General features: G+C 37.6%; 3 protein-coding genes across 4 annotated transcripts; 2 read left to right on the top strand and 1 right to left on the bottom strand.

The window, feature by feature from the left end:
* The first annotated feature begins 24222 nt into the window (after positions 1-24222).
* Positions 24223-30752, top strand: LOC112733009 (protein PSK SIMULATOR 1). Of its 2 annotated transcripts, none has more exons than XM_025781853.3 (12): positions 24223-25183; positions 26566-26891; positions 26973-27065; positions 27202-27292; positions 27422-27515; positions 27780-27877; positions 27991-28060; positions 28298-28401; positions 29295-29411; positions 29565-29641; positions 29767-29811; positions 29924-30752. In XM_025781853.3, the coding sequence occupies exons 1-12, from the start codon at positions 24908-24910 to the stop codon at positions 30408-30410; spliced, it is 1878 nt and encodes a 625-aa protein (XP_025637638.1). In that variant the 5' UTR covers positions 24223-24907; the 3' UTR covers positions 30411-30752. The 2 variants fall into 2 exon arrangements, with proteins under 2 accessions (XP_025637638.1, XP_072068507.1); XM_072212406.1 differs by having other exon boundaries at positions 24233-25187; positions 26573-26891.
* An 11519-nt stretch (positions 30753-42271) lies between these two features.
* LOC112733007 (MACPF domain-containing protein At4g24290) lies at positions 42272-46423 on the bottom strand. The gene is made up of 7 exons (XM_025781850.3): positions 45891-46423; positions 45169-45407; positions 44859-45027; positions 44693-44746; positions 44006-44198; positions 43577-43743; positions 42272-43264 (listed from the first exon to the last, which is right to left on the bottom strand). The coding sequence occupies exons 1-7, from the start codon at positions 46146-46148 to the stop codon at positions 42575-42577; spliced, it is 1770 nt and encodes a 589-aa protein (XP_025637635.1). The 5' UTR covers positions 46149-46423; the 3' UTR covers positions 42272-42574.
* Positions 46424-70669: 24246 nt separating this feature from the next.
* On the top strand, positions 70670-71853 carry LOC112735315 (uncharacterized). The gene is made up of 2 exons (XM_025784864.1): positions 70670-70781; positions 71441-71853. Exons 1-2 carry the CDS (start codon positions 70670-70672, stop codon positions 71851-71853), a joined length of 525 nt encoding a protein of 174 aa, XP_025640649.1.
* Positions 71854-72089: the final 236 nt, after the last annotated feature.

Raw genomic sequence — 72089 nt, 5'->3', positions numbered from 1 at the left:
GGAGGCAATAATTTTTTTCGAGTTCTTAATAAGGAAAACTCTAATTATTTATATGTGGTGGCAATGCTTTTTGTCTTCTGAATGAATGCCTGAACAGTGCATGTTTTTTATATTGAATTTTATGAATGTTAAAATTGTTGGCTCCTGAAAGAATGATGAACAAGAGAAATATTATTGATGATCTGAAAAATCATAAAATTGATTCTTGAAGCAAGAAAAAGCAGTGAATAACAAAAGCTTGCGAAAAAAAGAAAAAAAGAAAAAAAAAAGAGAAAAAGAGAAAGGAAAGGAAAGAGCAAGCAGAAAAAGCCAATAGCCCTTAAAACCAATAGGCAAGGGTAATAAAAAGGATCCAAAGGCTTTGAGCATCAGTGGATAGGAGGGCCTAAAGGAATAAAATCCTGGCCTAAGCGGCTAAACCAAGCTGTCCCTAACCATGTGCTTGTGGCGTGAAGGTGTCAAGTGAAAACTTGAGACTGAGCGGTTAAAGTCAAGGTCCAAAGCAAAAACAGAGTGTGCTTAAGAACCCTGGACACCTCTAATTAAGGAATTTAGCAAAGCTGAGTCACAATCTGAAAAGGTTCACCCAATTATGTGTCTGTGGCATTTATGTATCCGGTAGTAATACTGGAAAACAAAGTGCTTAGGGCCACGGCCAAGACTCATAAAGTAGTTGTGTTCAAGAATCAACATACTAAACTAGGAGAATCAATAATACTATCTGAATTCTGAGTTCCTATGGATGCCAATCATTCTGAATTTCAAAGGATAAAGTGAGATGCCAAAAACTGTGCGGAAGCAAAAAGCTACTAGTCCCGCCCATCTAATTAGAATCTGAGCTTCACTCAAAACTCTGAGATAGTATTGCTTCTTGATTTATTTTTATTTTTCTAGTTGCTTGGGGACAAGCAACAATTTAAGTTTGGTGTTATGATGAGCGGATATTTTATACGCTTTGGGGTTAATTTCATATAGTTTTTAGTATGTTTTAGTTAGTTTTTAGTATATTTTCTATTAGTTTCAAGGAAAAATTCTTAATTCTAAACTCTACTATGAGTTTGTGTGTTTTTCTGTAATTTCAGGTATTTTCTGGCTGAAATTGAGGGAGCTGAGCAAAAATCTGATTCAGGCTGAAAAAGGACTGCTGATGTTGTTGGATTCTGACCTCCCTGTACTCGGAATAGATTTTTTGGAGCTACAGAAGTCCAATTGGTGCGCTCTCAATTGCGTTGAAAAGTAGACATCCAGGGCTTTCCATCAATATATAATAGTCCATACTTTGCTCAAGGATAGACAACATAAACTGGCGTTCAACGCCAGTTCCATGTTGTAGTCTGGCGTTAAATGCCAGAAACAGGTTACAAGTTGGAGTTAAACGCCAGAAACAGGTTACAACCTGGCGTTTAACTCTAGAAACAGCCTAGACATGTGTAAAGCTCAAGTCTCAGTCCCAGCACACACCAAGTGGGCCCCATAAGTGGATTTATGCACTATCTATCTTAGTTTACTCATTTTCTGTAAACCTAGGTTACTAGTTTAGTATTTAAATAACTTTTAGAGATTTATTTTGTACCTCATGACATTTTTAGATCTAAACTTTGTACTCTTTGATGGCATAAGTCTCTAAACTCCATTGTTGGGGGTGAGGAGCTCTGCTGTGTCTCGATGAATTAATACAATTATTTCTATTTTCTATTCAAACACGCTTGTTTCTATCTAAGATGTTCATTCGCACTTCAATATGATGGATGTGATGATTCGTGACACTCATCACCATTCTCAACCTATGAACACGTGCCTGACAACCACTTCCGTTCTACCTTTGATTGAAGAATCCGGGTATAGGCTAGAATCCATTGGCAGCATTCTTGAGAATCCGGAAAGTCTAAACCTTGTCTGTGGTATTCCGAGTAGGATTCAGGGACTGAATGACCGTGAGGAGCTTCAAACTCACAAGGGTTGGGCGTAGTGACAGACGCAAAAGGATCAATGGATCCTATTCCAGCATGAGTGAGAACCGACAGATGATTAGCCATGCGGTGACAGCACACCTGGACCATTTTCACTGAGAGGACGGATGGTAGCCATTGACAACGGTGATCCACCAACACACAGCTTGCCATAGGAGGAACCTTGCGTGCGTGAAGAAGAAGACAGGGGGAAAGCAGAGATTCAGAAGACAAAGCATCTCCAAAACTCCAACATATTCTCCATTACTGCATAACAAGTATTTAATTCATGCTCTTCTATTTTTCACAATCCAAACTGATAATTATAATTGATATCCTGACTAAGAATTACAAGATAACCATAGATTGCTTCAAGCCAACAATCTCCGTGGGATTCGACCCTTACTCACGTAAGGTGTTACTTGGACGACCCAGTGCACTTGTTGGTTAGTGGTACGAGTTGTGAAAAGTGTGATTTACAATTCGTGCACCAGCACGCACAGCAAGGCTTTATTTTAATAGGGAGGGATCATGTGTGCATGCGCACACAGGTCCGCGCGCGCACAGAAGCAAGAAGGGCTAGGGTGCAGGCGCACAAGCTGTGCTAACGCTCCCACCAGAGGGGCTGCAACCTCGTGCGTGGACGCACACATCTGTGGGCCGCACAGAGAGCGCAGTAAGGAACATGTGTGCGTATGCACAGGTTGGTGCGCACGCACAGACCAAGAAAATAGGGAAGTGCCCACGCACAGACCATGCTGGCACTACGAACAGAGGGCAATACAAAAAGTGTGCGGGCGCACATTGCGCACAAGCATGTGCGCTCGCACAGGTCGCAAAACTCACAGTTGTGTACGTACACACAGCAGCGTGCGTACGTACAGATGCCCTATTTTGAAAAAAATTTCTTTTATTTCTAAGGTGTTATGCCTTAGCTTAATCAACATTTCAACCCCAAAATATTCAAAACATCACAAAATCATTATCCATACAAAAATCAACCTATCTAAACTCAAAATTGAACTAATTCTAAGCTAACTAAGACAAGCAACCATGCAATAACCTAAGACTATAAACAAAGAGAAAGGGTAATAAAGATGTTACCATGGTGTGGTGTCTCCCACCTAGCACTTTAGTTTATAATCCTTAAGTTGGACTTGTTGAGGAGATTCTTGCTAGGGTGGCTTGTGCTTCCACTCCTCCTTGAACCTCCATCCAAGCTTGCACTTCATAGGTCCTCCGGGATCCCATACTCTAGGTTCCCGTTGTCCTTCTTGTTGATCTCTATGCTCCAAGCCGGATGGACAAGCTCTCAATTGACCCTTGTAGCACCCCAACTTTGCCCAAAAACCACTCAATTGTACTTCACATCCTACTTGAACTCCAAGTCTTGAATTGATTTTCTTGAAGAGCCTTGGATTCTCTTGGCAACCAATACTTCTTTCTCCACCATGTACCAACCCAAGAAGGATCTTGAGTTGGTAATCCTTCTCCAAGAGAACATATTGATGGGGCCAATGAAGTTTCTAGATAAAATTGCCACCCACTCAATGTGCTCTTGGTTGTCAATTCCTTCCTTACCAACCTCTTCCTCCTCTTCCCCATCACTCACATCATAATAAGGAGGTTGTTAGAAGTCTACCTCCATGTCTTTCTCAAGCTCAATGGGAAGAGGTTCATTAGGATCCTTAAGGGGATTGATCAAGGAGGACAAAAAATCATCGATGATGGAATCCTCATCTTGATCAATCTCCCCCAATTTTCCCTTTCTCTCCTCCGGTTCACATACTTCACTTTCTTCCTCTTGTTGCACTTCAAGCTCTAACCCTTCTTCTTTTCCTTGTGGCTCCATGCTCTTCTCTTTACTACACTCTTTATTTGATCCTTCACATTCATCAAGAGAAATGTCTTGATCGGATGAGTGAAGTAGAACCAAGCGGTTTACCGCTTCAGCTATGATAGCCATAAATTGCCCTTGTGTTCTTCGGAATCCTTCTTGCTCTTGGAGAAAATCTTGAAGGCATTGATCTTCTTGGGACAAGGGTTGGAGAACTCCACATTGTGGTGAAAGATGGGTTTCATTGTTTGGGAAAAATGTTGTATGTGTGGGAGGTGACTCATGTTGGTAAGTATTTTGAGGTGGTATGTAAGAAGGTGTATGGTGGTGGTGGTGTGGTGTTTGAAAATATGGTGGTTGAGGGTTATGTTGGGGGTATGGATCATAGGTATCTGGTGGTGGAGGTATATAATCAAAGTGAAATCCACCATATCCTTGGGTTGGGTATGTGCATTGGGAAGGGTATGGCTCATTGTAGTGTAGAGGAGGTTGCTCCTTCCAAAATTGATACTCCAATCTCATGATGCAATCCAAAATTAAAGTTATCAAGCCCTACAAAATGATAAAAACCAAACTCCAAACCAAGAGGGTGATAACTCATAGAGGAAATTGAAAATAAAATCTAAAGACATCAATCAACAAAGCAAACAAAATCTTAATTACCAACAAAAACAAGCAAACAACCAAAAAGCATCTATTCACACTATTCACATATTAACAACAACCAAAATTATAACACTCATGACGCTATCTCCCCGGCAACGGTGCCAAAATTTAACAACGACCAAATTGTAAGTTAGGATTTTTTCCAAATAGATCTTTCGTTGCAAGTATAGCTCCGAACCAACAACTGGCCAATAGTCAAATTATCATTCTAAAGATTGTCACAATTCAAAGCAAATATAAACCGAGAGTATTGAGCTCCCGGGTCGTTCTCCCTAGGAACTAATGCCAATGAGCGCATACAATTTTGGTTGTGATGAGCAAGGGGTTTTCAATGATAAGGAAGCAAACAAATAAAGAGATAAAAGAACTAGACAAAATTGCAATTAATGAAGTAATGAAAGAACAAAAGAACTATGCATGTAATATAGACAAGTAAGACTACAAAGTGATTGAAAAGTGGTTTAAAACATAAATGAAACCTTGACATGGGATGAGTTATGGAATCCCTTCCTTGCCATAACCACAACTATGATAATTATGATGGATTAATCTCACTAAGTCAACCCTTAACATCGAAGGATAAGTTAAGTGAGCATGATTGTTATTAATCCACAAATCCTAGCTAACTTACTAATTAGCTTAGTAAAAAGCTAGCGTTAGTGGAAACAATAACAACCAACAATCCAAGAATTATCACTAAATGTTGGACATTATGGCTCTAGTAATCCATAAACTCATTTTTCCCAAGCCAAGGGGTGAAAATTACCCCATAATCAAAATTGGCATTTCATCAAACACATAGAAGGCATAAACATAAAACATGGCAGAATTGGAAAAATGATGAAAGCTATGAACCATAAATGATCAAAATTGATAAAAGCAACTCCAACAAACATAAAATAAGCATCAAACATCAAATTCATTAACTAGAAATCCAAAATTGCAAAACTATGTATAAATTGACAAGAGAAATGAAAATAGATGAAAGTGTAGAACAAGTAATGTAAATAAAAGGAAAATTAAAGAAATACTTACAATGCAATTGCTATAATCCAAAATCAAACTTGAAGTATAAAATGTTACAAACCCTAATTAACCCTAAGAGAGAATTTTCTAATCTACACTACTCATACTCCTACTATGTAAAACTATGAAAAATTATGTCTAAGTCGTAATGTCTTCATATGTGGTGTTGCTCCCTTCATATAGCCCTTGATTTCAGCCTCAAGCCATCAGAAATGGGCCAAGGAAGCCTCAAAATCGTGAGTGCACATGTATTTTTAATGAAGGCACGCACTGGTACTTGTGCGTACGCATAGATGTGTGCGTACGCACACTTCGCTAGATTTCCACGTGTGCGTACGCACAGAGGGTTGTGCGCACGCACACTTCGCGATGTTCTGGATTTGCTCTGCTTGGGTTTCTGTGCGTACGCACAGGTGGTTGTGCGTACGCACGCATGCTGATTTCCTTCTTGTGCGTACGCACGCATGGCTGAGCTCTCCTCCTTTGTTTTCTTCATGCTTTCTCCCTGTGATGCGTGAACATCTTTCCTATCTTTTTCTAGTGAATTTGCATTTAATTTGTTGAGTTTAATCAAGAATTAATTATCTTTTAGCCACTATGGATGCTACTTTGAGTCTTGTGTAATTCTGTTTATTTTAGCTAGAATTCGGATGGATTTGATGGAGTTTTTGCAGAAAAAGAGAAGAAGGTGAATGATGCTGTCAACCTTGACCTCTCTGCACTCAAACCTAAATAACTCAAGCTACAGAGGTCCAATTGATGTGACTTTAGTGGCGTTGAAAAGCTAACTTCCAGAGCTTTCCAAAGATGTATAATAGTCCATACTTCTTCTCCATGAATTTGGCCAAGGCTGTGCCAAACTTGAGATTTCTCAAGTTAGGCATGGATTATTAAGGAATCAAGTGGTCCCCAACTCTCCAAGAAGCAAGCACGCAATCTCCTATTAATTCTAATTTAAACTTTATTTTATTTAAAAATAGGAAAAGATATTATTTAGTTTTAGGAAATATATTTTACATTAATTAGGATTAGATATAAAAATATGATCTCTTCTCTTCTACCTCATTCCGCAATTTACAGTTTACCAGAATCCTTATTTTCTCTCTGAACCATGAGTAACTAAACCTCCACTGTTAAGGTTAGGAGCTCTGTCTATTATATGAATTGATACTATTATTTTTCTATTTTAATTCATGTACTGATTTATATTTCAAGAATTATTTTCGTTCTTTATTTTATGAATCTGGGTGGAACGGAAGTATGACCTTGGTTCTAATTGAGTTCTTGTATAACTTGGAAAAGCTCTTTACTTAAACAACAGCTTGAAAACAATTTCTCCCAAATTTCTAATTATCTGGATTTAACGGGATACGTGACATATTATCCTCTTATATTTGGATAATTAGGGTTTTTGTGGCATATAAACTAGAATTGAACTTCACCCTCTAATTGGAATTAAGTGACCAAGGAATTGGCGGTTGATGAATTTTAGAGGAGACTAAAAAGGTTTAAGGAATTAGGGTTTAGTCACATATAGTTTGCCATGAATTAAATCTTCCATGATTAAAATAGTTAGTAAGAAAAGTCAATCCGAAAAATAGATATCTCTGAAACCTTAACTGTTTCTCCATATATTATTCACTATTTGTTTAGTGCTTGCTTTTCTGATATTCTGAATTTACTGTTTAATACTTTTGAATTCTCAAACACCATTTTCTGTTAGTCTAACTAAGTAAATCACTTAACCATTGTTGCTTAGTCCATCAATCCTCGTGGGATCGACCCTCACTCACCTGAGATATTACTTGGTACGACCTAGTGCACTTACCGGTTAGTTTGTGGATTATAAATTTCGCACCAAATTTTTGGCGCCGTTACCGGGGATTGATTGTGATTAACAACTATTCGTTGTTTGATTGCTTAGATTAGATAATTTTTCTTTTAATTAGTTTTGTTTTAGTATTATGAATTTTTTATTTTCCATTTTTTTTCCTTTAACGTCGTCCTTTCCTTTTTCGTTTGTTACTCCCTGCCCCTGTTTTTCTTTTTTACTTCCGTTTTGCTTTTGATCTTTTTATTTACTTTCGCCTGTTTTTTATTTTTGTTATTTCATTTTTCTTTTCTTTTCTTTTTTTATTTTTATTTATTTTATTTTCATTTTTTTTTATTTTAGTTTTTTTGTTTCCTTTCATTAATTTTTTCTATATTCTATTAGTTTTGTTTTACTTTTGTCTTTAATTTTTTCTTTAAAAAAAATTTAATAAATAAATAGCAATAATATTTTTTCTTAATTTTTGAAATTAAGTTTGGTGTCACCTAGTTAATGTTATTTTAATTTTATTATTTATTTTTCCTTGTTAATTTTCGAAATTTTTTTATTATTTATTTTATTTAGAATTTTTATTTTATTATTTTACACAGGTTACCTCACTGGGAATTCTCTACACTCTGACGTAGAGATTTCCATCTTTTCTTGTTTTCTGCTTCTTGATGCGCAGGAACAGAGACAAAGAACATCTCTTAGACTTTGATCCTGAACCTAAAAGAACTTTCAGGAGACGTTTGCAACAAGCAAGACTTTACAAGGCTGCAGAATCCACTAGGGATCACAATAATGCTGTTAATGCCAATGTGGCAAATCCAAACGGGGATGATCAACAAAGGAGAGTGCTTGGCTCTTACTCTGCTCCTACTGCAGATCTTTATGAAAAAAGTATTGTGGTGCCTCCTATAGTTGCAAACAACTTTGAGTTGAAGCCACAATTGGTCACCCTGGTGCAACAAAACTGCCAGTATCATGGTCTTTCCCACGAAGACCCAAATCAATTTATTTCTGATTTTCTGCAGATATGTGATACTGTGAAGACAAATGGAGTGAACCCAGAGGTGTACAGACTCATGCTCTTCTCGTTTGCTCTGAGGAATAAAGTAAAGCTATGGCTAGATTCCCAACCAAAGGAGAGTCTGAATACTTGGAAAAAGGTTGTTACTGAATTTCTCACTAAAACTTTTCCACCAAAGAAGCTGACTAAGCTTAGGTTGGAGGTTCAGACCTTCAGGCAGAAGGAGGGTGAAACTCTTTATGAAGTTTGGGAGAGATACAAGCTATTGACTAGTCAATACCCTCCGGACATGTTCTTCAAATGGACCCAACTAGATATCTTTTATGAAGGCTTGGGTAAGATGTCCAAGATGAGCTTAGATACTTCTGCAGGCGGTTCATTGCACAAGAAGAAGACACCAGAGGAGACTATTGAGCTTATTGAATTGGTTGCTAGCAACCAATATTTATACTCATCTAACAGGAATCCTGTGAACTCTGAGACCTCTCAGAAGAGAGGCGTGTTGGAAGTGGAAGCTGTTAATGCTCTTCTTGCTCAGAACAAGCTTATGTCTCAGCAAATAAATCTACTTACTCAGCAGATGGGTGGCATGCAAGTCTCAGCTATCAACACCCAAAATCCACCTCAAGAGGCCTCCTATGACATGGCAGGTAATTTTGTACAAAATAATAATTATGATTATACTCAATCCCCTTCTGAACAGGTCAATTACATGGGGAGTGCTCCTAGAAATCCCAATAATGATCCCTATTCTCAAACCTACAATCAAGGGTGGAGAAATCACCTAAATTTTGGGTGGAGAGACCAATCTCAGAGACCTCAGAACTTCAACAATAATTCTCAAGGCGGCTTCCAACAGAACAATTACAATAACCGCCAATTTCAGTCTCAGCAGGCAAACTCTAAATCCCAAGAAGATGCTAATTGGGAGATGATGAAGAGTTTTGTGCAGGAAACCAGAGCATCAATCAAGAATTTGGAGATTCAGATGGGTCAAATAGCCACAAGAGTTAATGAAATTGATCAAAGGACCACTAATAGCCTTCCTGGAAACACAATTCCAAATCCAAGAGAGGAATATAAGGCTATCACCTTGATAGATGGACAAGTGGCAAGTATGGAAGCACAAGTTAGTGTGGAGCCCGTTGAAAAAGAAGCTCCAGAGGAGAAGAAGGAAGAAGTAGAGTATGTCCCTCCAAAGCGTGTAGACAACCCATTCCCAGACTCTCTTGACACTTATCCTACATTGCCAAAGGCTCCTAAGTACAAGCCTAAAATGCCATATCCTCAGAGACTTCAAAAGGAGACCAAGGACAAGCAGTTTTCAAAGTTCTTGGAAGTCTTCAAAAAATTGCAAATCAATATTCCTTTTGCAGAGGTTTTGGAGCAAATGCCTCTCTATGTCAAGTTCATGAAGGAGTTGTTGTCAAAGAAGAAGCCTTTAAAGGGAGATGAGACAGTGGTCCTGACTAAAGAATGCAGTGCCATCATTCAGAATAACTTGCCAAGGAAGATGCTGGATCCAGGGAGCTTCCAAATTCCATGCACCATTGGGGGCACAACCTTTGAGAAAGCATTATGTGATCTGGGAGCAAGCATCAATTTAATGTCCTTGTCTGTGATGAAGAAGTTGCAAATCCAAGAGGCACAACCCACAAGGATAGCATTACAGATGGCAGACAAATCTATGAAGCCTGCATACGGATTAGTGGAGAATATCTTGGTCAAAGTGAGTAAGTTCTTCCTCCCAGTAGATTTTGTGATTCTTGACACGGGGGAGGATGAGAATGCCTCTATAATTCTAGGAAGGTCATTCCTAGCCACTGGAAGAGCTCTAATTGATGTAGAAGTGGGTGAATTAGTGTTCAGAGTGCATAATGAGTAACTGGTCTTTCATGTCTTCAAAGATATACATTCGGCGGGTAAAGAAGAGAGGTGCATGCAGACTGAGCTTATTGATCCAACCCCTCAAGAACCCCCTGATGACGGACAGCAAAATCTGCAGCTCAAACCTCCTTTAGTGACAACCAATAAAATTCCTCCTGACATCAAACCTAAGTTTAGTATCGGGAATGCATCATCCACCAAGGAGGAGGTCCCCAAAAAGAAGAAAGTACCCAGGGGATGGAGAAACAAAAAGATCCCCATTGAAGGTTTCTCCCCAGGAATGAAGGTGGAGTTGACTAGCAATCTAGTGTGGATTTATACAGTAAACAGAATCTTCTCTCTGGAGCATATTGAGCTAATTTATGGAGACACAAGAAAGAAGTTCAAAGTAAGGGGTGAAGAGCTGAGCCCCTATGATCATCCTCCTTAGAGGAGCTGACCGTCAAGCTAGTGACGGTAAAGAAGCACTTGTCGGAAGGCAACCCGATGTGTTCGTATCTTTTAGTTTGATATCTGTTGGTTTGATTTTGTTATTTAATTGGTTTTAGTTGAGTTTTTACTATTTTTCCTTTGTTTTACGTGTGTTTGGATCATGCTGAATTATTGAAACAGAAACAGGTTCCCGAATACAGAGCTACGGACGCTAGAGGAAGAGTATATTCAGAAGAGTTGACGCCTAACTTAAAATTCTCAAGTTAGGCGCCACATATTACGCACAAAAAAACAATTCTCTCTGGAGGGTTTAGGATTTAGGGTTGCCTAACTTGAGAATTTTCAAGTTAGGCACAAGCTGTGAAGACACACCTCAAATTAGACGCAACCGAATTCAAGTTAGGCGCAGCAGGTATTTGAACATTCGGGAGGCTTCAAGTAAGGCGCAGCAAAGAAAAGCGTGACCTCAAGTTAGGCGCCAATGAAGGAAACTTTGCCAAGTTAGGCGCTGAGTAAGGGAATGACATTAAGTTAGACACCTCAAACCCTCAAGTTAGGCATCCTGGGAAGAAAAACATATCAAGTTAGGCACCGAAATACCCAAGTTAGGTGCTAAACAATTGTCAGGCCTATTAATGCACCATATCTCTCCTAATTACACCATATTCCCTTCCCCTTTTTTGTTTGCAAGCCTTGCACACCCATAGCTCCTGCCCCCTTACTTCAAGAACCCTTTCCCTGCTCGCATCACAACACAATACCCAACCAATCCTTTGACCCTTCCCACCCAAAACCCCAACCATTCCTATATATATATATATATATATATATATATATATATATCATCCGAGCCACTCCCCATACCTACGTAACCCCGTCCCTTCTATACATATATATCTAAATAATTCTATATATAAATCCCTATATATATAATAATAATAATACCAAAAAAAACACAAAAAAAATAAAATACAAAAATACAAAAAATAATTTTTTTATTTTAATATTTTTTATTCTTTTATTATTTTCCTTTTTTTGTACTAATTTTTATTTTTCTTCTTCCGTGCATTTTTATGTCCCTCCCTGTTTTTAGATTTTCTTTGCTTGAGGACAAGCAAACTTTTAAGTTTGGTGTTGTCACTTCGCTTGTGGTTTTTCTGTTTACTTTAATGGCACCAAAGGGAGACGAATCATCTTCACGGAGGAGCACAACCTGAAGAATGAGACGGCCACTAGGATAACTGAGGTGGTTGAGTTCCTTTCATTCTATATTTTCTCCCGTTCTTATTATGTTATATTCCTGTTTCTGCTATTTTACTTGGTTTCTGCATGATCCTTTGTTATTTCAATTCCTAGGTTTCAGTTTATTTATTTTTTTATTCTGTTATTTGCTTTAATTCTGAAAGGTGTCTCATGTATTGCCCACTAAGCTTGAAATAAAAAAATAAAGAAGAAAAGATGTAGTGCATGAGAAATTGAGTTTAATTTTAAGAGTAGTCTCATTTATCCAAATGTGGTGGTGTTCTCTGTAATTTTGAATGCATGACATAAACCGTGCATGTTTGAATTTGAATCAAGGAATGTTGACGTATAAGGAAAAGGAATTTAGAGAAGTATTATGAATTTTCTGAAATTAGTGACAGTTAATCCTTGAAGCAAAAGAAACAGCAAAAAAAAAAGAGAGGATATAAAAGCAAGGTCCAAGGCTCTGAGCATCAATGACTAGGGAGGTCAAACATGATTAAAAGCTCAAAGAATTGTTTCCCTAGTCATATGCTTGTGGTGTTCTTGTGTCAAGTAATCTTTGAGACAGAACATTTAGAGTCGAGATCAATTGCAATTAGTAGAGTATGCCAAAGGCTTTGAGCACCACTGTCTGAGAGTAGCTGAAAAAAAATCAGAACTTCAAAAGAGTTCCCCAGTTAAGTGCTTGTGGTGTTCTTGTGTCAATTAACCCTTGAGACAGAACATTTAAAAGTCATGGTTAGGCTCAAGGTTCAAAGCACCAGTTAATTGAGAATTAAGGGATATCTGTTGTGTTTAAGGATTTAACTGAGGTATAAAGATCAGAGAACTCATAATATGATCTGGATTCTAATTCCGCATGACATTGACATTCCTCTAATTCAAAGGAGAGTGAGATGCCAAAACTGTTCAAAATTGCAATAGATAAATCCCACTTTAAGAAGAGACACAAGCATAACTGAACTCTCACTTCTCATGCAAATTCACATCTTAATCTTGTATTAGTTTTGGTTGCTTGAGGACAAGCAACAATTCAAGTTTGGTGTTGTGATGCGTGAGCATCTTTCCTATCTTTTCCTAGTGAATTTGTATTTAATTTTTTGAGTTTAATCAAGAATTAACTATCTTTTATCCACTATAGATGCCACTTTGAGTCTTGTGAAATTCTGTTTATTTTAGCTAGCATTCGGATGGATTCGATGGGGTTTTCGCAGAAAAAGAGAAGAAGGCGAATGATGCTGTCAACCTTGACCTCTCTGCACTCAAACCTGAATAACTCGAGCTACAAAGATCCAATTGACGTGATTTTAGTGGCGTTGGAAAGCTAACTTCCAGAGCTTTCCAACGATATATAATAGTCCATACTTCTTTTCCATCAATTCGGCCAAGGCTGCGCCTAACTTGAGATTTCTCAAGTTAGGCATGGATTATTAAGGAATCAAGTGGTCCCCAACTCTCCAAGAAGCAAGCATGCAATCTCCTATTAATTCTAATTTAAACTTTATTTTATTTAAAAATAGGAAAAGATATTATTTAGTTTTAGGAAATATATTTTACATTAATTAGGATTAGATATAAAAATCTGATCTCTTCTCTTCTACCTCATTCTGCAATTTACAGTTTACCAGAATCTTTATTTTCTCTCTAAACCATGAGCAACTAAACCTCCACTGTTAAGGTTAGGAGCTCTGTCTATTGTATGGATTGATACTATTATTTTTCTATTTTAATTCATGTACTGATTTATATTTCAAGAATTGTTTTCGTTCTTTATTTTATGAATCTGGGTGGAACGAAAGTATGACCTTGGTTCTAATTGAGTTCTTGTATAACTTGGAAAAGCTCTTTACTTAAACAACAGCTTAAAAACAATTTCTCCTAAATTTCTAATTATCTGAATTTAACGGGATACGTGACATATAATCCTCTTATATTTGGATAATTAGGATTTTTGTGGCATATAAACTAGAATTGAACTTCACCCTCTAATTGGAATTAAGTGACCAAGAAAATGGCGGTTGATGAATTTTAGAGGAGACTAAAAAGGTCTAAGGAATTAGGGGTTTAGTCACATATAGTTTGCCATGAATTAAATCTTGCATGATTAAAATAGTTAGTAAGAAAAGTCAATCCGAAAAATAGATATCTCTGAAACCTTAACTGTTTCTCCATATATTATTCACTATTTGTTTACTACTTGCTTTTCTGATATTCTGAATTTACTGTTTAATGCTTTTGAATTCTCAAACACCATTTTCTGTTAGTCTAACTAAGTAAATCACTTAACCATTGTTTCTTAGTCCATCAATCCTCGTGGGATCGACCCTCACTCACCTGAGGTATTACTTGGTACGACCCGGTGCACTTGTCGGTTAGTTTGTAGGTTATAAATTCCGCACCAAATTGCATGCTCCTCTTCTATTCCCAGCAAGCCATTCCTACCTTATTCATCTGAAATCACTCACAAATAACATCAAGGTGTCGAATGGAAGGTAAATGGAATAAAATTAGTCAAAATAAGCACAAAAGAGCATGTTTTCATAATCAAGCACAATTTAGAGAGAAAATACAAAAGTATGCTATTTAGGTGGATAAATGTGGGTTTATATGACGAAATCCACTCAAATTAATCCAAAATTTATCATCAAATATGGATTTATCAGATGTCTCACGCGATATGAGTATAGGGCTCTGCTCAGTGCTTTCGCATACGTGGACGTGGGTTGTGTACGCGACTTTGGAAAATTTTACGCCTTCGCGTATGCAAAAGTGTCTCGCGTACGCAAGCCTATGCTGCTGCCAAGATACTCACGTACGCGGCTATAGTCCGTGTATGCGACATTGCACTTTTTGAATCTCATGCATACGTGGATGGCATGTGTACGCATAACCCTCTATTTTGCTAAAAATGAAATTTTAAGTCTTCAACCATTCTTCTAACCTTCCAAACTCTTGTCGGCTCTGTTAGGAATCTAGAGCTAATATAATTGAGGGTAGAAGAGTTAAGGAAGGAGCCTACTGAGTTGATATTGAGAGATGATAGTGAACAAATATGATTATGATTATGAATGAGGTAAAATATGTTGTTTATGATAATTGATGATGACGTGAGTTTGGTACTTAGTAAGGGAAGTATTAGGTTTTGAATTATGGATTGATAAGGCATGGTTGAATGAAGAGAATGAGCTGGAATTGAGAATGGTTGTAAGGACGGTGGTTGTATCCCGCTCACATGTTAATGAGAGATGTAATATTGAGGAATGGTGATTAACTATGAGTAAGGTATTACGAGGGTGAGTATAATATCCCGAGAATGAATGGAATGTGTACAGTAGTGACTGTGAATATAATGAGGCGTTTCTGGCCTGGCAAGGATGGAGGTCGGATTTTGCTTGCTCAGTGCATATCCCAGTATGCGGGGATGGTGGTTTATCTCGCCCGCGGTGAGGACGGAGGTTTGATCCCACTCACAAGTTAATGAGAATGAGTAAATAAGTGACTGGGATTTATGAGCTTTGTAATGTATGAAACAAGCAAGAGAGATTAATGTTAACTGAGTTGAGTTGTCCCGACAAGGACGGTGGTTTGATCCCGCTTATCGTGGTTATTGAATAATGAGTTTTTTCCCAGCAAAGATGGTGGTTTGATCTTGCTTGTCGTGGTTATTGTGCGTATGCGGGGTTGATGGTTTTATCCCACCCGCAATGAGGGCGGAGGTTTTATCCCACTCACGTATTGATGAATTGTTTAGCAAGGACAGAGGTGATCCCGCTTGTATATTGTTTTGTATTTGGCAAGGACGGTGGTTTAATCTCGCTTGCAGATTGAGTTGTGAATGTAACCCAAGAAAGGATGGTGGTGTAATCTCGCTTGTTCGAGATGCCTAGTAAGGATGGTGGTTAAATCCCGCTTATCTAAGTCGGGTCTGGCAATATAACCGACGCATAAGCTCATGGCCAGTAGGACCGGCATGCGTCATTTGCATCTATGTGACATTGTTTGGGTGTGTTTATTGTATATATGGTTTGTCTATAATTACCGTAATTGAATTTGGTTGTCTTTAAATTTCATTACTTGTGTTTGCTGTTACTAATTAACTGTGAGACCACGTATATGGATGCTGAGATGAAATGGGAGAATTTGAGACTGAAAATAAATAGGATGAGTGAAAGGTGATAGAACTGATAAGATAGAGGCTGGGAGGGACTTAAGGTTTGACAAAAAGAGAAAAGGCAAGTGAAAACTTGAGATGTATGAACATGGTTAGATACACCTAGCATACCTTGTTTTTCTGGATTAGTATACTTCTAGGCTTTGATTTCTGTCTGTTGCAGTTTTAGGATTGCCTAGAGGATTCGTGTAGTCTTTACATCATCTCTGCTTTGGAATTATTACCCTACTGAGAACTCTGGAAGGGATGATGTTCTCATCCATTTCGGAAATTTTCACTTTATAGGTACTGGACGTGATGCACTTCTTTGAGCGTGCCAGTTTTTCTCTACGAAGCGAGGAATTTGGGATTTTTACTTTTGCTTTGACATTATATATATATATATATATATATATATATATATATATATTCTCCACTGCTGTATGTTATGACTTGTATATCCCTCTTAGAGGTTGATTATGGAGAAACAAGACTTATGTTTATGCTTTTGTCATACTTTTGGGTTGTATTATATATTAACTAGTCATCCTTATCTTCGCAGATCAAGACTAGTGTTGCTATATATAACCTTTTGAATCATATATTTTTTTTCTGTTGTTCTGCTTATGTATATCGTTGGCTTTCGAGTGTGATGCAATTTTGCTTATGTCTCTCCTTCACAAGCTCCTAGTATATCATATTCCTTCCATTATATATGTATATATTTTATATTTAGAGGTCGTGATATTTTACCACCATTGATTTATGACCTAGGCATAAAGCTCTGTGTGGTAGGATGTTACAGGGGAAGCAAGGTGTGCCATGCTTGGGCCAAGCCAAGAGAGGGAGTGCCACGCCAAGGAAAGGACGTGTCGCGCCCTAAAACTTTCAAGCCTTGGAGGTGTTTTCCAAACCAGGCATGCCACGAGGAGTGTGGGTATGCCACACTATCCCAAAAATTGTCTTGTTCAGTGTTGATTCATCACAAGCCCAACTTTGAAGATTTGATTTTAATTTGAAGATTAAAGAAGATTCTGTAGTTAATTAGTTTTGAATTCCTTTTGATTTTGTTTTGAAATTTAAGATTTAAATTAGTTAGAGATGATCTTAATTATTCTGATTAAGATAAGATTAGAATTTGAATTTGAATTAGAGAGAAACCTAGGTATAATAAGTGAATTACATTCACAGAGAGAACACACAGGGAGTTCTCTGCAGACTTTTTATCTTTGTGTTTTTGAATTCTCCATAAGTCACTAATCCTTTGTCAAAGAATTAGGAGCTCTGTTTCTGTTTTCTATGAATTATTAATCTAAGTTTCCTTCTGTTTTAAACTTTGCATTAATCTATTTATAATTGAGTATTTTCGTTCTTCATCCTTAAAGGATTAGTAGTGCCGACAAGTGTGCTAATCTCATTTTAAATTTGTTAACTAACTCGACAGAGCTTATATTCGAATTGTGTTTGAAAATTCTTTCACATAGTTTTTTAAATTGACTAGACATAGTGTTTTTAAAGCATGCGACACAGTACATGATTTTTTATTACCCTAGTTTTGAATACATGACATATAATTCGGATTAGAACGATTTTCGAAAATTATGTTTTCGCATAAGATTCAATTGGACATGACTAACTTGGATACATTACATATAATGCAACCTGAGGACTACTCTTGAATCTTATGTAAAATTGAATCAATTTTTGCACTTAACCTCTTTGGTTAATTGATTGACCAAGACATTGACTGTTGATTAATTGAGGAGAAACCAAGGAGTCAAGACATTGAAAATTGGTTAATTAAGATTCGTCGTGAACAATCCTTGCTTGCTTTGAATAGAGAAAACAAAGTTTAATTCTTCTAAAAACTTAAGAATCCCCAAAACCCTTGACTTTCCCGTCATATATATTTTTCTCCAACAATCACATGTACTGCCTCAAGCAAATCAAAACCCTAGCTTTCAAGTTCCTTCAAGCTTTACTTTTCCAGCAAGTCTTCAAGATTTCAGCACTCAATAATTCCAGGTTTTATTGATTTAATTAGTAGTTTAATTTGATATTTGCGTTCTCAATCCAATAATCCTCATGGAAACGATATCCACTCACTGTGGAATTACTTGAACGATCTGGTGTACTTGTTGGTATCCGTGAGCTTCACTTTTCGCTCATCAAAATATAAGAGTAAAATTTGAAAATTAATTAATATATGCAGTTATATTAGATTTTTTAATTTTAATAAGTACAAACCAACTTTAAAAATCTCCACCTTCTTTTAAAAGCTACAAGTACAAGTGTATGGTATTTTCAATTTACCAAGCACAAAATGTAGAGCTTACGCTTTTGAAGAATACAAGCACCTCATCAAAAACTTTACTAAAACTAAGTCTTATTTTCATTCTAAATAGTTTATTTTATCTTAAATTTTTTTATTAAAATTAATTTTTTTTCAAAAATACTTTTTTTTCTATTATGTTTTTCTTCTAAACAATGACAAAAATCATAATCATAGTGATCATAGTGACTGTTCTTTTGTAGATGAATTTCTGAGGTATATCTCGCCTTAGAGGAAATTGAACTTGTCTTTTCGTCTCCAAAGGATGTATACTTCGGTAAGAAGAACATGGAGGGTGGATACCTGCAAAAGGCACTCTGACGCATAAGTTAGTAAGTATTTAAGAGGTATATAATAATTCTATGAATATAGAATGTTAGACATGAAATAAAACTTATCATCTAGTGCCTTTTGAGATATAGAAATTGGTGTCTTTATAGGTATATAAAGTTGATGAATATAGATGATGTTATGACCGTTGGTCATGAAGTCAAAATAATGGTTATTAAGATTGTCCGTTACAAACTTAGAATGAAGGCAAATAAAGTCAAGTTATGACTCATAATACACAATAAAGACCGAGTTATGAGGTGAGGGATCACAGTCCCCAAGCTTTGTCTATCGATCATATGATCCAGGCTAAGCTTAGAAAATAAAATGAGTTATAACTCGGTTAAAAGATAAGTGAATAATGATACGGTGAGCCCCCAAGTTTAGTCGGATTATTATGTCGGCACTTATTCAAAAAATAATTGAGTGGTAAGAGTCATTCAATCAAGATAGTTTGTGTGGGGGATATTTTTTCGCTTGAGAACAATTTTTCATGACATGCGTATAGCATTTGATTGTATGTGAACTAAAAAGTTCAGAAATATATATCCATTGACGGAATCGATTGTATGATCCGAGGATATAATGATTAATTGTCTTGGAAATTTTTTTGACCCACAACAACTTATTGATGAATTTTTCGCTCAAAATAATTAGCTATTGAATATTTACAATTTATATTGAAGGTCATATGACATGAATAAGATAAATTGAGAAAATAAATATGTATAAAATCGCAACATATATTGAATAATATATTGTAAAATTACAGAGTTCAAAGTAGAAAAATATATCTTGAAAGTTGATAATTATAGAAAAGAAGACGACATATGAATGTCATACATACCAAATGTGAATTACTAAATTTTATTTGTTAATATTATAACTTCGTTTCGTAGAATCTGCATTAACCGAGTGGAGTAGGAATTATTTTACTTGTCCCACAAATGGCGCCAATTATTCTTGCATGGATGAACTTGCGAAGTATATCTCGCTTAGAGGAAATTGAACTTGTCTCTTCGCCTCCAAAGGATGTATACTTCGGCAAGAAGAACACGGATGGAAGGTACCTGCAAAAGGCACTCCAACGCTCAAGTCAATAAGTATTTAAGAGGTATATAATGATTCTATGAATATAGAATGTTAGACATGAAATAGAACTTATCATCTGGTGTCTTTTGAGATATAGAAAATGGTGTCTTTATAAACATCAAGTTGATGAATAGAGTTGATGTTATGACCGTTGGTCATTAAGTCAAAATATGATTATTAAGATTGTCCGTTACAAACTTAGAATAAAAGCAAATAAAGTCGAGTTATGACTCATAATGCACAATAAAAATCGAGTTATGAGATGATGGATCAGTGACGGTTATAATATTTTGAGAGTAAAATTAATAAAAAAGAATATAATATTAAAAATGATATTTTAAAAATTAATTTTAACTAAAAATAAAATTTAAATGAAATAGAAGATTTTTAAAAAAATATATTTTAAATATTAAAAAAAATATTATAAACTATAATAATAGTTTATTCTTTATTCGTTTATTGTACTCATAGTCAGGGCCAACCATAGATGGGGTTACGGTATTGTTAATAAAATATTAAAATGGTATTTAAAAGTTTATTTTATTGACAAAAAATAACTCTAAAAAATATTAATAATAAAAATATTATTAAAAAATTTAAAAATATGATAAATAAATTACTAAAAGATTTAAAAATATAACAAAAAAATAGATATTATGAAAAATACTTTAGAGAACATATTTTGATTTTTTTTACGAGTAACATATTAGAAAAATAAAATATTTTCATCTTCAAAATTTAGTAATTTTATATCAACTATTTTTGTTTTATTGTGAATGATCAATTCTTTTTTAAAAAAATAAAAAATCTAACGATCAAATTATGCTTCAAATCTTTTTTGCACTTTTTAAATTCTTATTCAAATGTTGTCGAAAGAATTCGGAACAAATAAATAAATTATTTGTTAAATATAAAATTTTTTTGTTATTTATATAAAATATAATATTTATTAATTATTTTTGTCATAATTTTAAATTATTAAAAATTACTTTATTGATAATATTTTTTAAAAATTTTTTATATTTTTTGAATATCGAATTAGTAGTTAACTCTATATGATTTTTATTTGCATACAGTAGCAAACTCATAAATTATATTGTCCTACGAATCACTTGACTTAAGGTCCTGAGCGAATAGGTTAGTTTAACAAGTTAATTGAGAAACAGTGTAGTTAAAAAATTACTTGGCAGCGAATTAATTAAAGAATAAAAAAAATTGATCAAAGAATGGTTGAACGGTATAATTTTTTAATAATGATTTAAAATAATAAAATATAAAAAAATTATTTATATATGATATATTATTTTATTATATTTAGTTTAAATTCGATTGAATTTTTAACTTTAAAACATCTATTTTTACTAGTTTAATGACTGGATTGGTTTTTAGAATTTTTGTTTCAATTCTTTTTTTTTTAAGCAAAAGAGCTTAACACACTAATGTGGAGCAAATAGCAACAAATAATAAACAACAAGCAAGCAACTCTAAAAAGTACCATAACCCAAAGAAAAGAAAAAAAATATGCATGTCATCTTTAGTATAGCGATCAACAACACTAGGAATGTACAACTCTCCACTCGTCGCAGCTAAGCATGGTCATGTTAATGATATTTTCTACGCCTTTGCTTTTATTCTGAAATATCCTCTTATTCCTTTCCATCCAAATGTGACAAATGATCGCATAGAAGCACCTCAAACGCTGCTTTCGACCCTCTTTTCTATGCGGCTCATCTGTCCAACTTAGGAAGTGGTCCTTCACTAATCCCGGAAAAGACCAGTGTCGGTCAAACACAGATATCCAAGCAAATTCACAGCCAAAAAACAAGTGATGTACTTGCTCAACATCCTTATTACATAAAACACAACTCTTATCATCCTGTCTAATAATCTCGAACCGATTGTTCCTTAGTATTCACTCTGTCTATCAGGACAAACCAAGCAAACAGCTCCATCCTTGATAGAACCAACCCTTTCCAAATGGTCTTCGTGAAGTTGTAACTAGTAATATCCTCTGATAGCATTTCTTCTTGTAGCACCTGCATAAAAGAGTTAGTCGAAAAGATACCAAGTCTATCACACAACTCTATCCTCTCTATTATTCGCTAGCCTCACAAGTCTCAAAGGCTCATGTAACAGACTCAGAAGGTCTAATTCCTACTGAAATAGCTCTCGCCTCTATTTGTTTCAATTCTATTCTAAAAATTTTCTATTTATATTAAATATATTTGGATAGTTGATTTTTTAAATAATTTAAGACTAATTTAATAATAACTTCACATAGATAAAAACAAAATTCTTTACCTGACTATTATTTGTCAAACATTATAGTTAGATTGATCATAAATTTTTTAAAAACTTAACTATCAAAAATAGAATGAATATCAATTAAAAACTTTTAAAATAAAATTAAAATAAATAAAATTTAAAAAATTTTTGTTTAAAACTTTTTTTTTGAAGTAAAGAGCTCGACACACAAGGTGGAGCATTAAAGCAATATGACAACCCCTAGTCATCTTCGACAATGCCATCAACAACCATAGGGTTCACCGCCAAGCCATTCATCAGCGAATTCGAAAGATCTGTTCAGACTTTCTTCCACACAAGATGCTTGGGTTTTAAAAATTCTACAATTTCTTTCTAGCCAAATTGTCCATATAACAGACAGAATTCAATGAACCATCGCTTCTTCTCATCCTTTCGCACTGTCCCATTCGTTCAATTTTAAAAGTGCTCCTTTAATGAACCTGGCATTGTCCAAAGCCTCCCAAGAGCGAACAACCAAACACTCCACACCTGTCAAGTGAGCTCACACCCAAAAAACAAATGAAACGCAGTCTCTTCAGACTTACAGTATAACACGTACAAATTATCATGCGGTGCTATAACGCCTAATCTACATAATCTATCTTTAGTATTCATCCTACCGACCAACACAAACCAAGCAAATAGCTCGATCTTTGGAGGTACAAATTCTCTCTAAATAGCACTACATGTTTAAAACTTTATTATTAATCAATAAATTACTACATGTTTGATGGTTATTTTTTTTACGTGCACGAAATAATTTTTTATACATATACATTCTATTTTATGCACATAAAATACTCTATCCGTTTTATTGTTGCGTAAACAAGTTGCTTAAAAGCTTGTGTGTTGTTGGCGTGGGGCGGATGCCTGGTCTGCTCTCATTCTTTCTTTCAGTCAGAGGTCTTTGGTTGACTTTCCTTAATTAGGCTTTCTAGATATATTTTCCATTTGTTTTCTTGATTAACTATGGAATAATTAATTTATATTGGTGGAATTGTCTGTTTAAATAAATATAAAAAATTTGAATGATTCACGACGAATTAATTTTTTTCACCGTTAGACTAAAAAATATCGCAAACAATATCAAAAAAAACCACGGAATAATATTTTAACGGACGCACCTAATAATGAAGCTATAACAAAAAGAGACTTTCCTACCCATTACACCGGCTATGTTCAAGGTTGTTATGATAGCATAGCCTAGGCAATGATGTAGTAACAAATTTGATTTGAAGCGTAGAAATAAGAGGAGACAAAACAATAGTAAACGGTAAATGATTAAAACAAAGCAAAAAGGTTCGTTACACACGAGAATAGGTCAATAATGTTTCGTTCCCACTGCCGCTTTGCTTCTTCCACGAGTTATTTCACTTCCTACGCTGCTTGCAATTTTTCGTAGCCATTTGTCATGTTCACAACCAACGTCAATGACTTTGCTTTTGGTTTATCAACAAATTGAATTTCTTCCGCAAATCATCAAAGCACCCACTTGCAACACCACAATAAAGAATTACATATTTAAGAAAAATACTAGATTTTTAATATTTAACTAATTCTTTAATTTATATAAAAAATATTATATGTATTTTAAAAATTAACTATCAAATCAATATATATTCTACATAAATAGTTAATTTAATAGTTAATTTTTTATATATAAATAGTATAATTAATTTTTTAATATTATAATTATTGACCTTTAACACTCTCTTTAATTTAACTATTATAATCAACAAAATAACAAATATATTTATTTTTGTCTCTTACTCTTTAACCCAATAATAATGATAGCCAAAGAACATAATCTTTTCACTTATTTAGAGGTTATGGGTTCGAGTCTCACTCGTAACTTTAAAAAAAAAGTTAATAATAATGATCTTAAAAAAAATTAATAAGTGAATATTAAAGGCATTTCTTAAATTATATATTCAAATAAAAAAATTACTATTTGATTTAACAATCATGTTAAGTGTATATAAAAATTAATTATTAAAATTAATAATTAATATAAAATATAAAATATATATAAATATATAATAATTGATACTATTAAATAATTTTAATATATAAATAATATTTTTGCTGATCTAAAAACCATAAAAGAATAAAAAGACCAATCAAAACGCAATGTTAATGGACTTATGGCCTTATGGGGGTGTATGTATTTGAAGAAAGTTTAGAAACGAATGATGAGTAATGAGTATAAATAAATAGGAAGTGTTATGTTATGCATCGTTGGCATTGACGATGCGCAAGAAACGAAGATGGAGTAACTGGCATTTAGCAAAGTTGATTGGTAGGTCAGAGATGTTCAAAGTGTTCAAGTATTTTGAGCTCTCTCTTGCATTTGCAGTCCAATGCTTTCTGTATAGTCACTCACAACGCTACTCTTCTTAGCGTTTTCTTACTTCTCACTGCTAAACTTAGACCTACCACACCACACACACGCCGCCTCATGTCTCTTTGATTCTCTCTCTCTTAAATAAAAACTATGTTTTTGCTCTCTCCCATCCCTTCTTTTTTCTTATTTATTTATTATTATATTATTATTCTACTTAGCTCAAACCAATGGCAACTTGACTGTGGACTTTTTCTTCTCTTTGTTCCAATCCCAGAATCCCTTTTCTCCTCCTCTTCCCTCCCTTTCTATTATTCCTTTCGCCACCAACATTGAAACCCTTCTTCTTTATTGATTCCTGATTTGGATGAACATACACAGTTGCTACTCTATACCCATTTCTTGTTTTTCGGGATTTTAACTCTGCTGCTGGATGCCCCAGTTACTCAGAGATTGAAACTTTGATATAATATATGGGGGGTCTTTGTTCCAAATCTGCCAAGGGTGGTGACAGGGTGGTTGCCACCACAGATGGCGCCAAAGAAAACCATAAGAGCTACAAGACCACCGTGCCTTCTGATTTGGCACCTGCACCTCACACAAAGGAGGACAATAACAAACATGAACATGGTGCTGAGAATGCTGCAGGGACTGGTGCTGATGAATTCTATGATGGAATCCCACGCTATAATGATTCTTTTCCGAATAAGTCAAGGTCTGTAAGGTCAAGGCAGACTGCTGTTGCAAAGGTTGGTGTGTTTGATGCTCCTTTTTTCAGTTTCATCTTTCCTTTTTTTCCTTGTTCATAACATTCTTTGCAATTTGATGAATAGATCAGGGTGAGTGGAAGTGTGGAGGAGGATAACGATTGTTCCTAGAAATACATCTTTAGATTCTTTCTTTGCAATTTAAGGGTTTGATTACTATGTTGCTGGTAATCAAAAGATTCGTTAGTTTTATGTTAAGCATTTGATTCCGATTGATAGGTTGGCATTTTGGGAATGTAATTCTAACTAAAGTGGTTTTTTGAGATGGGGATGTCTATATTTTTGAATGATGAATGATTTGATTATTAGTATAATAGGATTGGATTCGACTATTAAATGTCACACTAAGACGGCAATCCCTGCCACAACATTGAGTTCTATTTTCATTCCAACCAAATCTTGACATTGTCAATTTAACTGGCATATTTGATAGGGGAAGGAACATTTGTCTTATGGTTTAACTCTCATGGTAGCTTGCTTTGTTGTTTCGTTTCCTTTATCTTTAGTTTCTTCATGTGTGCACATGCATCCATATCTGCAAACCTCGAATAATTGAAAACTACACTATGCAAATGTATAGATCTTGATATAATTTAAAATATACTGCAAACAGTATCTAATTATTTCTTGACAATATTTAAAGTTTGTTATTTAATTCCATTTGGAGAAATATGCTTGAAGCTTGCAGGACTGTAATGTTATCCGCGGCAATTCTTTATTGTGCCTAGGTTGTGTGTTCGTACATCAAATTAAATTCAGAACAATTGTCTTTGTTAACTAGTTCTAAGTAGAGTGATTATAGGTAAAGTATACTTTTTCTTCAAAAATATCCTAACGTTTAATTTTATTTAATTTTGTCCTTAACGTTTTTGATTTATTCAATTTTGTTCCTGATGTTTCCGATTTATGTGAAAAGTACCCCTGGATGTTTCCAACTTTATCCCAAAAGTCTTAGATGGAGTTAATGTCCAGGGGTAATTTTGACACAAATCGAGAACATTAAAGATAAAATTGAATGAGATTAAACGTTAGGGGTATTTTTGATGAAAATCACAAATTTTAGGGACAAAAAGAATACTTTATCCCTGATTAGAAAGCAACTGGCATCTAAAAAAAGAAACAAAAGATCAGTTGCGGTGATGAGAGGAGCTGACATTTACAAGCCTTATGTAGTAACCTGAGATTTATATATTATTTGGGTGTAGGGTTTATAGATGCAGATTTACTGTTTAATTATTAGTATTTAGGGACTCTGTAATTGTGATGTTTGTGTATTGGATATCTTATTTCACTGGGAAAGAGAATGGTTAGAAATATATTATCATTGGAGAAGAATGAAGAGGTACTAAATCTTTCTACTTCAGGTTTCAGAGGTGAGTTCACGTCTGGGCAGAGCCGGTACTTATGGAATTGGGAAGGCAGTTGATGTTTTGGACACTCTTGGTAGCAGCATGACAAGTTTAAATGCTGGCAATGGGTTCGTTTCGGGCACTGTGACAAAAGGGAATGAAATTACTATCTTAGCATTTGAGGTAGCAAACACAATTGTGAAGGCTTCTAATCTTATGGAATCTCTTTCTCCTACAAGTATTAAGCACCTGAAAGAAGAGGTGCTTCCTTTAGAGGCTGTGCAAGATTTGGTATCAAAGGATACGGATGAACTTCTAAGAATTGTTGCTGCAGATAAGAGGTAAATATCAGCTTCTGTTCCATCAATTGTTTTAGCACGAGAAAATGGCAACTGCATTTGATTTTCTGTTGATGCTTTTAGGGAGGAGTTGAAAGTTTTTTCTGATGAAGTGATTCGATTTGGAAATCGTTCAAAGGATCCTCAGTGGCACAACTTGGACCGTTACTTTGAGAAGTAATATAAATTGTACTCACTAAATTTGTCTTATTATTGAGCCTTTCAGAAAAATATTTTTTAACCCTTTATATCATTGGTTGTTCTGACCCTTTTTGTTCCTTTTTTTGTCTTTTCCTTTTAATTATGAATTTAGAATTAGCAGAGAACTTAATCCTCAAAGACAATCAAGGGATGAGGCAGAATTGATCATGCAGCAATTGATGAACTGGGTTCAATTTACGGCTGTGAGTGTATTCCTTTGCTAAAGAAATATTTACTATTGCTCCAGGACTGATTTACTTCTGAAGCTCAAATGTAGTAAAAACTTCTTTCTAAAACAGAACTTTTGGTAAAAAGTACTTTTATCACCTCAGGAATTATACCACGAGTTACATGCTTTGGATAGATTTGAACAAGATTATCAACGTAAGCGTGAAGAGGAGGATAACTCAAGTGCAACTCAAAGCGGTAATTCAGGAGAACACCATTGACATTCCAAATCTTGTTTTTGAAAAACAATTTCAACCTAACCAAAAATCAATAGTTTGATGAATAATAATAATTAAAAAAAGGTTAAGTTTTGTATTGCAAAACCTTTATTATCAAAACTTGAACAAGAATCAAATTGAACACATAATTGGTTCTGTAAAGTGGAGAAATATGTACAATAACATCATATACCATCCCAGTATGAATGCATATATATCTTTGATATATTTTTTCATCATATAGGTGATAGCCGTTCAATCTTAAGGGCAGAAGTAAAAAGCCAAAAGAAGCAAGTTAAACATTTAAAGAAAAAGTCGCTCTGGTCCAGAAGCTTGGAGGAGGTAATTTCATGTTACTGGTGTTCATGCATTTGATTATCTCATCTCTTAGTCTCCTAAAATAAAAGGAGAAAGTGTGGAAATTGTGGTATAATTTGCATTCTAACTGGTTACAGGTTATGGAGAAGCTTGTAGACATTGTAAGTTTTTTACATCTGGAGATAGATAACATCTTTGGCAGTCCAGGTATTAATCCACTTAAAGGCATTAAGATCATACTGTTATGCTTCTTGTTTTACCCTCCTGTAATTTTCATTTATAAATATGAATACTTGGTTGAGGTTATTGATACCCACTAAACAGATTTTAGCCATGTATGAACCTTATTTTGAACTTGGAAGATCTTTCTAATCAGTTCGTAGTGAAAGACTACCTAGTTGTATTGTATTATTAAAATGTGTTATTATCTATGGGTACCTGCAGATGTCCGTAAACCATTAATCGGAACCATGAGCAATCGCCAAAGATTGGGCCCTGCGGGCCTTTCTTTGCATTATGCAAATATAGTGCTTCAAATTGATACTCTTGTAAGTGAATCATTGCCATCAACTATTTATTTCATCACGGGTCTGTTTTTCCCTATGCCTTCCGATCAAACAGTTGATGTTATAATTAATCAAGTTTGCAGAGTTGCTTCTCATATTGTGTTTTTATAAAAACGATCTCTGTCCTTGCCTTCTTAGAATCTTAGTTTTCCTCAATAATATAATAGGATTTCAACCATTTGTGACTTGATCTTGAGAAGTGCATGACCCTTATTGCAATTCTTTTCTAATGAGGTTAGTGAAATACTAGGTTGTCAATAAAGTTTAATGCAAAATTGACTTGCTAATAATACGGTTATATATGTTCTGACTTTTTCAGTTTTCTTTCATTATAGTTCAAGAATATTATAGACTTCAAATTGTTCAATTTGCATTTTACATTGAATAAATATAAAACAACATATTCACTACATTTATTACATAATGACGATGAGTGTTATACTAAACTCGTGAAATTTATTGTTAAAAAATATTATTTTCGGTTTATCATGTCAAATTAGAATGTAAGTCCGTGCATCTCACAGGTTTAACACTAGTAATTAATCAAGTTTGCAGAGTTGCTTCTCATATTGTGTTTATAAAGATGATCTCTGTCCTTGCGTTCATAGTTTTCCTGAATAATATTAATATGGTTACGATCATCTATGACTTGATCTTGAGAAATGCATGACCCTTATTGCAAAGTGAAAATGGGAGGATCCTAAAATCTTGATATGTGACATTCTTATGAGATAAATTTCGAATATTGCCCTGCTCTATCAGTTTCCCTGATTCCCAATCTTGATGTGTTATTGTTACATTTATAAATGTAAGGCAAAGACTATATCTGTAGATGAAGATTATTGTGCTAACTGCTAAGCCTCTGTTGTTGTCAGGTTGCCAGATCCAGTTCTATGCCTGCGAATACGAGAGATTCGTTATATCAGAGCTTGCCTCCTAATATAAAGTCAGCTTTGCGTTCCAAATTACCGTCCTTTCATGTTGTAGAAGAGGTATGATCTTCTCTGCTGATACTTACTCAATTCTTTACAGTCACTACCATGTACTTCCCTTAGTCACTACTTCCTTTGAAAATATCCCATATTGATTAAGCTTTTTGTTTGTTCTTTCCCTTGCGGTTGCTGTTTGCGGTTTGTTTCCTGCAGCTCACTATAGCAGATATAAAAAATGAGATGGAGAAAACATTGCATTGGTTGGTTCCAATTGCTACAAATACAGCCAAGTAAGATTTATGGATTTTTGTATTTTCCTATGTGAGAAAATTTTCTATAGGCATCAGTTAATTTGCTTTCTATTATAAGCTCGCAATTTATTCTTTTTCTTTCGGTTGCTCCAAAATTGAATCAGGGCCCATCATGGTTTTGGTTGGGTAGGAGAGTGGGCAAACACTGGGTAAGTAACAATCTGCTGTTTCTATTTGATATAAGCATGCATGATTCTCCATTTTATCTTTTCTTTAGAAGTGTTCCTACTCTATTTCTAAATATTTGTTTGGTTCTTGCAGCTCTGAGCTGAATAAGAAGACCTTGAAGACCGATATAATGCGGATCGAAACATTCCACCATGCAGATAAAGACAAAGTGGAAAATTATATTCTTGAACTTCTCTTGTGGCTTCAGCGTTTGGCCATCAAAAGTAAGGTTGGCATAGATGCAGGCGAAATGAGGCCTACCACGAAATCTATCGGCACTGCTCCACAGAAGACAAATCATTCTGAATTGCCGTTGCTAACAACTGATGAGCAGAACATGTTGCAGGATGCAAGTAAGAGATTCCGAATCAGAGGGATCAGTAAAAGCTTGGACCTGGATAATGTGAAGGCTAGCTTAACAGACAAGAGCATACTTACAAAGAGTAGCAGTTACTCATCAACGGTTAGATGCAAGGAATTTTCTTTTAATAGGATTTGCTCTAAGCTTCCCGTGATTGATTTTGATATCGACAAGAAGAGAGCGTTGGATCTGATCGATAGACTAGACGTGCCTAGATAATTTGCAACCATGAAGACAGAGTTGTTGTCCTTGTGTAAATATGAAGCAGCATATTATTCAGGCTCCAAGTGCTGAATGCAAGCCTTGCATGGGTGGTGTTGTGCACCATGATTGATGTAGATAGTTGCTGTCTTGTCTGAAATTGAGGGCATTGTTGAGAAGATAGGCATCAATGTTTGCAGTGGTTGCCCGTTTGGCTTTAGAGCAGGGTGGTTTCTGTTTTTGGTTCTTGATAGTGAGCGAGTGTATAGACAATATAATATGAGGATATGGCACCTATTCTAGGTTTGTATTATCATATAATATTATTATTTATTTATCCTCGTTATATTTTTTGGCCAAGTGTTGCATCCATTGTTGTTGAATAATGAAAAAAGGACTCATATACTACCTTAAGTGGTGTATAAAGAATACTGATCAGATGGATGAGAAATGTCACGGAGTTATCGTTAAACGGAGTAAATTAATAAAGTGAGAGATTGATTATTTTTAAATTAGAATAGTGGAATATATATTTTATAAAAATTATAAAATTAATCATAATTAATTTTTTATTTTATTAATTTTTTAATTTTAGAGGATCTAAATTCGTTATTATTACGTAAACATGATAATGAAAATAGGAGCTACTCACATAAAGACGTTTAAAATGTATTTTTTTAAAGACTTTTTTTAATAATTAAAATTCAACATATATAATCGATTAAACTATGTTATTTTTGTCAAAATTAGACCAAATAAATCGATTTGACCAAAAAATTGATAAATCAAATTTTGAACCGATTTAAATTAATATTTTTTATAAAAATAATTATAATATCCCTATTATAGAAAATGACTTAAAATTACAATACCCCTATTTTAAAAATTCTAAATCCTAACTCTTCTCTTCTCTCTATATCATCATAAGATTAGAATTTAGGATTTTTAAAATTAATATATATAATAAAAATATTTTATTTATTTTTTTATAATAAAAGTATTATAGTCATTTTCTATATAAAAAAATATTAATTTAGATCGGTTCAAGATTTGATTTATCGATTTTTCAGTTAAATTAATTTGTTTGGTCTAATTTTAACAAAAATAACATAATTTGATCAATTATATATATTAAATTTTAATTATTAAAAAATATTTTAAAAAAAGACGTTTTAAACATTTTTATGTGAGTGGCTGTGGCTCCCAATGAAAATTATCACAAGAAGAGTAATCATCTAAAATGATATTATATTATTCCATTTTATAGGATAACAATTCACATGTATTTTGATGGTTGTGATGGAAAGGAAATATAATAAAATAAGAAAAGAGAAATGGAATGTTTGAGGGGGCGTCCAGATAGACATGAGGCATCCATATCGGGGACAAATGCATGCACCACCACCGCTTCCAGTGCACGCAACGCGGCTTCCATTCCTTTGACTTTGAACATTGACCAAATATCTTATCCTTTCATCCAATTACGTAAAACTTGCATCAACCCAACACAAAGGAATGGAATAACTGTTATTCAGTAATTTAGTACTCCATAATTTCACACTTCTCAAAATATCCTTATAACCAATTAGTACGGATAAGTGATTTGGTTAATTTTCTTATTAAAAATTATTATCCGCACACCAAAAATCAGACATTAAATTAATTATTATGTATTTATTTATAAATAAATATATATTTTATACGAATGATTAATTTAATAATTAATTTTTTTATATTCATAGTATGACTTTTTTTTTAATTGATAATGATATTTTTTATTATGTTATTTTAAAATTATTTTTAATTAAAAATTTTACAAATTTAAAATAACAAAAATAAAGGATAATTTAGAAAAGTACATAAAAAAGTGACATCAATTTAAATCTTCAGATGATTAATAATAATTTAGTCAGCATACACATTACATAGCAAGTTTTATTAATTCAACTACAGCAACACTGATGATAATGACGGAAAAATAGAAATCTTGTTATCTAATGATTGGCTTCTTGCATGGTTGGTTAATTAATGCAATGATGGTTCACGGGTCAGAGAAAAATCTGCTGTACCTTTACCTGTTCCTCTCACTATTGCCAAATGACAAATGTGGAGGCAAGCTAGATTTTTATTTGACTTTTGCTGCATCCAAACATCTGAATCAAACATTATCATTATTATGGCTTGGCTGGGTTCGTTTATTGAAACATGGACACTAGTTATTATATACGGTACGTCCATCGTTTATTTGTTAAGACATAAATTTAGATGGGTACGATGATATATAGATATATATAAAATATATGTATTTAATGTTTCTCTTTAAAATTGAGATACAGAGATGTATGGTAGGTCGGGTATCGAACAGTTCGGGTTGGTACTTCGGTTAGTGAGAGGGAGAATCGCCTAGTCTCGGATCACTGGGTTGAAGGAGGTGCAGCCGACGTCCCGAGCTCTTCGTGTGGAGAGGGGGGTGTCACCTGCAAAGACACTCCGACGCTCTAGTCAGTCAAGTGTGTAGGCGAAAAGTGAGAGAATGGTATGTGACGTATCTTGGAGGAGGGGTAGGACTCTCTCCATATATACCGTGTCAGAAGTGGATCCCGAAGGAGCAGACCCACCTTCCTCGAAGTTTCCTCATACAGCTGTAGTGGAGAACTGTCAAGGACATATGTCCGGGTCGGTGGTGGAGCAACTCTCACCTGACCGTTTGGGTCGGGTGGCCTGTGAGTTGGGTCGGCCCGTGTGAAGTTTGGGCCAGGCCGTAACAGTGCCCCAAACGCGCCAGCAATGATCGTGAGAGCCATTGGTGGCGTGTTATGTTCTCTCGTATGTTGTCGCTAGGTCGACCGCTCGTGGAGAGGACGTGCCTCTTGCGCGCGTGTCTATTCGTTGTTGGGATAACCGTTCGTCGCCTCGTTCTTCGCGTTGGACATTTAATGCTCATAATGGGTTGTTTCAAACCCTGCGAGTAAAGACTCTTTTGCCCTTGCCTTCGCGCTTCAAGTTAGTTTTCTAACTCCCCTTCCTCCCCAGTTTTGCATTTCATTTTCTCTCCAGTGCCTAACTCCTTTTCACTCTCATCTTCTTCTTTCTCAAATTTCCTATCGCGATTCCTGCAGCCTCGTGCCTTCACTCCCTCTTTCTTCCTTTCGAGTTATTGCAATCAATCCTGGTAAGTATTCCTCCTTTGCTTTCGCTTTCTGTTTCATCTCATTTTACCTTTCTATTTTATGTTCCTGCATGCATGCTGCTCTTCCTAACTGGGCTTGTGTGTTGGATGACATTAATGTTAGATAGGTGTATTAGGGGGGTTACCATTCTAGGGCGTTGATCTTTTAGGCTTTGTTTTAGGAGTGGTTTCGGCCATGCTTGATTTCAGTTGTTGAATAGGATAAATGTAGTTTCTGGGCCTTTTTCGAGCTCCCGACCTCGTAGACTAACCGAGTGGTGCCCTCACTGTAGGTATGCCTCGCATCGTCTCACGAGCTTCCACCTCCAACACGGGTTACGACCCGTACGCTTGGGTGACCTCCGACGTGAAAGAGTCCCCGAACCAGATGGGCGTGGAGGAGCTTACCGAGTTCCGCCAAGCCGAGTACTTGTGCGGTGGGACTGACGAGGAGGCCAACTACGACGTTTTCATTCCCGCCCCCAACGAACGGTTATACGAACTCAACTTCTATTCCCCCCGGGTTGCCGATTGGATTTGGTTCTACAAGTCAATGTTCACCAAGTGGGGGTTCGCATTCCCTTTTCTTCTTTTCAAATGGCGCTACTTAACCGGATCTCCATGGCGCCGTCGCAGCTGCATCCAAACAGTTGGGCTTCCATCTGCTGTTTCGAGATGGTATGTGAATATTTAGAGCTGTTGGTGTCCGTCGATGTTTTCCTTCATTTCTTCAACCTTACGAATCCTTCCAAAGAAGGGAAAGCGAGGAAAGGGTTCATGTCCTTCCGATCTGCCCAGGGTCAGAGGATTTTTGGCTTGTTCGATGACTCTTACCATGGGTATAAGGACAAGTATTTCAAGGTGCGTCCAACCAAAGGTCGCCACCCCTTCTGGCTTTCGTTAGAAGGGAAACGCCTCATCCCGACGTATTGGAGTTTCGGAGCGGGGTCCAATACCTTTATTAAGGTGACTTACAAGGGGATGTCCGCTGTGAACAAAAAGATTGCCGACGTGTTGTTGGCCGTTTTTGGGAAAAACCATGTGAATCCCCATCTTCTGATGGGTGACCGGGAGGTTGCCAGAAGTTATATTTGTGAGTAGCTCTAACTTGTATTCCTTGCATTACTGTTGCTTTGATTGGTTATGTCGATTTAACGACTAAGTCATTTATTTATTTATTGCAGTGGGAATGTCTGCCGAGGTGACAGGCCTTGAGAGTCTGTTCAAGACTTTTTTGGAGGAAAGCGATGAAGAGAAGGCTGACGGGAAGTCGGAGGCCCCTCTCGAGAATAAGGATGATCAGGCCGTGCCTTCACCTCGTGACGTCGAGATGTCGGACAAAGATTCTGATGGGGCGCGCGTCTCTCCTGTTCATGAGGAGGCGGCCGGTACTGGAGATTCGACCTCCGCCCGACAAGTCGAGGAGGATGACTTGAAGGTTATCCCCAATCCCAAGAGGCAGAAGTCGTCCTCCAGCCCTGAAGGAGTCCTTACCATGATGGAGAGGAACTTCGACGCCGGGACCTTCATAGACTACCAGCTGCTTCCCGGCACGGAGGAACACTTCCACGGCTCCGATCTTGCGGGGCAGGCAAGGTGGATGTACCGTACCCTTCTTCGCGATGCTGCCATAGCTCGGAAGGCCGAGTTTGAGCTGTCGGAGATGCAGTCGCTGCATAGGAAGCTCGAGTCTGCTGCTAAGGCCAATAATCAATTCAAGACTCAAGTTGAAACACTTCGAGAGCAGCTGTCCAAGGCGGAGGAGAAGCTTAAGGCTGCCGAGGAGAAGGCCGCGTCTGTCAAGGAAAAATTGAAGACTTCTGATGCTACCGTATCCCGTCTAACCGAGCGGGAGATGACTTTGGAGAGCCAGCTCAATGCCACGCAAGGTCGGGTGGTCGCTTTGGAGAAGGAACGTGATATGGCCGTCTCATCGGCTAAGGCCGCTCAAGCTGAGGCAGAAGAGTTTAAGAAGAAGCATAAAGAGACCGTGAAGCAGGGAAAGAGCGTAATCCTAATAACTAAAGAGGCCCTCAAGGCTCAAGTGAAGATTGTGGCTCCTGACTTCGACACGTCGGAAATCGGGGTTTTCAAAACAATCAGAGATGGCAAGATTGTTGATATGCCGAAGAAATGATCTCTTGTGCCTTTGCATAGAGTTTGTAATTTTGTTGTAGAAATTGCTGTACGGTTTGATGAACTTGTAGACTTGTGATTTTTGGATTATTTTGATAGCTGCTTGGTCGGTTTATGACTATTGTCTTTTTCTGCTTATTTGGCAGCGTATTTTATTACCGTTCTATTGGTATTGGCTTGTCGTTCGTGTTTGTTTACTGTTGTTGGTAACTTGACGAAGCTGGGTCGTGGCTTCGCCATCGTTGTAGCCGTTCGTTATGGCGTTAACTTGGTCGGTTTCCGGGGTGATCAGTCCCAGGTTACCGCGCCGTCATTCTGTTTAACATGTATTAGAAATTTAGGGTTAAATTAAACAAGTGAACATTAGTCGACAGTTGAACAAGTCCATTGCAATGATAAGTACTTAACAAAAGTAAATTATCTGGAACCCGGCAAATCGCCTACTCGGCGTGTTTGGGCTAAGAATAAAATCTTCTTAAGTTACCTGCATTCCAGGTTCTCGGGACTTCCTTACCATCGAGCCTCTCCAACTTGTAGGCACCCTTGCCAATCACTTCTTTGACTCGGTAGGGGCCTTCCCAGTTTGCCGCCAACTTACCTTCTCCTGGAGTCGGTGGCCCGATGTCGTTGCGCCGCAGGACTAGGTCGTTTTCTTCAAATTCTCTCCTGAGTACTTTGGTGTTGTAGTGCAGGGCCATCCTTTGCTTTAGTGCTACCTCTGACAAATGGGCCATCTCCCTAGCCTCATCTACTAGGTCCTTCTCTACGGCTTCCTCCACTCCCTGCAGAAGTAATCGTGGGCTCGGCTCGCCGACCTCTACGGGTATCATAGCATCTACCCCGTACGTCAGGCGGAAAGGGGTTTCTCCTGTGGACGATTTCTCAGTCGTTCGGAAAGACCAGAGGACTGAGGCGAGTTCGTCAGCCCATGCGCCCTTTGTATTGTCAAGCCGCTTCTTGAGGCCTAGCAAGATGACCTTGTTTGCGACCTCAACTTGGCCGTTCGTCTGGGGATGCTCTACAGATGAGAATTTTTGCTTTATGCCCAAGTCGGCGAGGAACTCCACAAACTTCTTGTCGGTGAACTGCGTCCCGTTGTCAGAGATAACGACTTCTGGGATACTGAATCGGGTTATCACCTATCTCCACATAAACATTTGACAATTGGATGAGGATATACTGGCCAGTGGCTCGGGCTCTATCCACTTGGTGTAGTAGTCGATAGCAACAATGAGATACTTGACTTGCCCCGGGCCAACCGGAAAAGGCCCCAAGAGGTCGATTCCCCACTGTGAGAAAGGTCGGGAGGACGTCAACAGGCTCAGCTCGGAAGCCGACACCTTATGAAAGTTGGCGTTTTCCTGGCACTTGACGCATTTCCTTACGAATTCTTTGGAGTCCCTCATCATTGATGGCCAGTAATAACCGGCTCTGACGAGCTTTCTTGCTAGGGCTTTGCCACCGATGTGATGTCCGCAGCACCCCTCGTGGACCTCTCTAAGCACATAGTCCGTTTGGTCAGGGTGTAGGCACTTCAACAGGGGTTGACTGAGTCTCTTTCTAAACAGATGTCCCTGTATGGTCACGTATTTGGCCGCCTCCCTTCTCAACACTTTGGCCGCCTTCTAGTCGTCAAGGAGCTTGCCGTTTTCTAAGAAGTCGATTATCGGGTCCATCCAGGAGGGGCTTATCTTCATCAAATGGAGGGTGACTGCTGGTTCCTTTACCAAGACCTGGATCAGAGACCGGTTGCCCACCGCTGGTTTTGTGCTTGCTAACTTGGACAAGAGGTCCGCCCGTGTGTTCCTTTCTCTCGGAACGTGTTGGATCTCGACCTCCTCAAATTGTTTGCTTAACTCTTTGACCCTCTCTAGATACTTCTGTAATAGGGAGTCTCTAGCCTGGTCGGTCCCATTGACTTGTGAAGTGACGACCTGTGAGTCGTTGCATACTTCTAGCCTGGTGGTGCCGACTTCCCGAGCTAAGATTAAGCCGCCCAGAAGGGCCTCATACTCTGCCTGATTGTTTGATACTGGGAATTCAAACTTGATCGATTGTTCATATATGACTCCAGCGGGACTCTCTAGGATGATTTCGGCACCTCCAGACGTCTGGTTGGAGGCCCCATCTACGTGGAGCCTCCACCGTATGCCCGTTGCCTCGGCTGGGTCCCCCGTTACCTCTACCAAGAAATCGGCCATGGCATGTGCCTTAATCGCATGCCTGGGCTCGTATTGCAAGTCGTATTGGGACAACTCGATGGCCCAAGTCATCATTCTTCCCGTCAGGTCGGATTTCTGGAGTATCTGGCGGATTCCCTGATCCGTCCTCACGACTACCTGATGACCTTGGAAGTACTGTCGTAATCTACGGGAAGAGGTTAGGAGTGCAAGTGCCAACTTCTCTAATTTTTTGTATCTCAACTCTGCCCCTTACAGTGCTTTACTCACGAAGTAGATTGGTTGCTGAACCTTCCCTTCCTCCCGTACCAAAACCGCTGCCATCGCTTCGTCTGTTATGGCTAGATACAGGTAGAGCAGTTCTCCGATCTTGGGCTTCCCGAGGACAGGTGGTGTTGCGAGGATCTCTTTGAAATGCTTAAATGCTTCCTAACACGCCGGGGTCCATTCAAACGCTATCCCCTTTTTCATAAGGTTGAAAAATTATAGTGCCCTAGCAGCCGATGCTCCGAGGAAACGGGATAGGGCGGTGAGTCTTCCTGACAATCTCTGAACATCCTTGACACAGTCCGGACTCTTCATTTGGAGTATTGCTTGACACTTTTTAGGGTTGGCCTCCACCCCTCTTTGGGTTATCATAAACCCTAGGAACTTTCCTGCTTCCATGGCAAAGGCACACTTGAGTAGGTTGAGCCTCATGCTGTGTTGCCGGAGGGAAGCGAATACATTTTCCAGGTCGCTTATGAGGTCCTCAGGCCGTGTGGTCTTTGCAAGGATATCATCCACATACACCTCCACCGTTTTGCCTATGAGATCACTGAATATCTTGTTCATTAGCCTTTGGTACGTGGCCCCGGCGTTCTTCAGGCCGAACGGCATTACCTTGTAGTAATATATCCCTCCCGGCGTTATGAACGCTGTTTTCTCTTCGTCAGATCGGTGCATCGATATCTGATTGTAGCCAGAATAAGCATCCATAAAGCTCAGGTACAGATATCCCGCCGCTGCGTCGACCAGGGAATCAATGTTGGGTAGGGGGTAGCAGTCCTTGTGACATGCTTTGTTGAGATCGGAGTAATTCACACACATCCTCCATTTTCCATTGTGCTTTTTCACTAGAACTACATTCGACAACCATGTCGAGTAGTCGAGTTCTCGAATAAATCCCGCCTCGAGGAGGCTGGTCGTCTGCCTGGCCACCTCCTTCGCTCTTTCTTGTGACATCTTTCTTCTCCTCTGAGCCATTGATTTGGCCTCCGCCTTGACGACCAAGTGGTGTGACATGAGTTGGGGGTCTATCCCCGGCATGTCGGTTGGCATCTAAGCAAACAGGTCGCTGTTAGCCCTGATCATTTCCATTAGGGGTTCCTTCAGGTCGTGTGGTAGGTTTCTGTTCACGAAGGTGAACTTCTCCTCTGTGTCGCCGACTCTGAATTTCTCTAAGTTCCCTTCCGGCTCGGGTCTGGGCTTGTCTTCGACTCTAGCGTCTAGGTCGGCAAGGAACACTCCCGATGCTTCCTTGGACTTCTTCCTTAAGGAGAGATTGGTATTGTCGCAGGCAACTGCCGTTTCCAAATCTCCTTTTATGGATCCCACGGATCTGTCATCAGTCACGAACTTCATTACCAGCATCTTCGTACTGATCACTGCCCCGAGATCGTTGATGGTCTTCCTCCCTAGGATGACGTTGTAGGCTGTGGAGTCTCGCAGAACCACGAACTCAGCCATTACCGACCTTCGCCCCCGTCCTAGTCCTACTGATATCGGCAGAGAGATTATCCCATCTGGCTTGATGAAGTGGTCACCTAATCCTACAACACCATGCTGGTGGGTCTTTAGGTCGGCATCCCGCAGACCCAAATTATTGAACACATTACGGAACGTGATATTCGAGTCAGCCCCGGTGTCTATGAGGATGCGCTTGATGAGGCCGGTTCCCACTCTGGCCGTGACGACCATGGGGGGCTTTCCGCGACCTCGTCAAACCACTGGTCCTCCGGACCGAATGAGATGGGTGGAGACCTCGACCTCTTGGGGCTTTGCACGGAAGATGAGGAAACCGCCAGGACTTTGGCGTCTTTCTTGTGTGCCGACTTCGACCTTGGGAGCGCGTCTCTTGCTGTTACAACGTTCACTATGGTGAGGCCTTGTTCGTTGTCGTCCTGGTCGTGACGTTGCTTTACCGCGCGGGTCTTGTCCTCTCCCTCGCGATCGCGATATCGTCTTCTCGGCTCCCTGATGAGATGGGAGAATTCGGCCAGTTTTCCGTCCCGGATCGCTTGTTCTAGCGCATCCTTGAGGTCGAAACAGTCATGTGTCTTATGTCCATAGCCCTTATGATAATCGCAATAGAGGCTCTTGTTCCCCCCGGTTTGGTCCTTCAGAGGTCGGGGCTTCGACAAAATTCCCTTCTCGGCTATCTGCTGATAAACTTCTATGATGGGGACGGTGAGGGGGGTGTAATTGGTGAACTTCTCGACTCGAGGGAACGGCCTGGGCGTCTTGCCCGGGCCGCTGTCTCTGGCGTGCTCCTTTTGTCTATCTCTGCCGCCGTGTTGCCTAGGTTGATTGTAGGAGGGCTGCCGCTTGTTGGCAGCCACGACTTGACAAACTTCTTCATCGTTGATATATTCCCTGGCTACGCTTTGGATCTCCTGCATCGTCCATACCGGCTTCGTGGTGAGATGCTTTCAGAAGTCCTCATTCAGGAGTCCATTCGTCAGACACAGACTAGCTACCGAATCAGTTAGCCCGTCGATCTCCAAGCATTCATCGTTGAACCGGTCTAGGTATTTTCTGGTCGGCTCGCCGGACCTCTGCGTCACCCGGAGCAGATTGATCGGGTGTTTTTCCTTTGCGATTCTGGTAGTAAATTAGGCTAGGAAGGCGTGGCTAATATCTGAAAACCTGGCCACCGACCCGTGCGGGAGGCTATTAAACCACCGTATTGCAGGTCCCGCGAGAGTGACCGGAAAAGTGCGGCACCTTACCTCGTCACCCACTCCTTCTAGGTTCATTCTGGCTTCGAAGGCGGTAAGATGTTCCTGTGGGTCTTGTGTTCCGTCGTACCTCATGTCCGTCGGCTTGTCAAAGTGCTTTTGCAGCCGGAACTCGAGGATGGAACGGTGAAATAGGGTTGCGCCCATTATCACAGGTCTCTGCGCTCTCCTTGGTCTTCCCTCGCCGTCTTCCCGTCGCCCGTCTTCCCGGTCGCGTCTCCTTTCTCGCCTGGTGTATATGATGGGGTCGCGGCGTCTTCTTGGACGTCCTTCCTCCCGGGCACTCTCGGGTTCAGATCGTGGGCTTGGCGTCCGCCGGGAGTGACTTCTCGGAGGGGACCGGGAGTTCGTTGACGATGTTCCTGATCTACCGGCTGGTGCTCCAGGTTCTGCATCCTGTGACGCAGTTCCTGCATTATCATGGCGCTGTTGTCGCCTGTTCTCCCAAAGGGGCGTCTTTCTTGAGATCGTGAAGACAGCTCGGTTCGTCGTGGAGGGGACCTCGTGCGCTCCCGGGAGGAAGCCACGGAGGCTTCCCCTCTGCGCTCGGCCTCGCGGGCTGTTCCTCTTGGGCCCAGTACAACGTCCATTCAGGCGTCCCCACAGACGGCGCCAATGTACGGTAGGTCGGGTACCGGACAGTTCGGGTTGGTACTTCGGTTGGTGAGAGGGGGAATCGCCTGGTCCCGGGTCGCTGGGTTGAAGGGGGTGCAGCCAACGTCCCGAGCTCTTCGTGTGGAGAAGGGGAGTGTCACCTGCAAAGACACTCCGACACTCTAGTCAGTCAAGTGTGCAGGCGAAAAGTGAGAGAATGGTATGTGACGTACCTTGGGGGAGGGGGTAAGACCCTCCCCATATATATCATGTTAGAAGTGGGTCCCGAAGGAGCAGACCCACCTTCCTCGAAGTTTCCTCATACAGCTGTAGTGGAGAGCTGTCAAGGACATGTGTCCGGATCGGTAGTGGAACAACGCTCACCCGACCGTTTGGGTCGGGTGGCCTGTGGGTCGGGTCGGCCAGTGTGAAGTTTGGGCCAAGCCGTAACAAGAGACAATACATAAAACGCAATTTAATTTTTTTATTCTTAATTATTTTTAAAATTACTAATTTTTATTCTTGACTAACTGTGACAGTGATAAAATATATTAAAAAGAATAAAATTAACATTTAATTTATTCATATGTATTTTACATATTATTAATTTATTACCAAACACATTACAAAAGTATATCTTTATGTTCATATATCTTAGTGTATGTGTCTCAAAGACACTAACCAAATGCAGCCTTATCAAACACTCGTCTAAATACATAGTCAACGTTTACCCGTCTAATTACCTAATAAAGCTTAGAATGGTATATGAAAAAACCTTAAGAAATAAAGCACCCAATAACCTTGCAAAAGAATTAAAATAAGAATTAAATATCCTTCCATTGTTCTAAGTTATTGATAAAACTGGAACCATTACTTGAAGAAGCCACGGTCACCAACACAAAAGAAATACACTCAAAACATTCAGGCATCATCAGTTCATCACTACACAAGCTTCTCTCAAAAACTACAAGGATTCCCCCAAAAGTGTAGGTATACACAAATAATGGTAACACGATCAACTAGTAAGTAACCTATAATGAATGGAGGCAAATGTACAATGGAAAAGAATCATGCATTATATATACAAACCCCATTTGATATTTTTCAATAACCTGCCACCTCTTCATCAGGTAAAATGGCCGTTAAAAGAGAATACCTCACTTTCAGAGATATTTTACCCTTATCTACCACAAGCCTTGCACCGGAGACAACCCAATACCCAGGCAAGTCTTGTGGTCCTCTTGTCATTTCTGTTGTATCAACAAACCTCAGAAGTTTTGGTGTCTGAGTGGGCACCGGAGGTCCTGCAGGGTACAAAGCAGAGTTGATGTTTACGTCCGATGGTCGTGGCGGCGGTGGTTTTTGAGGACCTGAGAAGTGAGTACTGATCAAAGTTGAAATTATTCCGGATTTCTGAGTGAAGCCAGGAGGATCATCCCACTGAGGTGCTTTCACTTGGGTTGCATTAACAACTTTGGAGAAATGAAGTCTTAGGAACAGAACACTTTTCAGACCAGCTTCTCCAACTTCGAAATGTGCGCCAGTCACAATTGAGGTGTCATCTTCAGACTGAACAGGGACTGTGCAGACATGGGAGAAACTCTTCCACTGGACCTTCTCATAGTATTTGCGTTCTTCCAAGGACACATCGGATACATTCCCGTTGGGCTCATCTTCAAGTTGGAAGGTCTTGGGCATCGATGAGAGATGCTGTAAATGGATTGCCAAACAGTTGCTTCTCTTTCCTTCCAAATACAACCGAAGGCCTGTCACAGGCTTCTTTCCCACATCAACCTGTAAGTAGTTCAAAGTCCATCTAAATCAAACCATTTCCCGGACCATCTAAAGAAACAAAAGACCCTTCGCTATTACAAGTATATTGATCAACAATACAGTATGACAAACAATTTTAAGTGAATGGTCAATAATTCTGCTCCTAAATTCTCCAATTTTCTTTAACAATAAAAGAAAGCTAAACATATGGGGAAGGTATTAACATGGCTGTCCACAGGTACTCAAGACAACTAATACTAGTCAAAGAACAAAAGAAACAAGAAACCATTTGGATTCATGGGAAAATGTTCAATGTGAAACAAGCAGCATTACCGGTGTTGTGTTAACATAAAGCTTCGGACCCATGAAACTGAACTGCAGTGATGCACTATTCCGTGGCTTTCTTTCAGGACCAAGGGCTAGTTCACCAAATACAGGAGCCCATTGCCTTGGAAGCTGGAACTCCAAAAACTGATGCAGTTCATCAATCTGTGGTTTATCTGTGGTCACAGGTCACAATCCATGGTTATACACTTACATATTCAAGGATCAATAATCACAATTATTGCATATATTGAATTAATTTCATAGACATCAAACATTGGGAATAATGCCAAAAACCCCGCCTCCTCTTTAACTACACTTATAATGTCACAAACACAAGATTATAAAATTGCTGCCATAATATTTAGAAGATTCCATATGTTTTGAGTCAAAATGTAAATAAGTAGATGGCTAAAGAAGCCATGCTTAGTTGCTTACATCGTAGATAGAGATTTATTGCATGAGTTAAATATCCACTCCCGTTTATTCCGCTAAGTAGTGATGTAATTGGTATGAATGACATTGATATTACATCAGGTTGGGACCAAACAGTTTGGCACCATTCATTATGGGAGAGAAATTTTTTGCGACTTCCACCTTTCCTCTTGCACATGAACTTGGTATCCTGCACCTAAAATATAGTAAAAGGGAAGGAAGAGTAAGAATATAAGTTGTTGTGTTTCCTTTTGTTTTATTTATTCATTTGATTTTGGGTTGTGGCAGTAAAAAGATGCTATTGAAAAATATATCAATTTGATGACATTCTTGGCTAGAATGGAAACTTAATTCTATCAATAATGCAACAAAATATACACTTGTCCACCATCAATATTCAGCTGTTTAAATGCAGATCTCAGTAATGGACATGAAATTATAGTGTCAATCACAAAGGTTTGGAATTTTATATTCAAACACAATACAATCTCCATTAAACAAAAGAATCAAAGTAATAAACCAAAGAATAACAAACTAGCCCATCAACTGTCTTCATGTTACGCAGTAATTAAATTGCAAGAAACAGGAAAAAGGAATTAGGCCGAGGTTATCAGAGCCAAAGCCAATACAATTGACAATAAGGATCCTAACCAGGCATAAAATTCAGTTCTCAAAGAAAAATATACTCACCTGTGATTCAGAATATGACGCAGATGGAATGTCGAAACCAAGCCCATCATCAAACTGGCAGGAGAAGACACAGTTACAAGTTATGCTTGCTGGCTGCATATGGCTAATAAGTGGATTTCAAGTGGGGAAAAGGAATGAAATTTGAATTGGAAAGCAACATCCAAACCTTATTCAATCCAGCTTGCTCTACGAAGAGTTTGTCTGCCATCTCCCTCAATGTTTTCTGCACTTCAGCAGGTTGTAGAGAAGATGAGTACTGCTGCTTTGCATAGATTATATCAGTTCCTCCTATTTTCACCCCGACTATTACATGGGTCCCAAATTCGTTAATAAACCTAAAATGATAAGACAAAAGATCATCTACATAATCTGAACCTACAATATATATTTAGATATAAATGCCATATTTAATTACTAGCATAAGATATAAATGTATGTAAGGAAATGAAGCAAGAAGGTGTGACAGGTGAAAGTACTTTGCCAATGCAGCAGGATCCCAAGAAGAAGGAACAGCTTGCTTGACAAAATCACCAAGCACCACCTGAGTTTTCTCAAGTGCAAAGTTGTAGAGGGCGATGGAGACGCCGTCGAATGCAAGACTTTTGGTGTTAGCAGCATCTTTCTGCCATGCTCCTGTGAACTCGAATGCAGCATTGAAGTGCCCTGTTGGAATCTTTCCAGACAGTGACAACTCCTGGTTAAACTGCTCTGACATCTATACAAACGGTAGTAAAACAAACAAACAAGCCATGCTAAATTGTCAGACAAAACAACAATTATAATCATCCACCTTCAATAATAATAATAATAAGTTGTGTTAGGATAATAAAACAAGTCAGTAAAATAAAAATTATACTACTCAGCAAGCAAAATATTTGATTCAACCATCTTAATAAAGTTTTATATGAGTAAAAAGAAAAGAAGTTAAGGCTCCATGTCCCTTTTCTTGAATTATTCAAAAGTGCGTTAAGACCATAGTTAGCAAAACCCTAATAAATATGAATAGTCAAGTCAAATTAAAATAAAATATCCAGCAAGAATAATCTACTTTGTATTTAATAATAATGATAGCAAACTTTCAAGTTGAAGTACAGAAGAAGAAACTCCGTTGCTAGCTCCAAAAATGAAAAAGCTTTGACTTTGGGAGAGGGAAAAAAATGAAAAGACGTGAATTTAAGGGGAAAGGGAAACCGTAAACCTGCTGAAAAGAGAGTACATCGGAGCACAATCTGGTGCGTTCGCCTTTGTCGCAATTTATGGATTTGGGGACATTGAGGATGGTGATGCGGCCGGGGAGGTCGACGGTGCGGAGGGAGTGGTGGTCGATAGGGACCAGCCTGGTCTTGCAGGACTTTAGCTTGAGATCGGCGGCGAGGTCGTAACCCAGGCCAATTGCGTTGATTGCTAACTCCGCCGCAGCCTTGGCGTCCCCTACCACCCCCACCTTCTTCGACATGCTGAAGCTAAACTTTCACAGTTTCATTAAATATTAATTATTAATTAATGACCTCACAAGAAAGGGAATATTGTGATTGTGTGTGTGTGTGTGGAGTGAAAGGGAAAAAGTTCAAGTTTCGAGTTTCGAGTTTGGAAGAGAGAAAAAGGCAAATGCAATGTAGCTGGTCTGGCTGCTTTTGCTATTGATATTGCTATTGCTATTAGTTCACGGGAAGAGAGAGAGAAAAGAGTAATTCATGTGTACCGCCTCTAGTCAAACAGGAACATAGTGGTAAGAACCGAACGATAATCAAATCCGGCATATTATTGGTGTATTAATTTAATTTAATTAATAAATTATTAATTGAATCGATAGAATTAATTTTATATAAATAAAAAATATAAAATAATTAAAAACTTAAAAATTAAAATTTAAAATAAATATTTTTATTAATATTTTAAAAATAATTAAATTTTAACAATTATAATTAATAAGTTATAGTTTAGTTAGTTAGTTAGTTAGTTAGCCAATAAGTAATAGCTTAAAAGGTATAGTCTTTCCATATTCAATTAAGAGGTTGTGGGTTCGAGTTTCATATCTTTGATAAAGAAAAAAAGTTGTAATTTAATTATTATTAAATAAGTATATAAAATTATAATATTTTTTTTATAATAAAAATTTTTTAATTTTATTTTTATACCAAAATAACTATTTTTTATTTTAATAATAACTAATTAGTTTATATTTATTATATTATTTTTATTAAAAATAATATTTAATAAATATCATATAATCATAAAAAAATTTAATAATATTGTAATTAATAAAAATATAATTAATTTAAATAAGTAAATATAAAATTAAAATAATATTAATAAAATTATTGTATATTTTTATTATATAATTAATAATTAGTATATAAAACAATAAAAAATGACCTAATTTAATGACAAGAAGAGTATGTAATAACAAAAAAGATTAGATTCAAGTCATATCTTCAATAATTTTAGAACTTTTTTTAGGATAGATCAATTGAGAATCTGATTCATTAATTTTAATCTCTCTATTTTTTTTCACCTAAATAGAATAACAAAAATCTAAAATATAAAATTTTATTAGGTACATATAAATTATAAATAACATTTTTGTAAGAAAAAATATTCATAAATTTATAATAACAAAATATCAAATGATAATACAAAATTTAAATTAACAAAATTAGGGCTGCACATGGATCGGATAATATCCGCATATCCGCGGTAATTATCCGCATCCGATCCGAATTTTGTGGATATTATCCGATCTGCAGAGTTATCGGATCGGATCGGGTCTGATCCGCACTATGGTCGGATCGGATTGCGGATTCGGCAGTGATATCCGCGGATCCGATCCGCAAATCCGCATATCCGCACATCACATATAAATAGCATAGTCTAAGAAAGTAAACCCTAATGTTATATGAATTTTAGTGTGTTATTTTATGAATTTTATGATATTTTGTTTTTAATTTTTTATGTTGTACTTCAACTTAGAATAATTAAACTTAAATCTTGTGTTATTATTTTATTTTTGTTATTCAAGAGAACTATTATTGATAATATTTTATGAGTAAATAGACTTAAACAGATAAAAAAATAAATTTTATGGATATTTTTTTGTAAAAACAGCCAAATAGAATTTTAAAATAGTTTCTTTTGAATTATGCGGATATACCCGATATCCGATCCGATCCGATCCGCAAGTATGCGGATCGGATCGGATCGGATCGGATCGGATCGGATCGGATCCAGCCTAAAAAATTGCAGATATCGTATCTGATCCGATCCGATGAGTGCAGTGCGGATCGGTTAGAATTTTAGGCTATATCCAATCCGATCCATGTGCAGCCCTAAACAAAATGTGAATCATCATAATAAGAAAATGTAATATATATATATTCTCTAGCGTGTGTTTGTTAGATATCAATATTGAATGTTAATCTTTTTTAACAAAAATCTACTAGGCTAATAGGTATTATACTATTACTAGTGGATACATACATGATATGAAAAATAAATAATTTGATATTTTAATTAGAATAAATAAATACAATTAGTTAAAATAGAACGCGCATGTTATTTTATGCATTTATAAATAACCAAATATATATATATAACAAAATGCATACATATTAAAAAATAATGAGTGAAAGATATATTAAACAAAATAGAGACCGAATAAAAAAAATAAAAAATTATAAAAAAAAAGAAGAAGAAAAAAGATAAAAAAAATAAAAAAAATGAGAAAAGTAAAGTATAAATTTAATAATATACATTTCATGAATTTTTTTCAAAAATTCAAAAATTATTTAACTTTTTTAATTTGGTCAAATTTAAAAAGTGCGAAAAGATTATATGTAAGCATGTAATCTATTAATTTGGTATTTTTTATAATTATCTTTTTTTTATTGTAAATACATTATACTATCGATAAAAAATCCTAATAAGCCAAGTCAAGAATCATGTAACGTAAATACGCCAAAGCGAAAATCGTTTCAGCAATAAGCCAGACCATATTTTTATGTAATTCGAACCAAGGTGGTTCGAACTCCATTCGTTAATAATTCGAACCAATTCAGTTCGAATTACAGAGAGAGAAGATGGTTCAAGTAAATCGAACCAAGCTGGTTCGAATTACAGAGAGAGAAGCTGCTTCATATAATTCGAACCAGGCTGGTTCGAATTATAGGGAGAGATGCTGCGTCAAGTAATTCGAACCAAGCTGGTTCGAATTACACAACTCCTAATTCGAACCACCATTGTTCGATTTAGTGGTATACAGAGCAGTATATATAGGGTTGTAAACGTGAGTTGCTCTCATTAGAGGGTGTAAGATGGCTAGTGAGGAGAGTTTTGTTGTTTTGGTTCACCACAGAGGATCCATTAAGAGGAAAACTCGTTCCGGTTTGAAGTTCACAGATAAGGATCTTCTCTGTATTGTCGTGAATCCAACGACAAGGTATGATGACCTTGTTAGATCTGTGCTGATGAAACTTAGTCTGGAAGGTGCGAAGCGGGTTAAGAAGTTTTTCTATCGCATTCCAGTCACGGTCCTGCAGGATACCGTGAAGTATGATTGTTTCACGATTGGTAGTGATGAGGACCTGCAAGTCATGTTTCTTTGTCGGAGGCAGTTTCCAGAGGTGAAGACACCAGAATTATTGGCAAAGCTGGTTGATGTGGTATCCAGCTCAGGAGGTTCGAACAGGAATACCACCACTGTAGCCACGGCAGCCGGTTCCAGTTCCAGGCCTGCCGTTGCTTCTTCGTCCGTCCCTGTGTACGAGCCAGCGGTCCAACCTGTCGCCTCCCCGTCTTTTACTGTTGATCTCAATGACGAAGTAGGCGACGTGGTAGGATCATTTGATATTCTGCCGAACGCTTTACAGGGAGTTCCACCGGTTGGCGTCGGAGATGGATTGTTGGGTGATGCAGAGGAGGACGACGTCGAGCCGGATATGATTGAGGATGACAGTGGCAACGAGGTCGGAGCGACTGAGACTGCATTGGCGGTCGGTGGTTCTAGTTCTGGCACATAGCAGTATCCACCACATTTTTCCTCTTTGGACCTGGACGCCATGAGGCAGGAGGGTGTTTCAGGGCACTCCGTTGGATTCGGAGCTAGAGATGCGGAAGGGACTGCTGGTCTGACAGAGTTCCAGGTTGGTCAGCAATTTCAGGATAAAGATGAGGCCCTGTTAAGAGTGAAGACTTACAGCATCCGGCGAGGGGTACAGTACAAGGTAGTGGAGTCTGATCATCGCCGTTATGTGGGCAAGTGTTCTGAGTTTGGGAATGGGTGCACATGGTTGATTCGACTGAGTCTCAGGCAGCGCAAGGGCATTTGGGAGGTCAAACGGTACAATGGACCTCACATTTGTCTTGCGACCTCCATCTCGAGTGACCACAGGAGCTTGGATTATCATGTGATTTCGGTGTTCATTATGCCAATGGTTAGGGCTGATGCATCCGTCAGCATCAAGGTGCTCCTAAGTGCCACGGCAGCACACTTTGGGTTTAGGCCGACTTACAGGAGGGTCTGGATGGCGAAGCAGAAGGCTATTGCCCTTATCTACGGTGACTGGGATGAGTCATACAACGAGCTCCCCAGGTGGGTGTTGGGAGTCCAGTTGACGATGCCCGGTACTGTTGCAATCCTACGGACGAGCCCCGTTCGAGTTGGTGGACAAGTAGACGAGTCTCAAGCTTTTTTTCACAGACTTTTCTGGACGTTTCCACCGCTCATCGAGGCATTTCGTCATTGCAAGCCGCTAGTTAGCATTGACGGCACCCATCTGTATGGGAAGTACGGGGGTACTTTGCTCATCGCGATTGCACAGGATGGGAACTCTAACATTCTACCTGTTGCATTCGCACTAGTAGAGGGTGAGAATGCAGAGTCTTGGTCATTCTTTCTCTCCCACCTTCGACAGCACGTGACACCGCAGCCAGGTCTGCTGGTTATATCCGACAGGCATAACGGCATCAAGCCTGCGCTTGAGGCTCCTGACGGAGGTTGGTTACCTCCATCTGCATACCGTGCATTCTGCATTCGACACGTAGCGGCTAATTTTGCCCTAACCTTCAAGGGAAAAGACGCACGAAGGCTTCTAGTGAATGCGGCGTATGCCAAGACCGAGGTTGAGTTTGATTACTGGTTTGATATTCTGCGTTCTGAAGACCCGGCGATGTGTGAGTGGGCAAACCGGATTGATTATTCCTTGTGGACTCAGCATCGTGATGAGGGACGGAGATTCGGTCACATGACGACGAATATCTCCGAGTGTGTGAACTCAATCCTGAAGGGTGTCAGAAACCTCCCTATATGCTCTCTGGTGAAGGCAACATATGGAAGGCTTGCGGAACTCTTTGTTCGCAAGGGGAGAGAGGCTGAGGCCCAGATGGGAACCGGACAACAATTCAGCCAACACTTGGTGAAGTGTATTGAGGCCAACTTGAAGACGGCCAGGTGCTTCACGGTGACTTTGTATGACCGGGATAACTCCGAGTTCACCGTAGCAGAGACCACTCCGACGGACTCTTTCTCATTGGGTAGCTACAGAGTATCGCTTGCCTCTCAGACATGTGATTGCGGGTACTTCCAGGCACTTCATTTCCCGTGTCAGCACGCACTTGCATGTTGTGCCTACTCACGGGTGACCTGGACCTCTTATGTTCACAACGTCTATCGGATTAGTTCGGTATTCAGTGTGTATCGGATTGGATTCACACCTCTGATCCCGGAGAGTTTTTGGCCACCATACGACGGGCCCACTGTGATACCGGACCCTAACAAGAGGCGCGCGAGAGAGGGTCGTCCGAGGTCCACTAGGATACGGACGAATATGGACGAGGCAGATCAGAACCGGCCAAAGAGGTGTGGCCTCTGTCGCCAACCCGGACACACATGCCGGAGTTGCCCACAGCTAGCTGGATCGTCTCACACAGGAAGCCATTAGTAGCCATGTTCTTAGTCTTGGTACTTATTTTTTTAAGTTTCGAGTTTCGATGTTTTAGCTAAGCACTCATGTAAATCATTGAGTTTTGTGTGTTGTACTATGCCCACTGTGCGTTAACTAATGAATATGTTATGTTTCGCTTTGAGTCTTTCTACAAGTCTGGTGAATGTAATTTTTAATAAGTAAATCAAAATATTACATTGTGGCGTACTACGAATGAATCTGATATTCAACGATATAACCATTAAACACCTCGTTTGCAAAGTACAACAACATGAACAAACAACAAAAGTGAAAATGGCTAAGATAACAACAAAAGTGAAAATGGCTAAAATAACAACAAAAGTAATCATGGCCAGCATACATGAATCATGAATCATCTAAACAGATGCGAGCTCATAAAGCAACGACGGGGTACCCGTGTCCTATGACCTCTGCGGATAAGCGGCTCCTCGTCCTCGATCTCATCCACCTCCTCATCCGGGGCAGGCTGTGCAGGTGGCGTAGAATGGATGGGTGCCACAGACGGCCCGGCAACTGAATGTGATGCAGCAGTGTAGGCGGAGGGTGGGGTACCTCCCAAACCGAAATGGTCGGCAACAGATGTCGTAGGAGGCTCGTTCAGATCGACATCTAGAGGAGCCTGCGTGCCGGAGGTCTGACCACGTCTCCGGGCCGACATGTCCTCCTGCATGATGGTGGTAATCTCCTCTAAAAACTGCTGACCTCCGAAGTCCGCATCAAGCGTATCCGAGGCAAGGAAGTCTGACCATTGTGATCCCAGAATAACCCATGGGGTACCCTCCTGCTGAGGCTGGTCATAGGCAGGTACACCAATGAAGTAATCTCCAAGAGGCCCCGACCCTAGTCGAACGTCACCAGGGTCAGCCCCGTCACCCATACCTGACCCATACCACTCACCTCCATATCCGCCATCGTGGGTACTAACACCAGCAACTGCTACCGCCCCTGCACCATCCCCGCCCACGGGCCCATGCTGATCGTCGTCATCGTCGTCATGGTCACGACCAGGGTGCTCCGCCGCACCACGCCCTCTCCGTCTCCCTCGCTGGCCTCGTCGTCCGCCTCCAGCAGGACTCGCATCGTCATGATCGTCCATAGCATGCTCAAGCCAGTTCCAGTCACGCTGGCTCCGTCGTGTCCCGACACGAGATCTCCTCTCAACCCGCCATCTGTCCGGCACGTCCTCAGGACGATCCATGTCAGGAACTCGCCCAGGACCCCGCTGTGAGGCCTCAACTGGAATAGGCACGACTCTCGGATCCCCCAACTGCATATCTGGAGACAAGAACCTCTTTCCATGCTGACTCCACCACTCGAGGAACTCATGCGACGGTCCAGGGTCGGCAACAACATCGAACCTCAGCACGGTCTCCGCACGGTCGTCCCAATATAGATGCCACTTCTGCAAATGGTACGGGAACCATCGATCCCCACCTCTGCCGTCCTTCGACATCAGAAAGTCGATGTTCAGGGCGGGATTCGGACGGGGCTGCACCCCTCCGAACTGCGGAAGAACCCTATCTATCTGATGCCACTCTATGATGGCAAAGTAGATCAGCGACGTCACAGACCGCCACAACGCCATATGCCGAGGCTCCAAAACCTCTGGATGCACAACCTGAAGTACGTCGGGGCTGCTGTACGGCATCCAGATAAACTGCACGAAGAACTCTCCATTGTCAGGGCAAGTCATGGACCCAACTCGTATAGTGTGGTTAAAAAAAGAAATTTATTAGGTAGCATACTGATCTCCCTGTCCTGTAACCGGTCTATCCTGAGCCTCCACATCTGCACTCTAGGACCCTTCTCGCTCCTGGAAGGGTTGTAACCTGACCACCTGCATCATACACATGTGTTACGGCTACTTAAATGTGTGTTTAAAGTATGTAATACATTATTAATAAACATGGATTATGTATATTAAATTGAAATAGAGATGACTTAGTGGAGTACCTCGAGGCCAATGGCCAACCGAACGTCTCATACCTCTCAGGCCTGAACTGAGGAAATCGCCAGAAGATCCATGACTGAAGTAGCTGAAGTGGGCCCGCTAGCTTGACAACATGTCTGTTCGCCACTCGGCACATGCACCGGTACAACCATGCCAGTGCTGCAGAACCCCAGCTGTAGGTACCCATCTCCTCCAGCTTAGCTACGTACGGAAGCCATCTGATGTGAATGCGGTTGCCGGACTTGTCCGCAAACAGCTGTGTGCCCAACAACATCATGATGTACGCACGGGCATATCGGCGCACAGTCTCGTCATCGGCTCCCTCGGGGCACTCACCAAAAGTCTCCTGAAACCAGCTGCAGTTCACTGCGTACTTCTGAACCTGGCTAGGAGGAGGTATCACTCCAAGCAACTCTTGGAACCACTCCCAGGTTGGACGCCCACCCTGGATGTATATATGGAACTCTGATAGGCAGCCGCTAACGTAACGCCCGTCCACTGGCAAACCTAACTGGTATGCCACGTCCTGGAGTGTGATCGTGCACTCTCCGAACGGCATATGAAACGTGTGCGTTTCCGGACGCCATCGCTCGACGAATGCACTGACAAGGGCCTCGTCTAACTGGAACCATCTATCGTTCAGCCTTGCAAGATGGTATAGACCGGCCATCTGCAAGTACGGAACGTATCTGTCATCCAGTCGCATGCCCTGCTGCCGCCGCATGCTCCTGATGCATCACTGAGGCTGCGCATGAAATGCACCGCAATGTTAGAACCAGCTTAATAAACAACGACAAACACCACTAACACGATAAATTATCAACAAAACATTATACTAAGTAAAACCGCATCAAAATACATCAACAAGAACCACATGCAAAACAAACCAATAGACCGCACAACTAAACCGCTAACATAGAACAGCTTAAGTAGAACCACTAACATAAAACCACTGACATAAACCACTTACATAAACAACTAACAAAAACCACTAACTTAAACCACTAACATAAACCACTAACATAAACCACTAACATAAACCACTAACATAAACCACTAACGTAAACCACTAACTTAAACCACTAACATAAACCACTAACATAAATCTCCTACATAAACCACCATCTAACTCGCATGCAAAACCACTAAGTCACATATACCACTAGCACGAAGTTATTTCTGTACTAACCTCGTCGTTGATGACCCCGGCTATATGAGCAACTCCGTCCAAGCGATATAACCGTGCCGGATCATCCCCCATCAGCAGAGTATTCCGTTCAGGTCTTCGTCGGAGAGAATCTGGGTCGTTTTCTCTGGGATTTGGTGGGGTAGGGCAAAGGAAGAATGGTTCGAATGAGGCTGATTCGAACTCCTTATATAGCCAAATCACGAGTAATTCGAACCAGGTTGGTTCGAATTACTAAGGAGCCACTTCAAGGGTAATTCGAACCAGGTTGGTTCGAATTATATGGGTTGATTTCGAATGCATAATTCGAACTACCCCAGTTCGAATTACGTTGATTTTGAGTTCGAACCACCTTGGTTCGAATTACGTTCAACGTTTCTCTCACCCTAATTCGAACCACCCTGGTTCGATTTATTAAGGATTGTAGTTCGAACCACCCTGGTTCGAATTACATTAAAATAGTGTTTGGCTTATTGCTGAAACGATTTTCGCTTTGGCGTATTTACATTACAGGATTCTTGACTTGGCTTATTAGGGTTTTTTACCCTTATACTATAACATTCTAAAATGTTTTTTAATTCTCTGTTAGCAATTTACCACAAAAGTATAAATGAAAAATAAAACGGATAGAGAATCAAAATTAAAACGGTAATAATTGGTGGAGAGTTGCTGCTCTCTTTTCTCTGATGTGGAGGTGAGAGTGAATTTAGAATTTTAGAATTAATGGGTTATTGATTTTAAGGAATTTGTTTTGTTAATTATTTATTAATTATTATTATTAATTGTTATACATATTAATATTGGTAAGCATTTTTTATTTAATGCTAAAAATGTGCATTGATATTAGGAAATTAATAGTAAAATATAATTTTTATTAAAGAAATTTTGGTAAAATTAAAATTTAATAAATAAAAAATTATTGAAGAGTATATTAAGAAAAAATATTTTACCAATTAAAAAATCTTTTAAAGATATTTTCGTAAATATACAATATAGTAAATAGAAAAATAATTTGTTAAAATGTATTTGAATAAACTGAATCTTATAAAATAAGTTAACATTCTAATTTATCTTTATATTTTATACAATAAAGCAGTATCATTACAAAAAATAACCACAACATAAAATAATATTAATATAAAAACAAAACAAAATAAATTATAAAATCTTATCAAATATTTCTTTAAATACGACATTTTGAGTTAAAGTAGAATCATCATTTTCCTCGCCAGATACCAAAATTCTTAAACCATCTTTGCTCTTCACTCGAGAAATAGCGACATAGAGTTGACCATGAGAAAATACCGGTCGACGCAAGAACAGTCCAACACTGGATAGAGTTTGACCTTGGTTCTTATTGATAGTCATTGCAAAACACAAGTTTATAGAAAATTGTCTTCGTTAAAATTTGAAAGGTATCTCAGCATCACTCGGAATTAAATTTATCCGAGGAATGAAAACTTTATCTCCAATGTGACTCCCTGAGACAATTTCAGCTCCAATCACATTTGTTCCTAGATCTCTAACAATAAGGCAAGTACCATTGCATAAGCCACTAGCTGGATCAATATTTCTCAACAAAATAATAGGCACGCCTTTCTTCAATTTCAATGAGTGATTCGGTAACCCTGAACATTTTATTTGATTCAAAAACTCAGTATTTATCCAATCAACATCAACGTCACAATAAGCATCACTACCACATATAAAATCAGCACTTAGATACTCTTTCTGCCCCAGGTAGCAATTGAACAATGTGATCATTGATTTCTTCAACAATCTCTACTGTTGGAGCTAATATGGCTCTATCTTGGAAAAAACTAGTATCATCAAAGTTTCTAACTATGTCAGGATAAAATGCATTTATAATATCATCAATTGCATTATCAGAAGGAAAAATTAGAAACTCAATTGGAATTTGAACTAAAAGCTTTTCGTTAATTATTGTCCCAATACGCCCTTCTCCAATCTGAAGAATCCAATCGAAAAATCTTTTCAATTCGTCCAAATTTAATTGATTTGTAGCACTTTCTAACCGCATATTTTTTGTCAATGCCAACACTTCAAAGTGCTTCCAAAGAATTGAAGAATTGATTGATGCCATAATAATCTCAGCACGAGAAGCTTTAGGAATAACAAGCAAAACTTGTCAAAAATCACCTCCAATAACAATGATTTTTTCCCCAAAAGGTAGATCTTTGTAAGACACTAAAATCGACGTCATTATGTCTCGAAAACTTTTGTCTAAAGCTTCAAATGCCAACTTGTTAGTCATTGGAGCTTCATCCCAAATAATCAGCTCAGCAAGCCGAATTAAATCAGCCTTAGGACTATCTTTTGAAATTCTACAAATAGTATCTTCATTCAATTCAAGTGGGATACCAAACATAGAATGAGCTGTCTTACCACCAGGTAACAATAATGAAGCAATTCCACTTGAAGCAACATTAATAACACTTCTTCTTTGAGAACGCAATTTGGCAGATAAGAGTCTATACAAAAAAATTTTTTAGTCCCACCAAACCCATAAATGAAAAACAACCCATGTTCCTTGTTAGTAACACAATATATAATCCTATTATAGATTGACTTCTGTTCTTCATTCAACTTTGGAAAATTTGAATCGTGTTCAAGCATCACAGAAATGTCATATTCCAATTCACGCAACACCATAGAATTATTAAATTGTGAGACCAAATCAACGTTAGGAAGAGGCATACCAGCAAAATTTCTTAATGATTTTCCATTGGCCTGTAGCAATTTCTCTATTTCTATTAGACAAAATATTTGTAACTCTTCGTCAGTCATTGTTATTTCTGCAATATATTTTTTTTCAGTTAGTAAATTCATCAATATATCAAAAACTTGTATTGTTTGAAAATTTTTCCTATCATGCTATGTATGTATTCCAAACTTTGTGCATATCACTTTTTATTTATTTATTGTTAAGTGTTTTTCTTAATCCTATAAATAAAAAAGATAAACTAAAGATTAAATAAATATCTGAAAAATGAAGCTCACTTCGCCTGTAATAAATGATATCATCAGATAAATATTTCCAAGTTTGATTCCAAACTAAAATGGGCCTAAAGACAACCAGATATTAACAATGAAATAAAATTTTCTCAATTGGGCGCCAGAAGATAACTCAGCCGCTTCATTAATGGCCAAGACAAACTCATTATCATCTATTAAAAAATCCATAGCAGAACATGCCTCTTGGAATGTATCATATAAAACAGAATTGACAGTCCTTATACTTCGAAAACTGGTGCATCCTCTTTGCATATTGAGAAGCATACGCATATAGAATAGCTCACCAGTTGAAGGATGAACAAAACTCAATCTTCTTATAGAAAATCCCCTTCTTCTTAGTTTCCACTATCGAGATTGTAAATCATAAACGAATTTACTTGGGAACTCAACATATGTTAGTGTTCGCCCTTCAACATATGTTCGATTAGCCATCATCCAAGCAGTAAACATTGTCATCAAATCTCTATTTCTTATTAAAACAGAGCCAATAGTATCATGATCATCGAACACAACATGCTGCTGATTAGGTAAATGAAATGTGAGTCTTTGCACAGGTGGGCATCTATGATGAATTTCATATGCAAAAATTCTCCACATAGATTCACAAGGTGAAAGATACCTACAATCATAATACTGTTTGATCTCATCAACCACTTCAAAAGAATGAGTTGTCTCAATTGAATGACTAATGGTTGCAATTACACGATCTGGACCTTTGTTAATGTACTTGAAAAGATACTTTATAACATTTGACTTGTTGCAAAATTCCAAATTGATATGAGCCTGGTACTTCATCAACAATAATGGATTATATGGAACAACAAATCTATTATCAAGATCAACACCATGACTTTTAACTGTAACATCAATATCTCGACGCTTGTAAATAGGATAACCATCTTCATCAAAACTCGTATAATTAACAAACTGCTTCGGATAAAACTTGGAGCATCTTCCATCTTTCATGCATGGAAAAGTTGGTCTTACCCTACCACAAGGGCCATGAATCATATATTTACTAACCACACTATACAAATGTGGAAACCTCATAGGAGTAGGAAGTTCCGCACAAATCAACTCATCAACAATTTCAATATTTTGCAATCTATTCCTTCCATCAAGCCAAAGTAGAATATGTGCATGTGGCAAACCTCTTTTTTGAAACTCAGTTGTATACATACCTAAAAAGTAAAAAAATGTCTGAAAATATAGAAATTTTTATAAATAAGCATAAATTCAATATAGAATTCTCTATATTCGATATACCTGCATTAAGAGGACTAAAAAAACACCATTCTTAAGATCATTAAGAAGACACTTCATCTTAGCATGAAAGACTCGGCAAGCAATGTCTGGCCGATCAGCAATTGGAACTTGATCACGATTAGTATATCTTTGAAACTCAGGTCATTTAGGATTGCAAGTAAGGGTAAGAAATAGATCTGGATACCCAAAATGCTTACAAATAGCCATAGCATCTTGGCAATTATTAAACATGTAACGTTTACCACCAGTGAAGGAAGAAGGAAAAATCACTCGAGTACCAATTGATGATGCTTCAGTATCACCGCGTCGCATAGCTTCTTCAATACCTTGTAAGACTTCTCCTCTAATGTGCTCTATTTTTTCCTGATTTCATAAAGCCTTTGTGACTCAATCATAGAGAATGAATCAACAACAAACTGTTGGAACAATCTTCTAGACTTATGAATAATGCTATCCTCATGCTCTCTCATTTGCAAACAAAAACAGATAAATTCTCGCATGGATACTCTAGTCCTTCTCCCTGCAACATTTATATCTTGAATATCTCGATAAGGAATACCCAATTGATAACCATCTTTCCCGTAAGGAAAAAGCAAGGAATATTACAATGGCCAGTATAAAGCATGTGTCTCATATATTCTTTGAAGTTGGCCAGCTGCATATTTAACAATGACATCACGACCAGTATCAGAAGAATCAAAATCATCAACAACCAAAGCAGCAACTTCATCGCACGAAGGATAATTATAAACTCTTCGATCACGTTCTCTTTGACTAAACAATTTCAAAGAAAACACCTCAGGCGGGTGATTCTCATGGAATTCCCTCACTCTTTTAAATGATTGTTCTATGGAATTGTGTTCATCAATCATTTGGGTCAAATCAATTATCAGCTGTCTATCTATATTTGAACTTTGCTTATAATTAAGAAAAATAGTAACACAATATTACTAAGTAATTTTACTTAAAATGAAGAAACATGCATTTTTTATAATTAGAATGAATCTTAACAACAATATTTAAACAATAAGATACAAATATTTTGATTATAATAATCAAAGTTACATCCATATTAGTATCTTACCAACTAAAAATTAAATTGAAAATAAAAGAAACAAATTAAAATTACAAACAATCATAACAAAATTTTTGTAAGAGTTGACCTTACCCAAATATTCCTTCTCTATGCGTTAACTCATGTTCTGTGTCATATATGTATAATTGGGCAAATTTCAGAACTTGACCAGTCTGAGGTAATAAACTTCCAATCCTATGATAATTTTGGCCACTTATGATGAATTGTGGTGAGTCAGTTCCATCATTCACTGAGTCTATTACTTTATCACCAAGAGAAGTGAAAGCAAACATACTATTATAATACTGAATTTTCTTCTGAAACTATAAAGACTTACTATCATGACCATGAATCAAATTATATAATAAATTTGGCCCTTTCTGAAGATACAGTAATTGAATTTTTCCTTGAAAACAACAAAGTGTAAAAAGAAGCTGATTAATTCTTGACTGTTTTTCAACCCGCTCTAGTAACCAAAACGACGCACCACAACATAGACAAGTATACACAGGGTCACCAATATCGAGACAACCTACAAAAATGAATAAAAATTTTAAATAATAAACAAATCCTTACAAATTTATTGATTTTGAATAAAAGAAAAAGATCATAAAAGGAAATCAATGATAGAATTAACCCACCATACCCTGGTCTTCAACTTCCAGCCTCATCAATCCCTGAATTTGCCACTCCCCTATTCTTCACAGACCGATAGAACTCCTCACAAAACTCATGAAACTTTGTGTCGGAATCCAAAATTTCTTTACCGGAGAATAATCATTCAGGAGCCTCTGAATCACATTGGAGTAGGTGGAGCATCAGTGGCTGCGGCGAACCGGGAACAATGCACAGGCGGGGTATCAAAGGCGGACGGCATGGAAGAGTTCAACGACGATGATTGCGGCGAGAAGTATCGCCAAGGGAGGAGAAGGTGTTGCCGGTTGGGCTTGAAGGGGAATTGTTGGAGATGAAGGACCTGAAACCAAAAAGGTTTAAATAAAAAATAAAATTAAAAATATTACAAAATAGAAAGAAGACGAAAGAGAAGAAGAAGAGAGCTGTGTACCGTTGTTGATGGGTGAAGAATCAAAAGCCATAGCTGTTTTTCTGTCTTCCTTACCTCTTCTTCTTCCTAACCTCATTTCTTTATTTCCTTCATTGGGCTCTTGGGCTTGAATTTTGTCCGAAAAAGAAAAATAAAAAAAAAGAAAAAGTGGGTTGGAAATAACTTTCCTGCTGTCGTACATACCTATTACAATTACCTAATCCCTTTGACTATAGATTTTGAAATCTAATAAACCTATTCTATGGATAGACTGTAAAAACAAAAAGGTAAAGAAGAGAATTTTTTTTTAAGAAAATTCTAAATTCTATGAAAATTCCACCTCGGTGATGTTTCCTCTTGAATTCTAGTATGTATAGATGTGCAACTTTAAAAGCTTACTACCATACCGCAATTTATTTATTAAATGATAATGTTGAGTTTAGCCAACATGTTTCTATTGCAAAATTATTTTATCAATCTTATTTTTTGAGAATTTAGAATTTAAAATTAAATTTTATAATTTTAAATTAAAAAAGTAATTGATATTAAATTAAAAAAGTTAGTTTTTTAATTAAATTCATATTTTTCATTAAACACAATATCTTTCTCAGTTTAAATATATTATGGTATTCTTAGTAAATTATGATAAGTAGCTCAATTTACGAATTAAAAAAATAGTGATTTATATAAATTACAAAATATGATGCATGTATAATAAGTTTTAGTTTAAAACAATCTAATAAAAGTAGATTTTTTTATTTTATTTATACTAAAAAGTCTTTATTTTTGTATATTTTTGTTATCGTATGAATATGATAGTCATGTTTTTTTATTTTTAAAAGTGATTGAAAACTTTCATATTTTCTATTTTAGATTTTTTTTTATTATTATCTCAATGAATGTAGGTGAGTTTTAGCATGTGCTGACTACAATGAGACGCATTAACCTATTTTTTCTGATACAAGTTACGGCATAGCTGACAGATTTTTTTCCAAATTTTATTTTGACTCTAATTAGCCTTTAATATTAGAAAAATTCTAGCATGCTGATGGAAGTGGTCAGCATGGAATGATGTCTCCCCATGTCATCGTAAGAAAGCGATGCGTGTTAGGTAAGGTTGCTAGTGAAACGAAAACGAAAATGGAAATGTACCCCGTTCCGTGTGTCAGTTTCATTATGGCTAATTAAGTGGTTAAGATAGGTGGGTTAATGGACTATTTTGTATGAGCTTCTTGAGTTATGTTGGTTTAAAATGAAATAGTAGTGTAGGCTATAGTGATTCCCGATGAATTTGGTGACTTGTTGGCGTCGAACCAAAAGCGGCATGAAATAACATGATCCATGAATGTGAACGAAATGGATCATTTACCTAGAAATGACACAGCATGTGAAAGAACAAAATAATGATAAGAGAATTTCGTGATAACAACATTCACCTTAGGGTTACATGCAATGTAGATGTAAATATTTTTTCATTTTAGATTAAATTAGTGATGTTGAGAAATTTCTGCGACATATTCCAAAGCATGGGTACATTTATGAAGAATTGGAAAGATGATAATGTATAAACATTATTTAGTTGATGTGTCGGTAAAATTATTTGCATGAGGGTATGAAGAGGCTGTTGTTCGTATTTTATTGTAGCTTGGTTTAGGGTTTGATGATGGATTAATGTTAGGATGTATAGTTAAGTATATAAATTGTTATGAAAGGCAAAGATAGATGCACTCGTGTACGTGATCATTATGTACGAATAGTATGTAGTGGGATAATTGAATTAGTTGCATTGAGTTAGCATGGCATATTAAATATCACGAGCCATTAAGCTATATAGTAATTGTCTAATAGGTTTTGTTCTTATGTTTAATATGGGTTTACTTGCAACTTATCGTGAGTCATGTGGGAAGCAAAATGTATTTCATTAGTAGTTAAGGTAAGTAATGAGTTGTAATCAACTTGAGTTATGAATATTGAAAGAAGTTGTTAAGTTTGGATTTAGGATTTTGGTGGTGGTGTAAAAGATTTATTGGTTATCTTTAAGGGTTTACTTATTAGGGTTATTAACGTGGGGATTAGGCTAAAGTAGTTAAGGTTGAGAATTTTAGGATTTTTAGGGTAAGGTTAAGATTTAGGGTTTAGGATTTAGGGTTAATATGGATAGTTTAGCGCTCTATGGTTTAGGGTGTAGGGTTGGGTTTGAGGTTTATCGTTTTGGGTTTAGGTTTAGGGTTGCGAGTTGAGTTTTAAGGTTTAGGGTTTTAGGGCTTACGATTTAATTTCAGAACAAAAGTTTGGATGTACATGCATGGAGAAAATAAAGCAGGTAACAATCACAAAAAAATTGAGTATCTGGTATTGAGGCGGGGATAAGAGCGTTGATTCTACATAACGAATGTAGAGATGGATGAGAAGACAGTTTATTGAGTGGTTATGCATGCAGGAATAAGAGCGCTTATCCTAAATAACGAATATAAAGATGGATGAGAAGATATTTTATTAAGTATTACACTGTCATGGACACAGTAATAATATGTGATTTTCAAATGAACAAGGTTTAAAAGTTTAGGGTAATAATTAAATTTGTGCAACATAATTAACCTTATAAATTGTAACAATTACATGTAGGATTGTGTAAAATAATAGTTCTTGTAATATATTGTGTTATAAAAACAGATAAAATCTTGAAGAATTTGGTGGTAATAATGGGTTAAAAACCTGTTATTAATTTAGAGGATGTATATGTTATATATTATATGTAGCCATACATGATTTTTATGTAATTCGTAGGGCAGAATATAAATCTAATATATTTAAAAAAATGAAGGAAGCTTAATAAGTAATTAAGAAGACACATGTTGCGGCTAAATATTGGAGGATGGAGATTAAGCCATGTAGGCAGGATTCGTGGACTCTGTTGATGATTTAAATATGTTCCATGAGGTGTTTGAGCGAGGGTCATTTCTGTTACTTTAAAGGGGATGCTATAGGAAGGGTGACATTGCAAATTCAAAAGTCTGGAAGGTTGGACGTATAATTACTATGCTGTGAGAAAGGATAGGGTTCATAGGATTTACAGTTCATGAAAGAATTGTGAGAAGCAAATCACCGGTTTTAAGGGTAATGAATACAAGGGTTTTTAATTGCATCATGACACAATTGAGTGGATGACATTGGGAGAAAACAACAATAGTAACGATGACGACCAACGAGGAATGGGCTGCTGATATTTTCGAAGAGCCAGATGTTGTCTTGTCAGATGCAGAGTCTTTCAATAACCGAAGGCGCATCCACTGTTTCTTACAATGGCATTGGCAGTGCTCGACGTTCTGGGTAAGCGCTATTTGGATAATTAATATGGGTAAAAGTTATTTGTAGAAATTATCCTTTATATAAATGAATGTTGTATCGAATCAGGTGTTAGGGCACAACCAGTGCAGATAGAAGATACTTTTATCTTGGAGGACATGGAAGAGCTTTTGGTGAGTGAATGTATCGCTTCATCAATCTCACTGCCGAACTACTATCCTAGGAAATGCAAGACAAAGGAAGAACAAGATGTTGTAGGGTTCTGTTGTTCAAAAATAATTGAATTCGAAGTAGGAGATTATTCGAGTAACTAAGTGAGCTTTCGGAAAGAAGTTGGCATCGAAGGAGACACGTGTTTGAGGACATTAAGTAAGAGTCCGATTAACTTAGTGAATTGAGGAGGTATTCGACAAAGAAGATCGAAGACTTTGAAATCGAAAGTCATTCTGAAACCGTCACATGATCAGATAAAAGAGCAAGAATGGTTATTCACGTTTTCGCACACGTGGAATTTTCATTTCAAATTAATCGGTTAAGAAAATGGTTATAAATACTAGAAGGCTCGAAATCACAGGGGTTGGAACTTTGCTTCAGAAATTACTCATGCACACTCACATCCCAGGGACTTTCTGAGTCTGCTTCGAGTCAATTTTCTATAAGGTTCCTTCCACATGTCTTTATTTTCCATTTACATTTTCTGCAGACTTTACTTTTCATGCAAATTTACTTTTCAAGCAGCATTTACTTTATTCGTCCAAATTTATGTTTCAAAACTTTTAATCTTCATGTCAAAAGTCCTTCAGTCGAAGGCATTTTACTGCTTTGTTTAGATTTAATGCAAACCATTTCAATTCCAGTTGATTTTATTTTCAAAACCTTTTATTTATTGTCTTTTCAGTCTTTTCTTCTAATCTCGTCTAATTCGAGGAACTTTGATGAACTTTTAGAAAATTGGTACTTGCAAAAGAGGAGTTGGTTTCGCTCCCAGACTATTAGAATCGAACCACCATCGACTTGCTAAAAATAGAACAAAACAAATTGGCACGCCCGATGGGACAGTTTTTAATTAAAGTGTGTCAAATATTTTGGTGTCACTTAGTGTATGCGATTAAGGAGTGGGAGGATTGTTCACATGGCTGACGAAGTTTTGAATGTGAATAGTGTTTTGGCCACGAATTACAGTGCACCAGTAAATAGACAGCCTTTGGATGTTATTTCACGTTCGGAAGGGGTAGTTGTAAATGAAAGTGTGGCAATTACTAGTGTTCAAGTTGAAAATAACGTGCGTAACACTCGTCCACGTGGTAATCCACCATTAATTCAGCCCCAAGTAACTGTTAGTTTGGCCTCCTTATGGCCTTCCTCCTGGTTATACTCTACCAGTGAGTAGTTTCGTTCCTCCAATTTGTTTTGGGGGTTCACATAGGATAAACAATGCTCAAAATCCACAATAGCAATCCGAGTTTTCTCGAGATTATAATGTGAGCTCTACATTGAATACTTCTAATTCTATAGTGGCATTTCGACAACATGTAGAAGAAAGTCATAATGATTTGGTCAATTTATGAACCCAGCAAATGACTACAATTTTGAATCTATGATGGCTGATCATGAATCGAAATTTGATCGTCTTGTAAGGCAAGTCGAGCGAATTGCTTAAATCATTGATTATGATGAAGGAGAAAGGCAGAATGCCAGAGGAAATAATTATGGTTTTGAAAATTTATTTCAAAATGAGAACGATGTTTTTAGAAATAGAGAAAATCCTCAATTAATTTCTCGTGGTCAAAATGCAAATGATGTCCTGGCTCGATTACGCGCTAATCAAGTCGGTGAACGTTATCAGGTTACCAGAATTGTGGAAGATGTTTTAAATAGGGTTGGATTCAATATAGGATTCATGAATTGACCCCCACTTTGTGTAAGCTTTTTCTCATAATATTCAAATGGCTGAAGTGCCAAGGGGAGTGAAAAATCCTAAAATAATTATGAAGTTTGCAGGAGAAGTTGAGGAGTCAACCACTGAACATGTTGCCCGATATTTGGTTGAGATTGGAAATCTGGCCAATGATGAAAGTTTGAAAATGAAGTTTTTTCCTTCTTCGTTAACGAAGAATGCATTTACTTGGTTTTTGAATCTTAGACCAAATTCGATAACAACATGGGCTCAGTTGGAAACTGCTTTTCATGCCCAATTTTATCGGGGAGAATTGAATGTGGCAATTACTGACTTAGTGACTTTGAAACATGAAGATGGTGAAACCATTGATGATTATATAATTCGTTTCAAAAATGCCAGAAGTCATTGTTATGTCACTTTCTGAAAGTGTAGTGAAGATAGCAGTTATGGGGTTAAGATTTTATATGCGTCGAAAATTACTTAATGTACATATTCCTGACTTAGCCCATTTAGCTGAGAGGGTTTGGCAAGTAGAAATTCTGAAGAAAGAAAAAGAGAAATATAAAAATGAAAGGAGGTTAAAGAGCAAACCTTTCTCTCGTAAGGAGAAAGTTTCCTATGTGGCCATGGAATCCTCTGATGAGGAGTTTGATTTGGAGGCAGAAGTTGATTTGGATGAACTTAGGAAATGCCCTCCTTATGTTTGTTCTTTACTTAAGAAAATCTCTGACAATGAGAAGTCGAATGATTCAAAACTGAAAAGTTGAAAGATCGGGGACGTATCTCTATGTCCTCGATGTCCAAGGTGTTTTCAGTCAACAAAGTCAAAGGGGCAACACCTTCTGTGTATTCTCGAATAGTTTTTCCGATTGGTGGATAGACGTGTCCAAAGGGAGTTCCCTCCCCTGTGAAGTTGGATAAAGGAAAAGCAGTGGGTATTGCTTCAGATGGTGACAAAGATAAGGTTGCTGGTTTAGATGAAGATTACTTCGAAGAAGGAGAAGATGAGATGGTCAGTACCATTTTTGATTATCCCGACTGAATATCTAGGGTAATATAAAAGAATTCTATAGATGATATGATGTGGATGATGAAGAAGCCTTTTCGTTCATTCAATATGAGGATGAACCTGGTTATTTTCAAAGGCCTTCTGAGAAACAAAAATCTCATTTGTGCTCACTACACATTACTGCAACTATGAGTGGGATCAAAATAAACAAATTTCTGATCAACGGAGGAGCAGCTATTAGCCTTCTACCGGAGAGGATGTTGATGAAAGTGGGGAAACACTCTGATGATCTAATTCCTACTAACATTGCTGTGACATATTACAGTGGTGTTTTGACTCCTGCTAAGGGGTTGGTTACTCTTGTGGTAAAGCTTGGATCTTCTTACCAAAACACTATCTTTGTGGTGGTGTCTTCGAAAGCTAGTTACAATGCTTTACTGGGGCGAGATTGGATCCATGGTGTTGGGGTTGTACTAACCACTGTGCATCAGAGTATCCTTCTTTGGACAGATGATGGAAAACCTGAAGTAGTTAAGGCTGATTCGAATCTATACGTTGAACAGTTGCATGTTGATTTCAGGGTGTATAGTCCAAAACTAAAACCTTTGAATGTTAACGGGGTCTTGAATTCTTTCAATTGTGAAGGCTATTATCTGACATCATAAGGTTTGAGTGTTAAGCTTCGTTATCCACAACTCAGTATTCCTCCGACTGGGTGGGATTCTTCTACATAAATTCGAGGACAGTCTTCGATGGCAAGTGAACGAGATGTCTCGGATTATCTGGTAACTTTAAATAAATATTTAAGTAATTTTCTTTCAGTAGAAAATAAAAGTGATTCTTCTGATGAAGTTGAGTCATGTAGGAAATTAGTTTCATCTTCTTCTGATAATGTAGGCTCGACCCCTTCGGTCGAATTTAGCCATGGTTTAAGTTCTTTTTGTTCCTATTATGAGGATAATGTTGTTAATCAAACTGCTGCTGGTGTAGCAGAAGTACATTGTATTGGAAACAAAGTTGTTGTTAATTTAGCGAATGATCAAGTTTGTTTCAATCCTAATGAATTCGTTGATCTATCTTTTGATTGTATCTATGATTTGGAATTGCTGGGTTTTGAAAAGTATTCGGTATAAGATGGTGAAAATGCGAAAGGTTTTGAGTCGCAAGATCCTTTAGAGATTAATTTGGGATCTATTAATGATGTTCAAATTACTTACATATGTAAGGACCTTCCAGTCCCATTTTGAACTGAATTACGTCATCTTTTGCTCAAATTTAAAGATTGTTTTGTTTGGGATTATCATCAGATGCTTGGTCTTGATTGTTCTCTTGTGGAACATCGACTAGCGTTGAGACCAAATGCTCGAACCATAAAGCAAACGCATCAACGATTTGCTCCTGAGATTAATCAAAAGATTAAAGAAGAAATTGAATGCTTGATTAAGGCAAAATTTATTCGCACCTCACATTATGTTGAATGGGTTTCGAACATCGTCCCTGTGATGAAGAAGAACGGGAAATTGAGAGTGTGCATTGATTTTCAATATTTGAATAATGTTACTCCGAAATATGAATATTTTATGCCCAGAGCAGATATGTTAATTGATTCTACTACAGGAAATGAGATTTTAAGTTTTATGGACGGTGATTCGGGATATAACCAGATCTTCATTGCAGAAGATGACGTGTCCAAAACTGCTTTTCGATGTCCTGGGGCATTAGGTACATATGAATGGGTTGTTATGCCATTTGGTTTGAAAAATGTTGGTGCGACATATCAACGTGCCATGAATACTATTTTTCAGAAGTATATTGGAAACTTTATGGAAGTATATATCGATGATGTTATGGTTAAGTCGAACTCTGTGACTCAACACATCGATCATTTGAGAAAAGCATTTATTACTATGCGAAAGAAATGATTAAAAATGAATCCTTTAAAGTGTGCATTCAGCCTTTCAGTCGAAAATTTCTTAGGATTTGTTGTCCATAAAAAGGGGATTGCTATCGATAAAGGTAAGGCTGATGCAATCTTGGCTTTATCCCCTCCTAAATTGAAGAAGGAAGTACAATCTTTTCTTGAGAAAATTAATTATCTTAGAGTATTCATATCGAATCTTTCGGGTCAAACTCGAGTAGTCGCACCTTTGGTGAAACTTAAAAATGAATCTCAGTTCGAGTGGACAGAAGAATATCAAGAGGCTTTTGAGTCACTTAAAGCTTATTTGTCCAAAGCTCCAGTAATGGCAAACGTTTTCCCTTATGAAGATTTAAAATTGTATAATTCGGCATCCATGAATACGATTGGGTGTATGTTGGCTCAAGATGATGAAAATAGACATGAACGAGTTGTTTATTACCTTAGTCGAGTATTGACTGATATTGAGACAAGGTATTCACCCATCAAAAAATTGTGCTTATCCCTGTATTATGCTTGTACAAAGCTAAAGTGCTATATAGTTGCTAAACCTATGAAAATTATTGCATAAACTGATCTCGTTAAATATATGTTGACATATCCAATGTTGAGAGGTCGGTTAGAAAAATGGATGTTAGCATTAACAGAGTTTGATTTGCAATATGTCCCAGCAAAGGCCGTGAAAGGTCAGGTCATTGCAGATTTTCTAGTAGATCATTCGAATAATCTAAATGAACAGGGGGCCAATATAATTGATGTCTATGTTGATTATTGGAAATTGTATTTCGATGGTTCGAAACATAAAGGTGGTGCTGGAGTAGGGATTTTAATTATCTCACCAGATGGGGTTCCATCAGAATTTTTGTTTGAATTGAAATATTCTTGTTCAAATAATGTGGCTGAGTATAAAGGTTTAATATTATGCCTCGAAATTTTGATTGGAAAAGGAGCCTTAGAAGTTCAAATTCTTGGTGATTCTCAGTTAGTTTTGAAACAGTTGTCGAAAGAATTTAAATGTAACAATGAGAAGTTACAAAAGTATTTGGAAATAGCATGGGATTGTTAACTTCTTTTCGGAAAGTCTCATTAGTTCATATTCCGAGAATTCAAAATAAAATTGCGAATGAGTTGGCTCAAATCGCTTCGAGATATAAGATATTCCCAGAGACACTAAGAAAGCTGGCAGAAATTCATCAGATTTTAGTGCCTATCGATGAGAGAGAGGCTGTGTCTGGATAAATGGGAAGATGACGATTGGAGAAAACCATTGCTGATTATTTAAAAGACCCCAATGTTCGAGTTGATAGGAAGATAAAATTGAAAGCGATGAACTTTGTATTGATGGCTGATGAATTATATAAGAAAGGAATTGATGGAAGCCTTTTGAGATGTTTAGGTCAAGCTGATAAGGATATTGCTTTAGGAAAAGTTCATAGAGGTATATGTGGGGCCCATCAAGTTGGGATAAAAATGAAATGGGTATTACGTCGAAATCATGTTTATTATTGGCCTTCTATGATCAAAGACTACATCGATTATGCAAAGGCGTGTCAAGAGTGTCAATGCCATGGGATAGTACAACAGATCCCAGCGTCTGAGTTGCATTCGATCATTAAGCCATGACTTTTTCGAGGATGGGATTTGAATTTAATCGGATTGATACACTCTCCTTCATCGAAAAATCATAAATTTATTTTGGTGGCAATAGATTATTTCACGAAGCGGGTTGAAGCTGTTCCTCTCATAGAGCTGGGCAGAATGAAGTAATAGACTTTATCGAGGAATACATAATTCATCGATTTGGAATTCTTCAACCGTTAAGTACTGACCAAGGAACTATGTTCACTGGTCAGCGAATTAAGAATTTTAAAGCCTCGAGAAACATTAATATGGTCACTTCAACCCCTTATTATGCACAAGCTAATGGGCAAGTCGAAGCAGCATACAAAATTTTAATCAATTTGATTAAAAAACAAATTGGGAGTAGACTTCGAACTTGGCATGAAACTTTGAGTTAAGTATTGTGGGCCTATCAAAATTCATCAAGAGGGTCAACAGGTACCTCTCCTTATAAATTGGTGTATGGGCATGATTCAGTTTTGCCATTAGAGATTAATCTCCATACGTTAAGAATATTGAGCCAAGATAATTTTTCAGTTGATGATTATTGGAATGCAATGTATGAAGAGTTGAATGGTTTAGACTCAGAACGCATTTTGGCACTCGAAAACATGATTCAACAAAAAGAAAGTGTTGCTCGAAATTATAATCGTCGAATAAAGGAGAAATGTTTCAATATAGGAGAATTGGTTTTAAAAGTTGTGTTGCCGATGAAAAAGAAGTCTAGGTTTCTTGGCAAATGGTCTCATACTTGGGAAGGACATTTTCAAGTGATTGATTTATATTCTAAAAATGCATATCGAATTAAGGATATTGATTCTGGAAACGTGATTAAATCGATAAATAGGAAATATTTGAAACAATATCGATGTATGCAGGATCAAGAGTAGGAACATAAATATATATAAAAGCATATATGAAGTTACTGTCATAACAAAAGTTTCAAACGGATGGAACAAAAGATGCTAAAAGTTCTTGAAGTTTTGAATGAAGCTGAACCCTTTCATTATCCAGAGTAGTGTAATTTTTTATTTGTATGTGTTCCTCACTTTGAGCCTGATTGAGCTGTTCGGTGCAATTCTTCTGTTTGGGTTTTACAACACAAAGCTCCTTGAAGATCCTCTGT

Source organism: Arachis hypogaea, chromosome 13 (genome assembly GCF_003086295.3).
Source record: "Arachis hypogaea cultivar Tifrunner chromosome 13, arahy.Tifrunner.gnm2.J5K5, whole genome shotgun sequence".
Classification (NCBI taxonomy): Eukaryota; Viridiplantae; Streptophyta; class Magnoliopsida; order Fabales; family Fabaceae; genus Arachis; species Arachis hypogaea.
This window is presented reverse-complemented; position numbering and strand designations above follow the sequence as displayed.

Coding starts and splice junctions, on each gene's coding strand:
- LOC112733009 (XM_025781853.3), top strand. CDS start 24,908: ATGGGGGGTCTTTGTTCCAAATCTGCCAAGGGTGGTGACAGGGTGGTT. Junction 25,184..26,565: donor GGCAGACTGCTGTTGCAAAG/GTTGGTGTGTTT, acceptor TTTCTACTTCAG/GTTTCAGAGGTGAGTTCACG. Junction 27,516..27,779: donor CTCAAGTGCAACTCAAAGCG/GTAATTCAGGAG, acceptor TTCATCATATAG/GTGATAGCCGTTCAATCTTA.
- LOC112733007 (XM_025781850.3), bottom strand. CDS start 46,148: ATGTCGAAGAAGGTGGGGGTGGTAGGGGACGCCAAGGCTGCGGCGGAG. Junction 45,408..45,890: donor ATGTACTCTCTTTTCAGCAG/GTTTACGGTTTC, acceptor CCGTTTGTATAG/ATGTCAGAGCAGTTTAACCA. Junction 43,265..43,576: donor TTTATGTTAACACAACACCG/GTAATGCTGCTT, acceptor AACTACTTACAG/GTTGATGTGGGAAAGAAGCC.
- LOC112735315 (XM_025784864.1), top strand. CDS start 70,670: ATGAACTTTGTATTGATGGCTGATGAATTATATAAGAAAGGAATTGAT. Junction 70,782..71,440: donor TTTAGGAAAAGTTCATAGAG/GTATATGTGGGG, acceptor GGCATGATTCAG/TTTTGCCATTAGAGATTAAT.